This window comes from Lactuca serriola, chromosome 6 (assembly GCF_051521515.1).
Source record: "Lactuca serriola cultivar US96UC23 chromosome 6, Lser_US96UC23_V15, whole genome shotgun sequence".
Classification (NCBI taxonomy): Eukaryota; Viridiplantae; Streptophyta; class Magnoliopsida; order Asterales; family Asteraceae; genus Lactuca; species Lactuca serriola.
In genome coordinates, this window is record NC_136413.1 from 30529805 (window position 1) to 30601893 (window position 72089).

General features: G+C 32.6%; 4 protein-coding genes and 2 long non-coding RNA genes across 7 annotated transcripts; 3 read left to right on the top strand and 3 right to left on the bottom strand.

The window, feature by feature from the left end:
• The first annotated feature begins 11306 nt into the window (after positions 1 to 11306).
• On the top strand, positions 11307 to 19398 carry LOC145059631 (uncharacterized). The gene is made up of 14 exons (XM_079007447.1): positions 11307 to 11459; positions 11573 to 11843; positions 11938 to 12031; positions 12143 to 12277; positions 12348 to 12431; positions 12515 to 12650; positions 12808 to 13209; positions 13288 to 13470; positions 13550 to 13618; positions 13708 to 13917; positions 16594 to 16744; positions 17360 to 17509; positions 18217 to 18643; positions 18738 to 19398. Exons 1-14 carry the CDS (start codon positions 11307 to 11309, stop codon positions 19396 to 19398), a joined length of 3126 nt encoding a protein of 1041 aa, XP_078863573.1.
• Positions 19399 to 19470: 72 nt separating this feature from the next.
• On the top strand, positions 19471 to 24813 carry LOC145059632 (uncharacterized). The gene is made up of 4 exons (XM_079007448.1): positions 19471 to 19678; positions 19805 to 21022; positions 21147 to 21842; positions 24710 to 24813. The coding sequence occupies exons 1-4, from the start codon at positions 19471 to 19473 to the stop codon at positions 24811 to 24813; spliced, it is 2226 nt and encodes a 741-aa protein (XP_078863574.1).
• A 712-nt stretch (positions 24814 to 25525) lies between these two features.
• On the top strand, positions 25526 to 32477 carry LOC145057717 (uncharacterized). Of its 2 annotated transcripts, none has more exons than XR_013686165.1 (3): positions 25526 to 26175; positions 26699 to 26808; positions 27336 to 32477. It is a non-coding gene; the product is annotated as an uncharacterized LOC145057717 (long non-coding RNA). The 2 variants fall into 2 exon arrangements; XR_013686164.1 differs by having other exon boundaries at positions 25526 to 26170.
• Positions 32478 to 33467: 990 nt separating this feature from the next.
• On the bottom strand, positions 33468 to 38611 carry LOC145059633 (protein FAR1-RELATED SEQUENCE 5-like). The gene is made up of 3 exons (XM_079007449.1): positions 38419 to 38611; positions 37796 to 37885; positions 33468 to 35377 (listed from the first exon to the last, which is right to left on the bottom strand). Exons 1-3 carry the CDS (start codon positions 38609 to 38611, stop codon positions 33468 to 33470), a joined length of 2193 nt encoding a protein of 730 aa, XP_078863575.1.
• Positions 38612 to 39965: 1354 nt separating this feature from the next.
• On the bottom strand, positions 39966 to 41759 carry LOC145058118 (uncharacterized). The gene is made up of 3 exons (XR_013686234.1): positions 41537 to 41759; positions 41349 to 41426; positions 39966 to 41217 (listed from the first exon to the last, which is right to left on the bottom strand). It is a non-coding gene; the product is annotated as an uncharacterized LOC145058118 (long non-coding RNA).
• Positions 41760 to 52785: 11026 nt separating this feature from the next.
• On the bottom strand, positions 52786 to 55186 carry LOC145057452 (3-ketoacyl-CoA synthase 11-like). The gene is made up of 2 exons (XM_079005296.1): positions 54875 to 55186; positions 52786 to 54706 (listed from the first exon to the last, which is right to left on the bottom strand). The coding sequence occupies exon 2, from the start codon at positions 54548 to 54550 to the stop codon at positions 53009 to 53011; it is 1542 nt and encodes a 513-aa protein (XP_078861422.1). The 5' UTR covers positions 54551 to 54706; positions 54875 to 55186; the 3' UTR covers positions 52786 to 53008.
• Between the last annotated feature and the right edge of the window lie 16903 nt (positions 55187 to 72089).

Here is a 72089-nt window from a genome sequence, read left to right on the forward strand (position 1 = left end):
CTTGTATTTCTAATAGAGAAAACATAGATCCAATCTAGGGTTGCATACACACATAAGATTGTTTGTATAAAACCCATCAGCCTCTACCAAGGATTTTCTCAGATTGATTAGAAATTTGAGCATCTATTATTTTATTTAGCTTTAGATTAAAATGATCCCAATTATTTATTATATCTTGAAGTTTATTAGAGTGTGCTTCAGCTCGATCCTTTTTTGAATGAAGATCGGTGTTAGTAAGAGATAAGTTAGTGACCTTAGTGTTGGTTAAGGCAAGAACCTTTTCTAATTTCCAACAAGTTGTTCACAAGAGTGTCAATTTCAACCCTAAGACTGTGTATTTCTTGATTAACCTTAAAGAGAAGATGACAAAAATAACCAAACATCATGCATTTTTATTTGTTAGAATAAGTAACGAATTTGTTTACTTGATACAGAGACGAAGAATCTCAATAAGAATGATTTGAGTCCTTTGTAGCTTTAGACAAATCATATTTAAAGGAGCTAGAGACTCTTTCTTTATTAGTGATCAAATCTTCAGTGTAAGCCATCTAACACTTATCCTTACCTTTATCTTCATCAGATGATTCTTCTTCAGGCACCTATGTCTCTACTGTAACATCCGGATTCCTAGGCATTATAATTTGTTCTTTTATTTTTGGTGTTGTGGGGAGACTCGGCGAGTTGGCGTATAAACTCGCTGAGTATGGTCGCGAATTCGTATGCGAGTTCATAGCTGGACTCGACGAGTTCATGAGTGGACTCGGCGAGTCCATGCTGTTTAATGAAACCCTAATTTCTAGGGTTTGAGACCAATTTAAAGGGTCTTAGGGATGTCATTTGCGGCCACCAACCCCCAGAGAGAAACCCTAAGAGATCTAGAGCATTTGTGAGGAAGGAGAGGCCATTTCTTGATCCTTTGTTGGTGTTTTTGCAAGAAGGTGGTGACCAAGGCAAGAGGAGGCTGAAGGAGGTGCGATTTTGGGGATTCCTGAGCTCATAGAGACCATATTGAGGTATTTTTCTCGGACCTTCTTCGGTTTTGGTGTTGATTCTTGGTGTTAGGGTTTTCTAACCCTTTTTGAGGTTGAATAATTGGAGCATTTGGTCCCTTCTCGAGTCTATGTTCTGGATCTGGACCCAAAGAGGTCCAGAGATCTTAACCCTTGGAGCTTTATGAGTCATTTTGGGAGCCATGAGCTTGGGATGTCATTTTTGGGGCTAAATCACCAAGTTGGACCATCTAGATGTCATATGTGTGTCAAGGTCTGAACTTTACGTGATTATCATGCTTGGGAAGGCCAGATCTATGAATGTATGGAACATATCTGAACTCAGGAGTTGTATGGAGTTTGTGCATGGCATGAACTCGCCGAGTCCGAAGAACAGACTCGGCGAGTAGTATGAAGGTTTCCCGTAAATCACTCAGTGAGTGGACTTGCCGAGTTGGGGAATAACTCGGTGAGTCAGGGAGAGTCAGGGGGGACTGAGTTCAAGGTGGAACTCGCCGAGTTGTTCTTGAGACTCAGCGAGTTGAGTCGGGGTGGCCCCACGATTCATGCCAGGTGGAACTCGTCGAGTCAGGGGAAGTACTCGACGTGCCAAGAGAGGGTCTAAGAGAGTCAGTGGACACGTGTAGACTCGCGGAGTCGCCCTAGTGCACTCGACGAGTCGGGTCAAAGTTTGACCTTTGACCTTGTTGACTTTTAGGGTTGAGTACAGTTGTATTTATGAGAGTATTTACTTTATGTGATTAGGCGGAGGCTAGATCACATTTATACCGAGTCAGATACTTACCGAAACACCGAGGTGAGTCTTCTCACTATACTTTACCTAGAGTGGTATTATGTGTGGACTAGAGCGTCTTATGTGTTATGTATGAGATTATGTGCTATGTGTTATATGTATGTTGTATGATGATCTAGACCGGACCGAAGGGTCCAACGATATAGACCGGGCCGGAGGGCCCAACGAGCTATGATCAGACCAGAGGGTCCAACGAGCTACGGGACTGGAGGGTCCCGCTGAAACACATCGACCGGAGGGTTGTATTCTAGCCTTGAGTGACGTATGTGTTGTATGCGATATTTTGGGGAACTCACTAAGCATTTATGCTTACAGTTGTTGTGTTATGTGTTTCAGGTACTAGTGATGAGCGCGGGAAGGCGCCGACATGATTCGTACACACACACGCATTGGAGTTTATGTTTGAGATTCCGGGGAGATGTTTTGTGATGATAACATTTGATACAATATGTTTTCACATTATTTTATGAGTAAATGTATGTTTTAAAAATGAAAAATATTTTTGAAAATTTACGTTGTTACATCTACTTCAGCAACTAGAAGTTTAATGTCGATGGTTTTCCCTTTTAAAGAGGCCAAAAGGTTCTTGTACATTTCTTCATACTTCATCAATTTCAACCTTCTTACGCAATCTCTAGCAAAGTGGCTAGCACCTCCACAGTCTAAACACTTGAAACTTTTCTTTTCAGCATCATTTTTCTTTTCAGTTGCATAACCTTTGGACATGGATGAGTCGTCCTTAGCTTGATATATTTTAATCCTAGATAGTTTCTTATCATTCATGCTAATATAGCATTTAAAAATCATGGCTTCACCTTCAGATTCATCAGAGAAGTCACTGTCGCTTTCTTGATACTTCTTGGAATATAAAGCAACATATTTGTCCCTATGATTATCCCGCATGATCTCCTTCCACAAGATCTTTGTTTCTTCATGATTTCGAAGATTACCAAAAAAAGAAGCTAAACCCATGGTTGCAATTTTTTCACTATTATTTAAAACGTCAACATGATGTTCCCAGCTATCGTTTAGTGAATCAAGAAACTTTAAGTGTATGATCCCATTTTGACGATCAGCTTGTGCAAAATAATAAGATCTTGAGACTAACGATAGTAAACTTATGAAGAACATGATAAGATGAGTAATCCGATAATCTCACTAGAAAGAAAGAGAAACATATGACAATACTAGATCTCTTGGATGGGGAGAGACCTCATCCCTCTCTCTATCTCTCTCTCTCTCTCTAGAAGACTACATATTTTACGCACACTAAATAACTCGGGTTCCCTCTCCATTTATAGAGATAGCAAGAGAACCCTAAAAACATAAAGGGGATGTTCTAATCTAATTATCACTCATAGTTTGTAGAGCATTTCCATGCTCCAACAATCTCTCCCTAAATTCTCGCAAATATTGAGGGATACAAATACATTGATAAAAGGCTAAAATGCATAGCAACCAACTAGCATGTGCGGTAATAAAAATGATAAATAATGAGAACCAAATGTTGAAATGTCTCTAAAAAATTGAAGTGTCTATGATCTATGAATCTGGGCAATGAAATCTCTATAGTCTAGTCAAGGTCTTCTAAGAACCGACGCTTAAAAATGTGATCAATGAGCCAAGATGATCAACTTAAAAAGTGTACCAATAAATCCTTAACTGAACGGTCCCATAATCAAGTCATACTTCGGCATTAGAATTCTGAAACATCCATAGTTCTTGCATCACAATACACCCAAATTTTTTCAAAAGAATAACCTACTAAAAAATGAAATATCCTAAAGTAGAGTCCAAATAAAAAATAATCTGGATCCGGAAAACATCAAGTGAAGCCAAAAATTTGATCAAAAGATGACCAAAAATCAGTGTCATGTCGCATCACTAAATAAATCATCATCTTCAAAAGACTTAAAAATCCAATCTTAAACAATCATAAAATCTGATCCAGATGCTAACATAATATTTTCTCCCTATTTTGGATAACCAATGTTTGCATATCAAAATAAATAAATTTGGATGGAGAGTGTCAGATACGAAGAGCTTCGCATGCTCTCCGTAGATGTAATAAGGGTATCGATAAAACATGAGAATGAGAGTAAAATAAATACTCTCCGGTCATCTATAGCCGGTTGATACTTTCAGAAAAACTGTCCGAACAAGTACCGAAGTAACAATAAGAACTCTGCATGAAAATTTTCTAATGTGCTGAAAAATGCTGATGTACCCAAACTGCGGTGTCGGAACTCCTGAAGTGGTCTTTAATAAATAAAGTATTCTTGCTCAAGACACATGGTTCGTCAACCGGAAATGAGAAGCGAAAAGTCATAAAAAATCTCGTAGAGCGAAGGTTGCGAAGCAACTTTGTTTATTAGACGCAATTGCGGTGCAAAACTCGCAAAGAAAAATATGATGTCCGACTGCGGTATTGAGGATAACTGGTCCTAAAACATTGATCCAAGGACAAATGGTCGAAATACTTTGATTAAAGGGCATTCCTTATATGAAGAATTATTAAATTCTTCCTATATAATAAGCAAGAAGTAATCCATCGTGACGATTGAAGTTTGAGTAAATCTCTAGTAATAATCTCTTTTGTGAAGACGATAAATCGAGTCTTGTAAAAATCATTCTTCGCAAAAGTGCTTCTGATCATGGTTTGCAGTGGTAAAAATTGTTGTTAATGAAAATAACTGGTTTTAAAATAAAAGAATAAATTGGTATTAACTAAAAAATTGGTGTTAAAAGAATAAGATATGTTAGGGTTTTGTGAAAGAAAAAATGGCTAGCTTAAAAAATGGTATTAGAAAAAGGTTAAATTGGTGTTAAATAAAAATAATAAAAATAAAAAGGCTAAAAAGGGAGGTTGCAGTATGGAAAGGACAGGTTGAGCGAGGGTTAAGAGTGTGAGAGGTTGAGCGAGGGTTAAGAGCATGAGAGGATGTGCGAGGGGTTGGGATGCGAAGAGGAATTGGTCTGTGAAGAGGCGGCGATCACCAAAGATAGATGTCTCTGGTGGGATTAGGCAGGTTTGCGGTAAAGGCTGTGTGGCAAAGAAGGTTTGATTGCGAAGAGGGTAGCGAGGAATGAAGACTGAGAAGAATAAGGGGGTTGCGAGGATGGAGGTATGGTATGAGGTATGATTTAGCGAGGACTAATCACTGAGGAAGAAGCCGGTTGCGGTATAGAGTCTTTGGTATCTCAGAGTGAGAGGGACTGCATGACTGCTTATGTGAGGTATGCAACAGGACTTCGATATGATATATAACTCCTCAGTAAAGTCTTGACTGCGGTCTAGTCTTAGGTTGCGGTGTTAAGCACCTAGGATAAGAGAGCCGATGACAAAAAAAAAATGTCGATTTTCATGAAATTTTGAGACCAATGTTGCTATAACTTTGTGATTATCTATAGAAATGTTTTCTAATGCATATGGGGAATAGATTTGTTTTTGGGAAAGGTAAAAAGTGGCAGAAAGTAAGTGAGAGAAAGATGAAATGAGTGACACAAGACATGAGTTTAAAGGAAAAAGTTGTTTGGGAATAAAGGGATAAAGTTAAAAAAAAGTATGGTGGGTGGTTGCTCGTCACATGGATTTGTCAGGAAGCATGGGTAAAGCATTTATGGTGGTGTAAAGGACGTTTGTAATTTCTTAACATCTTCATAACGTCCAAGACCTTTAAGCAAATATCTACCAACTTTAAAGAAAGAAAGAGAGTATCATACCTTGGTGATTTGTCATATGGAAAACGATATGAACTCACAAACAAATGTTGATAACGTCTTCACAAAGAAGTCTTCTCGAATCTCCATAATACCCAAGATATTTTGTCTATTTCCATAACATCAAGATGCATGGAGTAAAATTATTTGAATGAGCTCTTAGACAAAAATACCTTCTTTTTCTTCTTCTCAACAACAGAAAAATAAAACTTTGATGAACATTTTTTTTTGGCAAAAATTTGAAATGAACAACAGTGACATTTATACATAGAAAACTTGAATCAACACTCAAAAATCAAAAAAATCATCGTAAAATTTTCTAGTTTCGGAGCCAAGAAATTGTTGTACTAAAATCAAAAATCTCAAGATAAAAGTAACCAATCGGGTTCATTCCCTTGAAATAATCGCTTAGATCTTCAATGTAACAACCTAAAATTTCAAGTATAAATTTTCATTTAAATATTAGCAATCTGTGTTTAATAATTAGAAATTCCCATCATAAGTTGTTTCCAAAATTCAATACACCAACATATTATTCAGAAAGATCAAAATGTCCATAATAACTAGTGGGGAAAAATGTTGGAGAGTGCACGCTGCGCCATCAAGCCTAGCCCTTGCCCTTAGAGCTAGAGTGTAACACCTAAAAATCAGAAAGACCAAGAAAGGAAAGAAAACCATAAGTCAAGGGGGGTCAACTTGTCGAGTCCAAGGAGGAACTCGAATAGTCCGAGTGAGATCCGGGTCGAGGAGTAAGTGACCGACTCGGCGAGTCGGAGTATGGACTCGGCGAGTCCGGTCTGAAGAGGGAAACCCTAAATTTGGGACTTTGTGCACTATTTATGCACCTCATTCTTTTCCTTAGGGTTCCTTTACACCTCCTCTCATCCAGAACAACGAACCCTAGCCGACGTATCCGTTTTTGAGCAAAGATCTAGCCTTGGAGTTGTGATTTGAAGCTTGGAAGAGAAGGAAGTTCATAGTGGTGCAAGAGGAAGCCTTGGATCTAGAGTTGGTGTGGCTTTTCAGAGCATTTGAAGGTAAGAAGTCATTACCTTCACTCCTTTACTTATAGTTTCCTTTTTGTCATGAGATTTGGGCTTTACGCCATATTCTAGAGCCAATTGGAGTTAGAAGTCTAGATCTGAAGTTGCTACTTCAGATCTAAGTGTATTCTGGCCTAGAGAGTCATAAAGTATCAGTCTTGAGGGTGTAATTGAAGCATGGTTTTCTTAAACCCGAGTATGGAATGTTTTGGGCCTAGATCTCCTTAGCTATACGTAAAGTTTGCAACTTTACGTGAGGAATAGGCCTTGGAAGAATGGATCTACAGTTTGGAGTCCCTGCATGACTCAAAAAGCTTATGAATGTATGAAAGACTGAATAGACTCAACGAGTCCTTCGAGTGGACTCGGCGAGTAGCATGAAGATTAGGAGGAACTTAACGAGTTGGATGAGCAACTCGGCGATTCTGTTGAAGTTTGCCTTGGACTCGACGAGTCTGTTCTTGGACTCGGCGAGTCAGGTGGCGAAACCCCGAACCCTTCAAGGTAAGACTCGAATCAGTGAGTTGGGTGGAGACTCAGTGAGTTGGACAGGACAGGACTCGGAAATCGGAGGACTCGGCGAGTCATGGGCTGACTCAGCGAGTCGATTTGCAAATGGAAGGACTCTGAGTAGGTAGACTCGGTGAGTAGGATTGACCTGGAAAGTTGACTTTGACCAGGACTTTGACTTTGACCAGAGTTGAATTAGTTGACTTTCGGGGGACAGTTAGACTAAGTGTTGCATTGATATTGGTAGCTCGGGGAGCTAGTGGAGCAGGAGTTCAGAGAGTTGTCGGGCAGCAGCTAGAGGGGTTATCAGCAAGTTCAGCAAGTGCAGGTGAGTTTCTGCTTGTGTGAACGGGTCTACGGCCACAATGCCGGCCCATGTAGTTATGAGTAGGAAGACCCGGGGGTTAGCCCTAGGCATAGTATGCTAGTATGATATTCAGGACGAGGTCCAGTGTAGCGGGCGGGTGCCCAAGGAATGGTTTGCATGATAGTTATACTTGTTGTCTGTGTGATACATGTATGTGCCTGGTAGGAAGGTGAGTGTAGGCGAGGTCCAGTATCTCACCAGCAGCAGAGTATGGACGGTGTTCCATATCTCATTAGCAGTAGAGTAAGGGCGAGGCCCAAGTTAGGGAAAGAGTGAGTCTGGGCCGGGCTCGTATCTCACTATCAATAGGAGCGTGGACGGGGTTCCATGACTCATCAGTTGTAGGTCATGGGCGAGGCCCAAGGTAGGCGAGGCCTTTAGAACAAGATTCGGTAGTATATGTTCAGTTTATGTGTTGTGATATGTTATGTGTTAGTATATGTTGGCGGGAGAGGCCCAGTGACAGGCGAGGCCTAAGCGAAACAGATCTGTGTCCGAGCCGGGCTCGAAGCCAGGCGGGGCCTGGAGCGGCGGGGCCGTTGTAGCGGGCGATGCCCGAGGTAAGGGTGAGGCCCAGAATAGCGGGTGTGGCCCAGTATGTGCAGTATGTGGTTATGCATGGTATGTGGTAGGTTGGGGAACTCACTAAGCTTCGTGCTTACGATTTTCAGTTTTGGTTTCAGGTACTTCCGGTAGTGGAGGAAAGAGCTCGGGGTGATCGCATGGCACACACCATAGATTAGACCGCCTGGGATGTTTTACTCTGATAATGAACATATGTTTTGGAAATTAATACTCTGATTATGTTATGGATTGATAAATATGTTTTAAGTAATGTTTTATAAAAGAAATTTTTAGTCTTGAATTTTGGGACGTTACATAGAGGTGCCTGTAACATCCAACAAAATTGTAAGTATACGCTTAGTGAGTTTCCCAAAACACACGAAACAAATAATCACATAATGCCATGCACACATACATATAAGTTTGTCATGGACTCCCTCCATGGTCTTCACTTGGAATGCCATGGGCTACCCCTATGGTCTTATATCCCCGAGCCATGGGCTCCTCCCATGGTGTTGCCAAGTGTCATGGGCTCCTCCCATGGTCTTCACATAATTCAAATATAGATCAAATAGCAACGATTACATATTTTATGACTAAACATTTCATATTAATTAATGGGCCAACCTTGGTGCCTTTGACCCATGAGTGTAGTGAGAAGACTCGCCTTGAATATTGAACGATAGCTGACTAGGTCCGGGCTCCGAATATCAGCTCTACTCAACCCCTAAACAGAAAGAATTCCTTAAATACAACTCAAAATTCCCTAAAACTCCTTACAAGTCAAACTTGGTCAAAGACTAAAGTCAAAAGTCAAAGTTAACAGTCCGATTTGACCCAACTCGTAGAGTTGTCATTCGACTCGTAGAGTTTCTCCATTAACTGCATAGATCGGGAAAACTCTCATCAACTCGTCGGGTTAGACAGAAATCCAGCAGTTGAATGCATTAAGCTGTTTCCATCGAATCTAGGAATTCCAATTCTCAGATCTCCTTCAAAATGATATCTAGAAGGGTAAAGTTTCCAACTTTACCCTTAGGAACCATCCAGAGTGAGTCAAACCCAAACCTTAGACTCATTAGAGTGATGTTTGACCCATTAAGCCCTTAAACTCTCAAAACAAAGTCCCAAAATACAGACCTGGCCTCTAAAGGCTAGAAAATCACGTAAAGTTTCTAACTTTACATCCATGCATGCTAAAAGAAACCCTAGGGTTAAATATGGGTTTAATAAATGACTTATTAGTGGAGTCCTAATAGAAAACCGAATCAGATAGGGCGTCAGTAAAGCAGATAGGTAGTAATCTAATTAACAGTGACCACTCCTGCCCTCTGGCAATGCCTGACCAGCAGTAGCAACAGTGACACATCTGTTGCCTTCACCCTCTTCCACATCTCTCTCTCTCTCTCTCTTCATATATATATATATATATATATATATATATATCATTTCGTCTTAATGGCTTTGAGAGACCAATTGATTCGATTAGGGGGAGAAGCTGTAAAATAACGTAATGTAAACAACAACAAAACAGAGGTGGAGTAAAGGATTTGAGGTGAAGCGACGCCGACGCAGGTGGACGTCAAACGACGGGCGTTAACGGAGATTATTGAAAGGTGAGGAAGTATTTGATTCGGTGGTTATGAAAAGGTTAGAGAAGCATCTAGACTAAGCGGTGGTGGAAGGATCGGGAAGTAAGAAGCGTAACTCCTTTGTAATGCTCCAACTCCAAAGCAGTAGACCGTGAAAACAGTAAAAAAAAATTATCGCATGCACTGTTCATAAGAACATTATGCTTTTATTATAATATATATATATATATATATATATATATATATATATATATATATATATATATATATATATATATATCCCTTTCTAATAAATAAATAACTTCAATACCATGCTGCCATGTGTACACTTTTTAAACTGCCACGTGTAAGCCTCTGAATAATGCCTTCCAAATTTTTCTTAAAATTAATAAATTTAATTAATTTGTTCCTACAAATCAGTAAATCACTTTTAATCAAGCCTCTAAATAACCGGCATTTAAATTCAAATTTAAAATATACAATAAACAAATCAATTAGACCGGCATATAATATCCCTAAATATACAATAAACAAAAACATTAAATCACTCTCCCTCTCTTAAACCTCTTTAATTACGTGATTCACTGCCACAAATTTGTTGCGTTTAAATTTTAAATTTTAAAGATACGCAATAAAAAAGATTACATATATAATATCCCTAAAAAACAGCAATTGATATTCCAATATCCCCCTCTTAAATCTCTTTAATTCCATGATTCATTGCCACAATTTCGTCAATTAAAAATATTCGGTTTACTTTTTCCTTTTTTACTTTAAAAATCATAGAGATATAAAGATATTATAGAGATATAGAGATATGGAGATATCATATCCCTGCAAATCAGCTGTTCAAATTACAATTACTTTATCATTATACCTATAAATACGTATAATGATCGATCCAGAAAATTATGTTCTTCACTTCTCTCTTCAAAGCTTTCAGAGTATTATTCTTCTGCATCTCTGCATTTACATTCATACATTACGATCCATCAGGTTAGTATACAAAACTCTTCACTTCCATCGTCCTTTAAACAATAATCATATGTCAATCTGACACTAATTTTTTTGAAAAAAAAACATTCATCACATATGTAATCTGCATAAATATTTTTTACTATATTGTTGTTTTTTAAGCTTTTATACAAATGGTTAACTTCAAGTAATATACATTAAACGACAACATACTTTGAAAGTATCCTGCCATTTTATGTATATTATATGTTGTTTATATCTTTTAAACACCTATTCAAATAATAAAAATTTAGACTACATTGCTATTTAATGTATATAGTTCACTTCCACAGCTATGTCGTTGTAACTATATTGCTATTTCTCACTCTAACTACATTGTTATTGCTCACTAAATTCTTCACTTCAACCCTCCTTTTTTTCTTAATTGATAATAATAGATGTAAAATTATGTCATTACATTTTATGAATTATGTCACTGTAAAACAAAATAATTTTGAAATATTCATGTCATCTAAATAAAAACAGAAATATATGATAATAATAATAAAAAAAAATTATATATTACATGTATATTTAGGACTTCGATAATTTTATGAATTATGTCACTGTAAAACATAATACTTACTCACCTTTAAGTTTCATTTCATTCGTTTTTTATTTTGATAAACAGGGAATATTTTTCTTTACTTTTTTTTGTCATGTATTTATAATATCTCCCTATTTTATAGATTCATGGCTGCTGGTGATTTTACTCTCATATGTGATCTTGATGTCTTGAAGGACATGTTCACTATGAAGCTTCGTATTATCAGATTATGGACACTGGAAGATTACTATAACAAAGACGAAATTTTCGCCATTCAACTTATTCTAATCGACGAACAGGTCCACTATATATGGTTTTAATTATTTACATGTTTATATTCATATTTTTCTTTTTAACTTTTTAATTTGATAACCACACTTGACTTTTCATGTTAACATAAATCATCATTTAGGGTAAGAAGATCCAAGGTTATGTCCCCAATGCTTACATTTACAAGTTTCGAAAAGTTCTAAAAGAAGGGGAAGCTTTTTTCATAAAAAATCCAAATTTGGCAAAGATGGATGAAGCAAAATTTCAACTAACTGATCAAATGCAAAAGCTCACCTTCACTTGTGAGACTACTGTCGCTCTGTGTCTCGATTTTTCTGGATCAATTAATGGGTTTGCTTTTATTGACTATCATCCCATTACCGTCGACACTGTTCCACTAAATATTTCATTGGGTTAGTATTTTTTGTTTACCTAAGAAATTATATATATTTTAAATAACTTATTTTAATTTCATCTGTTTTTTTTTGTATTAATGTTGATATATAGATGTTATCAATTTGGTGGTCGCAATTGGTGACATTGATGCTCGAAATGAAGATAGAAAGAGGCATAAGATGAGACTACAAATCCAAGACGTCAAGTTTGTTTTTATTACCTATAATAATATAATTATTGTGTATATTAACTGTTTTGATTGCAATATCAAAAAAAATAATTATTTGCTATTTCTAATTCCCATCTTTTTTGTTAGTGGTTCTCAATTGGATGTTAACCTATGGGGAGATTATTGTTACAAATTGAATGATTACATCCAAAAGAATCCAAACATTCTCTGCATCGTCATAATCCTTCAATTTGCAAAGATTAATCTTTGGCAAGGTATAATGTTTTTTTAATTATGATTCATATTGCAATGATTATTTTCTTTATTTAGTTTTTTTTTTGTTTTTTTATAGATCGGGATATGTTAATACATATTATGATATATCAAAGTTCATCATCAATACTGACATTGATGAGATAAAAGTTTTCAAAAAAAAGTATATTACTTTATGTTATTTTTATGTTAATAATAAATGGCAATGTATGTTATAAATGATGTAACTATGTGGTTAATTAACAGTTTGAATCAAGATGGTCCTCATGAAAACTCATCCAGTACTTTCTCCTATATGAAATCTAATCGAAGTTCTGAAAATGATGATTTTGTGCTTAATCATGAGCTGAAAACAATCGCTGATATTTTCGAACCAATTGAGGTAAGAAAATTCTGAAATTTCTATCAATCTTTCTAATTTCTGTTTTTCAGAAATAATTTATGTAATTAACACATTTCGTTATTTAATACATTTTGAATATCAGCGTTTAAATTTTAATATTCATTACTTATAATACTATTGTATTTTTTAAAATCAGATCAAAAAGTATGTTATTGTTGCGACCATAAAAGGAATTCTTCAGCACACACCTTGGCATTACCCAGCATGTACAAATTGCAATACAAAGGCGGTTCCAAAAAATCATTCCAATGAACCCAATCTCATGGGATCACTCAAAAATGAAACATATGAATGTCGAAATCCAAAATGCACAAAAACTGAAACATTAACAGTTCCGGGGTTAATACATTTTGAAAAATATAATAGTAATTTCCCCATCATGTTGACTAATTTTGATAATTTTACATTTCGTAAAAGGTTCATGATTCCGGTAAGAGTTCAAGATCATACTGGAAGTATGACTTTAACAATGTTTGAACACGATGCGAATAAGCTTCTAAAAATTTCTGCAAAGGATTTGGTTGCAAAAATAGCTAAGGTGAATGTCTTTTAGATTATTATTTAAAAATAAATTATTGGTAATATATAATTACATCTTTTTATTTTTTACTTGCAGCTTGGCTTTTGTACTAACGCATACCCGTCCGATATTAATGTGTTGAAAGATATGAAATTGGCTTTCATAGTTTCTGTTTCGAAATACAATGTGCAAAGGAACACCAATCAATATACTATTTCCAGGATTAGTGATGATGAGATATTGATTGAGGAGTTGGAAAAAAAGTTTGTCATTGCAGAGGTTATTATAATTGATTTATTTTCCAAAATATAATATACTAAAAAGAGGCTTATTAATTATTCATTTCTTTTTTGAACAGGGAGTTAATTCACAATCGTTTGAACATGGTACCACTGATTGTGAATCTCAAGATAACATATTTATAAAGGTGTATTATAAGTTATCTAAATATCTCATGTTAGTATTATCTTTAACTTTAATAACCTCTAATATTACTTTTTTTTTTTGTAATTTTAGGATGCCATATCTCAGACTGATGATAATGTGACACCAATGAATGTTTTCAAATCGACAGCCACAAGCCCCAAAAAAAATTTAAATGAAACAAAAGGTTTGAAGCGAGCTCTTGAGGATGATCTTGTTTTGGATGTCAATGACAACATGTCATCATCAAAGACTATGAAAGCCAAAGGAGGAGGGGAAGCTGGGCAACATAAACTTGTCAAAGTTAAGTTGGAAAAGAGATTCGTCACCTACCTTTTAAGAATAATAATCAGTTTTTAAATTTTTTGCTATGGTTTTTAAGACATTTTAATTTTTTTTGGTAAGAGATTTGATGGATTTGGTTGTTTCTTGGTTTAAATTGATTGTTTCTTAATAAATTTGATAATGACTTTATATTATGTGTTCGTTTCTTAATAATTTGTTTCCTAATTGTCATAAAGTACAATCAGTAAATCACTATCATGCTCATTAAAATATATTGCTATTTTCTGTAAATTTTGATAAATAAAGAAATTCATACCTTTTTTATATCTTCATTGTTGACTTTGAAGGATTTACAAGAATTGATGTTTCAGAAACTACAATAGACCACATGGAACTTTATAAATTAGTTGATCGGTCAAAAAAATTGAAATATGAAAAATTAACATAAAACAATAGTTACAAACATGTGACCAATACAAACTTATGAAGGAGAAGGGATGGGATGATAAAAAAGGAAAAACCTTAATCATTTAAATTTTCGAGAAAGCTTTGTCAGTTCCTGAAGATCAATTCACAGAGAATGACAACATAGTTAGGGAACTTAAAAAAAGCAAGCATAATTTGATTTACAGTATAACACGCAACAAAAAAAACAATTCTAACTTACTGAATAATAACGGATCAAACCTGCTGAGTTTTGTTAAATTCTTCTCTCTTAGAATCTTCAAGGGGACAACACTGAGAACAACCTCCTTTAGTGATGCTGCATGTGTACACAAATTGAAACATGTCAGACCAAACCTAAGATGCTTGATATTGCATGATTAAATAGAGAACTTGCACAAAGTTACTTTACATCATAATTATTCATCTATTAGAATAGAGATCATACAAACAGTTAAAAGAAAAAAAAAAGCCCAATAATCTGACAATGACTCATCAGTAGATAATAACCAATAATTAATAGGGAATAATTTTTTTTAGAACAAGATAAAAGAAACAGAGAAACAAAGCCCAACAACACAATAAAAAAGGTTTGCACAATATGCTTATGCTTGGGTTGCACCATTGCTGTTTTGTTCTCTGAAATGTGTAAAATGACTATAACGCCCTTAAGTAAAAAGACAACCATGAAATTACTAGATCAATTACTTGTCCCCTCTGTTTCTTCTTTTTTAGCATGTCCATAAGAATAGCTTCAGGTACAAATCTAGGTAAAATCTGTCAATAAGGATCCAACATGGGAACAATAAACAATGAGATAAATTCCTTTAGTGGCAAGTTTTAACATTACTTGAATAAGAAGCGAGGTGAAAAGGATGATACCATTTACTTTCATTCAAAGATCTGAAATCCATCATTTATCTACATTATGTCTTCCTTCTGGGACAAACTCAGCGCCTTCGCTACAAGAATAGGAGACAGCAGAATGTGAATGTCAATATCTGTAAGACAGAACCAAGCTATTTCAGCACAAGGGATACTTTGGCTAATGGGAATTATATATAGGATCAGGTTTAATGTCAGCTGTTATGGTCGGTTCACGCCCAACAGGGTGGCAAAACTATGTGTTTTCTAAAAACCTTAAATTTCAGAATAATAAAAAAATCCATTCTTTCATATTCGAATTTTAGTGATCCGGTGATTTTTCAAATCAATTAGAAGCAGTCGATCCACAATTTCAGGCAACAATTTAGCAAATTTAGCAAACCATATATACACAAATAAATTACTTATCTTTTTTACTTTATAATCAATGACGTCTGACTTGGACATCTTCCCTTTGCATTCAATTTTACGATAAATCGATCCTGTCAGGAGTGAAAAATTTTAAAAATCGAAAAGTATTCAAATAAAGTTTAAACCCTAGATCCAAAAAACCTAAAAACCATTTGCTGATATACGTTGATCACGCTCTCATCCCTCTCCGTTCTCAGTCCCGACTCTGTCTTCACCCTCTTCTTCAACTGTCGGCCTCTCACTTACTAACCGAGTGAAATACGTCTTACAATCCCCTTCAATTGTTGCCTCCATCCGTCAGCCTACGATAAAGGTCCGCCGGTAGACTCATACGGCGTCACTACACTGTAGGACTCTCCAAATCCCGTCTACCACTGCTGCACGACTCTTCGTTGGTATATTTCTTAGTTTGCTTTTGGAAATCCTTTCATCATTTACTTGACTGTATTCTGCGTCCTTGAAGATAAGTTCCCATGGTATTTTTTTGTGATACAGAACAATCAACTTTAATATTATACGAATTATTTGATATACAATTAGAATTGTTTATTTTCTATTTGTTGTAATAAACTTTTATAATAATTTATAATATAATTCTTGTCTTTTTTAATTATGGTTGGTTAAAAAGTAACTAATTTACCAATTTCTTAATTTGTACTTTGAAAATAAATTATATTATTTTTTGGGTTGCCAGATGATATTGATTAAATCTCACAGTTGGTAACATTAATTGAAGGTCATTGCAATCACCTTACATTTTCAAACCTATTTTTCATTTATACAAATACATGAGGGTAAAATATGATCATTACCTATTTTTCAATTACTTTTAAACTACTCATCATATTTTATATTTGTTTTATAATATTTGTTATAATTGTAACATTATACATAAGTTTTATTTAACGTACCATTTGTATTTTAAATTCTAATTAAATTTATTTTTATGTACAGATGATAGAATATACCATGGATTCCACTTCAGCTAAAGAACGACGAAAATTAAGGAAACTATATTTGGATGATAGAAGATTTAAAAAAATACCTACCATATCAGACGATCATACTTCATCTATCTCAACACCTTTTAACAGTACCCAAAACGGTAATTTATTTGTATGTTAATTTTTTTTTTTGTATAAATACTATGTTATTTGTTAAAAAAATATAAAAAATTTAAATCTATATAATTAATTAATATTAATGCTATTTTCCTTATTAACTATATTTCAAATTATATGTAGCTAATGTCTTCGGTCATCGTCAACATTTGAAAAGTAGCTATAATAAAATTTCTCAATATCATTGCTCAAACTTTCAATCTCCTTCAAATATCAATTATATGACTCCCCTATCCAATATATCAAATGATATGTATAATTTTTATTATTGTTATTATACATGGAGTATTCTTTCACATTACAATAAGTATATGATTAAAAACTAACATTTTTATTTCGGCTTTATCTAACAATCCTTATAAAGGTCCGACATCCTCATCCAAGCAGTTTTCTCCAGGAGTGCACAACTTAAAACGAAAGTCTGCACATATATCTCCTATACGTATGTTCGACCTAACAACAGAGTGATCATATTAACGATCCACATATTCTCTATGCATACATGCAGTTATATCAAAAACCAATCATAACAGATACAAACATAACTTACAAACTTAGCTTATAGATTATATTTTAATTAAACTTTCTTTCTATTATAGATTATGAGAGAAAAAATGATTCTTCTTCAGCTAAAGAGAAACAAAAACTAAGGAAGTTATATTTGGATATTAGAAAATATAAAAATAAATCAACCATATCAAACGGTCAAAGTTCGTCTGCAACGCCACCTATTAACACGAGCCTAAACGGTAATTATTTTGTGTGATTTACTTATTTTTATTATCCTAACTATATGTTTTATGAAATTACCCAATTGTGTTTAATTTTCATTATTATTAAACAAAGTTAAAATTATATGCATGTGATGTCTTCAATCGGCATTAACATTTAAACTCTTCAAAAAAGCTCACACATATTTCCTCTCAAAAGGAAAATATCACCTCTGACAAGACTCCTCAATATCATTCTACAACCTTGCCATCTCCTTCAAATCTAAATTTTAGGAGTCCACTTTCCAATATCTCAAATGGTATGCATATTTTTTTTATTATACATACAATATTATTTTATATTACAATAACTACATGATTACCATATTGTTTTTCTTTCAGCTATTTATAGCAGTCAACATAATGCTCCAACACACTTATCAAGTAACCGATGATTTTCATCATCTTCTAATTCCAAGAAATCAAACAATTTTTCGACGGTCACACACAATCAAAATTCTTCACAAGTACACAACTCAAAAAGAAATTCTGCACATATATCTCCTATACCCATATTTGGCTTAACGAGAGATGATAATATTAATGGTGGAGATATTATCCAACCCACACATGTTGGTATATCAAAAGGTAATAATCATAAACAACATTTTACATATTTTATGTTGGTAATTATAACTTTTTTATACTTACATTTTTTATAATGTTCCATTTAACAAGTTATTTAGATCATGGTGATCAGAATGTTGTTTGTGAACTATGTCACGCTAAATTATGGGAAGACGAATCTTCGAGAGGCAATAAAACAGGGGATAAAATCTTTTCTCTATGTTGTGGTTATGGGAAGGTAGAACTACCTCCTTTAAAAGAGCCACCGCAAAGTTACAAACAACTTTATCTTGAGATAAATTCTAAAAGCAAATACTTCATGAAAAACATTCGTCGTTACAATTCAATGTTTTCATTTACATCGATGGGTGGGAAAGTTGATTCATCCATTAATAAAGGAAACACACCATACATATTCAGGCTTAGCGGTCAAAATTATCATAGTATCGGAAGCCTTCTCCCTACGAATGGATGTCAACCAAGATTTTCCCAGTTGTACATATATGATACCGAAAATGAAACATCAAATAGACAGAAATGTTTCGGGTATACATTCTAATTTACTAATACTTTTTATTATCACTTTAAGAATATTATTTTTATATTACTCATTTGTATATTAAAATAATTTTATTTACAGGGGAACCAAGCATGCCTCTACATCAACTGATGATTCAACTGATCTTCAAATTATAGAATATTTGAAGCTTATGTTGGATTCAAATAACGAGTTGGTCAAGTGTTATAGGATGGTTAGAGATGTTTTTAATTCAAATCCTCGTGCTGACCTAAAGTTACGAATTATTGGAAAAAGAAAACATGATGGAAGGACATATAACCTACCAACTACATCTGAGGTTGCCGCTTTAATTGTAGGAGACATTGGTGATTTTATTGATAACAGAGACATTGTAATGCAAACTTCGTCTGGAGCTCTACGTCGTATCAGTGAATTACATCCTTCTTACCTTGCTCTACAATATCCTCTACTATTTCCATATGGTGACGATGGTTATAGAGTTGACATCCCCCATAGAGGTGTTACGTCTTCGAGCAATAGCAAGCGTCCGAACACTACAATGAGGGAATTTTTCGCTTACAGAATTCAATACAGGGATAATTATTTTTCATTGATTTTGAATTCAAGAAGGCTTTTTCAACAGTTTTTGGTAGATGGTTATACAATGATTGAAAGCGAGAGATTATATTACGTACGGAAGCAACAAAAAGTTCTCCGATGTGAATCTTATGAGAATTTGCGTAAGTTTCAAGATCAAGGGAATAAGAATATTTCGGAATAGGGCCAACGGGTTATATTACCTTCTTCTTTTACTGTCGGTGCACATTACATGATGCAAAACTACTTAGACGCCATGTCGCTTTGTAAGTGGTTTGGATATCCTGATTTTTTCATAACATTTACATGCAATCCAAAATGGCCAGAAGTTCGAAGATTTCTTAAAGACACTACTCTTAATCCAGAGGATAGACCTGATATCCTATGTAGGTTGTTTAAGATCAAACATGATGCATTGATTAAAGACCTACGCAAAAATGCAGTATTTGACATGGTTCAAGCAGGTATTTAAAATTTGTACTTCATACTAACCATATTTTATTGTAATGGCATGTTTTATTTAAAATATTGTTACATTTTCTACATTATTAAATTTATTAATACAAAGTTGTTTATTTCTATATATGCAGTTGTGTATACAATTGAGTTTCAAAAGCACGGTTTGCCTCACAGTCATATTTGTCTATTCATGCAACTTGATTACAAGCTTCCTACCGTGGAACACATTCATCAATTTATTTCAGCTGAGATTCCCAACATTAACCAAGATCCTGCTTTGTATTCACTTGTGAAGGAGTTCATGATACATGGTCCATGTGGTGCTCAAAATGTTAATTGCCCTTGCATGGTGGATAACAAATGCTCTAAAAACTTCCCAAAGAATTTCTCTGAACATACTTCAATTGATCAGAATGGTTTTCCTATATATAGGAGAAAAAATGATGGATCGTTTGTCGAAAAATCTGGTGTCCAGTTAGATAACAGAAATGTTGTTCCATACAACAAATACCTGTTGAAACGATACCAAGCACACATAAATGTTGAATGGTGCAATCAAGGATCTTCCATCAAGTATTTATTCAAATATATTAACAAACGTCCCGATAGAGCAACTGTTGGTTTTGTACAAAGCAACAATGACTGTGATAAAGATGATACAGTCGATGAGATAAAAGAATACTATGATTATAGATATCTTTCTGCATGTGAAGCATCCTGGCGAATTTATGGATATGATGTTCATTACAGGCATCCTTCAGTGATGAGACTTCCTTTTCATCTTCCAAATCAACAACAAGTTATCTACAGTGCAGATGACGACATCGACAATGTTCTCAACAAGCCTTCTGTTGCTTCTTCCATGTTCACATCTTGGATGGAGTGCAATAAAGTTTACAAACAAGCAAAAAAACTAACTTATGTTGAATTTCCAACAAAGTTTGTTTGGAAGCTTGATTTGAAAACTTGGAAGCCAAGGGAGGTTGGATATTCGATTGGTAGAATTCATTCAGTGTCACCTAATCTTGGTGAAGCATATTTCTTAAGAATTCTTTTAAACAAAGTGAAAGGACCAAAATCATTTGAAGAAATCCGCATGGTTAATGGTGAAATATGTCCTTCATTTAGAGATGCATGTTATGCTCTCGGCCTCTTAGATGATGATAAAGAATACATTGAAGCAATTAAGGAAGCAAGTCAATCTGGATCCGGTTATTACTTACGTTTCTTATTCGCTATCATGTTATTATCTCACAGTTTGTCTAGCCCGGATGTTGTGTGGGAAAATACATGGGAATACTTATCAGATGGAATTCTTTACACTCAACAACGAAGATTAAAATCTCCAGGTATTATAATATTCTTTACTTTTTTATTTTAAAATACATGTTTAAATCAATATACAGTACTAATTTATTTCAATAACAAATTTGTTTATATTTTTTTGTAATTATTATACCAATTTTGTTTCAGGTCTATCACTTAATGAAAATCAAATTAAGAACCTGACTTTGTTTGAGATTGAACAAATTTTACTGCGTAACAATTCAAGTCTCAAAAATTTTACAAGAATGCCTTTACTCGATGTTGATTCTGTATCCTCTTCAAACAATCGTCTTATCAGTGAGGAAGTAGATTATGACATACCGAATTTAAAGAACGAGTTTGAACGACTTTATATTGCATTAACATCTGAGCAACGAAACATTTTTGATGATATCATGACTACAATAAATAATAATGAAGGAGGTGTTTTCTTTGTATACGGTTATGGTGGAACAGGTAAAACCTATCTTTGGAAGACATTATCTGCTGCAGTTAGATGTAATGCTCAAATTGTTTTAAATGTTACGTCAAGTGGGATTGCTTCTTTATTATTAACCGGTGGTCGGACGGCACATTCACGGTTTATAATTCCTTTGGTTCTTATTGAGGTTTTTATTTGTTCGATATCACCAGATAGTGAACTCGCCAGTTTATTACGAAAAATCTCATTAATCATTTGGGATGAAGCACCCATGATTCACAAGCATGCATTTGAAGCTTTAGATCGAACTTTGAAAGATATATTCAAGTGTGATGATTCTAGAAACTCAAATTTGCCATTTAGAGGGAAAGTGATTGTTTTTGGAGGAGATTTTAGACAAAATTTGCCTGTTATCCCAGCTGGTAGTAGACAAGACATTGTCAATGCTTCCTTAAGTTCATCATATTTATGGCAACAATGCAAAGTCTATCAACTAACCAAGAATATGAGGCTAACTGTCGGAAGTCATACATATGCTATTCAAAAGAAAATGGATTTTGCAAAATGGCTTTTGGATATATATATATATATATATATATATATATATATATATATATATATATATATATATATATATATATATGGCTAGGTTATAATGTGAATGTACAACTATTGTGCAGACGTATGGACAATATTATTCTATGAGAGTTACTAAAAGAATAAGTTGTTTAGTAATGTGAATACCTTCAACCTCACACAATTATTGTCATTTGTATGCATTCTCACTAATTCTTATTAATTTTTGTTCTCACGCATCGTTTTTCACACATTTCATTCTTACATAATACAACTTAATAAACATCCTAACAACATTCTGATAGAATGAGAATAATAATAAAAAAAGTTTATAATAACCTTATAACCGATTTAATTTGTGAGAATGTGTGATAATAACAATAGTTATGTAAGATTGAACGTATTCACATTATCAAACAACATATTTTCTTTGTCATTCTCACAGAATAGCATTGGTCACATGTTCGTACAATAGATGTCAATCCATATTTGAACCTAGCTCTCTCGCTCTCTCGCTCTCTCTCTCTCTCTCTCTCTCTCTATATATATATATATATATATATATATATATATATATGGAATAGTTCGAATGAGAACCATAAAAGACTAAGAACCCTAAGAACCCCAATTGATTAATAATATTTACATGATACTCTTATTAAACATGTTAAAATCCTTTTTTTTTTTTTGTGTTTTTGGTATGAGAAAAGCAAACTTATAATTTTTACAGTCTAATATTTTCATTCGTATATGCTTTCATATTTTAACACAAAACTTATATTAAATACAGATTTACACATTCCATTTATAGTTTAATGCAAAAAATTCACAACTTAATACAAACTATATTACAATAATTCACTAATTCAAAGACGTCAAAAACTCCTACTCTACCACCACATGCCACCACCAACCACCTGTATCAACATAGTAGCCGTCATTTCTTCCAAATCAGATCTATAGATAAAGTCATGCATTAACAAATTAAATACTACATTCACATTCTAATAAAGCCTATTAATTCACTCGTTTTTAATTTAATGCAAAACAATTATAAAAACTAGTGGATTCTTACAAATTTATACAACAAAAAAAATATATTCATAAGAAAGTTAACACAAAAAAATATACATAAATCATTCATATTTTAACACAAATTATAAAAAATTCACAGCAAAATGCAGTTAATTCACAATTTAAACAAAAAATCCATAGTTTAATGCAGTAAGTTCACATTTTTAAACACAAAAATTACAGTTTAATATAAAAAAAATTCACAGTGTAATATAGAAAATTAACAGCTTAATGCATTCAATTCATAGTTTAAAACACAAAATCACAGTTTAATACAAAAAATTCATAGCTTATTACAGTCAATTCACAGTTTAAACAAAAAAAATCACAGCTTAATGCAGTCAATTCACAATTTAATACACAAAAATCACATCTTAAAATACAAAGTTCATAACTTGGTACAATAAATCTCAATTTAATATACAAAAAATATGCATTCACAACCATATTATCAACTTAACACTCTTAATACAATTAGTTCACAGTTTAATACACAAAATTTACAGCTTAATACAATGAACGAACAATTTGATACACAAATTTCACATCTTATATAGTCAATTCACAGTTTAAACAGAAAATTCACATCTTAATAGAAGTTAACACTAAGATTATAAAAAAAAAAACAAATGAGAGATTAAAACATCAAATTCACACCTTAACAGAAGAACAAAAACGATAAAAAATGCACCGTAGAGATCTATAATAGATGTAAGTAGAAAAATAAATATAAAACATGCATTCACAGTTTAAAACTTATAAAAAATCATATATTCACAACTTAAACTTTTAACAAATCATGTATTCACAACATAAAACTAACATTTTCTTATTCATAACATTTAAAACTAATATTGACATGACTAAAAAATTAATAAAAACATTTAAACATCACAATTCACAAATTAAAAAACCTAGATTCACATTATTTTAGAAAACATTAACATTATAACACATTTTAAATTCAATCCACAACATAAAAACTAAAAAACCTAAGTTATGAAACAAAAATCTATGCAAATATCATAACAAATAAGTACAAAAACTTGGATTCACGTATTAATAATATTGGATTCACAACTTAATAGTAGTTAAAACTAATATTAAGAAAATTAAACAATAAAAAATAGATTAAAACATTAAATTCACAATTTAACAAAAGGAAAAATAATCAACAAAAAAAATTGACATACCTGATGTAGATCTGGTGGTGTTTCACCAGAGATCAGAGAGAAAAGGATGGAGACAAGTTGGCGGTGTTTCACTAAATCTGAGACTTGAAGAAAACGAAACCAGATCCCAATGGAGGAAACAAAGATGATAGATCTAGTGTAAGTATGCTCTGATGCGACGTATATGGTAATGTTTCACTTGGGATGTAACATGAAACACATCAGATGTAACCGGAAACACATCAGATCTGCATCAGATCTAGTAGTTTTTCACCAAATATCAGAGAGGATGAGAAGAAGGTCGTACATCTGATGGTGTTTCACCGGAGATCAGAGGATGACGATAACACCAGTGACGATCATTGATGATAGTGGTGGATCTTCGTTGCTTGTCGGAACTTGTAGATCTAGAAAAAAAAATCATAGATCTATTGGCGTTAATCGTGGATCTAAAACTGAAAATGTAGATCTGGAATCGTTTGGAGCATACAAATCTGATGCAAGTGGTTGGCCGATGGTAAGAGGCAGCAACAACGGTGGTGCAGTGGTGGTTGGTGGTAGGTGGTGGTAAGGTTGGCGTGTTCTTCAAGTTTGGTGAGAGAGTTTGAGGACGTGAGTGTTTGACATCTGATACATAATAATGAGTTTTAAGTTTAATTTGTCAAAAAAAAAAGTGGTTCTTAATCTTTTTTTGTTGTTATTTGAACCTTTATATATATATATATATATATATATATATATATATATATATATATATATATATATATATATATATATATATATATATAGGTTCTATGGAAAACAAGAAACCCTATAAAAACCCTAAAAAACATAAAAATGCATAAAAAATACTTAGACATCACAAATATTTTTTTATTATTTTATATTATGATTTTTTCGTAGCTTTTTATGTATTTTCGCTGATTTTTTTTTTGAAAAAAACCAAAAAAAAAAAAAGAAATCGACTTTTTTATTTTTTTTTTCGGCGAATTTCTAAAAAAACCTACAATTTTTTGGTATATAAATTAAAAAAAAAAAAAAAAGATTTGTGATGTCTAACTATTTTTTTTATGCATTTTTATGATTTTTAGGGTTTTTTTAGAGTTTTTTTGTTTTCCATATAATCATTCCATATATATATATATATATATATATATATATATATATATATATATATATATATATATATATATATATATATATATATATATATATATATATATATATATATATATATATATATATATATATATATATATATAAAAAAGCTTAGGTATGGAACCTATTAAACCACCTCGTTTTAGGGGTGTTTTACAAATAATGAAACAACATTGGAGCTCAGAAGTTTTATATGGCGATGCGATTACTCAACTGCTACTTCTTCCCTAATAAGTTCTGGTTCAATTCTATTTCTCTCCCACGCCAACATCTCCTACAATCCCCTCGCCAGTATTCTACCCTTCAAAAAACCATTTATCTCATAAGCTTCGGTGGCTCGTTGTCCCCTGGAAATTAATATGTCGATTGATTCCTCCTTACGATATCTTAATCACGGATTAACTAAAGGTTAAGTTCTCGTTATCCATGTTTCAATTTTTTGCTCTCCTTGATATGAATCATTTTAGTCGGTTAGGTTTTCAAATATGAATTACAGGAAAAGTCGATTGCATATTCATGCCCCCAAATTCCTGTTTGGTATTGGATTTTCCACCAAATTTGACCAATACACACAATTTGGTTGCAATTCAGACAAGGCAGGACCAAGCCACAGGCAATCTCTCACGGTATCTTTGTCGGTCTAGTTGATTACTTGTATCTTCTATTGCGCTCTATCGTTCCCTGATGCCCCCCCCCCCCCCCCACCCACCCAATTGCCACCTTGCGGTCGTCTGCCTCTGTTCATGTCCTCAGACCTTTCTTCTAGCCCTGTACGGTATCCTTCTCCCTTGAGTCCTCTATTTCTATTAATGCTTTCGTTTTTTAAGGACCAGATGCTTTTACAATAGTTGTATTCAGATCTATCAAGTTTCTTGAGGTATTATGATTTGTACATGCTTATCAAATTTAGTGTTCACATGTCTTGTTCAATTGATAAAAGATGTTTACGTTTATGTCGGTTTGAAGTTCTAAAACCCAATCAAATGATGTAGACTCAAGTAATGAAATGAATCTGATAAATTTGAAGTGTTTGATAATTTTTTTAAAAAGTAATGACAAATTGTGAAAGTGCTCTGATTACAAAAGCAGGTTAATAATTGGTGTGTTATCTTCTGTTTTCTAGAATCCTACAATTCTCTTGTCAATGTAATACAACTTATGTTGTTTGAAAAGAAAATGACTATGTGTGTATGTATTATTGATAATGAATTTACAGTTTAATCGTGTGAGATATATGTACATATTCCACAAAATTATTTTGATGATGTGTACTGAACATTTATGAGTTCTTATTGTAGAGAGGTATTCACACCAATTAGCACCTATGACAGTATGACCTGAGAATTTATTTATAACCATCGAGACATGAAGAGGAAGCATTGTGAATTGCTTGTTCCACAACCACTATGTAAGTCCCCAAAATTGCTTGTGTATCAATCAGATCCAATTGATGGTGCGGAATCCCGATCAATTGGATGATGTCAGATCAAATAGAAGAGAAGGAGAAGAAGATGATGAATCTTTGATGTATTGAATGAATATGATTGATGCTCCTTACAATAGATTCACACACACACACACACACACTTCTTCTCTCTAACTTTCTCTCTCTTCTCTAGCCTATTCTCTTCTCTCCTTACACTCCAACATGCACTCCTCTATTTATATGGACCTCCAGCCATACACATGTGTACAGCCGCACACCTTGTGTACGGCCGTACACACAAACCGCAAACACATACAATATTACATAAAAATATATTTTCCTAGAAAAGCAAAGTATAAACCATATTTTTGACCCAACAATCTCCCCCTTGGTTTATAGCTTTCTTTTCTAATTGGCCCAACAAACTCCCCCTAAAAAGTAGCTGACTTATTCTTGTTAATCTTCATTGGGAGTTTGGCTTCAGCATTAATCTTCAAATTTCTTCACAGCATCAAGATGAACATATGAATCTTCAAGAATGACTTCATCTCGAGCGGTTGGGCTTTTCTTCAAGATTTGACTCTGACGCACATTGGGTGAGGAGGCTTGATGAAAAGATTCTTGAAAGATAGCACTTTCAGCTTGAGAATCTTCAGAGAGAACAACGGAGAGAAATAATCTTCTGGATCACTTCAGCAGGTTCATAGATAGCAGCAAATTGATTGAGGAGGCTTCAATGCAATCTGTCACATAATCTTCAAGTACAGCTTCACATTGCTTCTGAGGTTGAAAGATTGAATGATGGAAGAATAGTCTTCATTTCTTGCTCCTTCGAATGAAAATTCTTCGATGCTCACGGATGAAGCCTTGTCTCAGAAGATCTTCAATACAGTCTCCACGAGTCTCATTTATGCCTGAAATCACTTTTCAAGACAAAACAAAACTAAAAGAAAAATTAGCACACAAAAAAAATATTTTTGGATTTTTTTTAATATTTTCTGGAAAAATAAAAAAAGAAACAAAAATATTTTTTGGATTTTCTAATTTTTTTGAACAAGAAATAACACTATTTTTGGATTTTAAATTTTTGGATTTTTGTTTGATTTGTGAATTATTTTTAATTCTCCCCCTTCCTCTATGCACAAATTTAACAAAAATAAAATGATATCTAACTTTGAGAATGATTTGGGATCAAAGTTTTTATACAACCTTTATCCGCTTGTCGGTACCTTCCATCTTCACGTCTTTGTCTGGTCGATCGCCGATATTGTTGTCCACTTAAATACGAAAATTTGTGACAAAATTAGGACATACTGCAAGTGACAAGACAATGTGATCCTAAATTCCTAGATATTATATCTGATCCTAAGTTTCTAGATACTATATCTTAAGGACCATTCATCTGACGACGACCAGGGATATTGTTGTCCACCTAAATTGAGCAGCGAGATCTATAGACAATCTTTGAGTGTTCAATTTTAATTGTACTGGAACATGTTTCCCGCTTCCAGATATGCCCCGGTAATCAAGGACTTCTAGAGTACTCCTTACATCGGATGAGCAGACCATCATTAGGGGAGAAGATAGATTCAGAGTATTATCATTTATAGTGCATATGCTGTGTACCAGGTCGGATTGTTAGTCATGCAAAGGAGATAGCATATGGCTAACAGATGAGAGGAATTTCATATGTGTATATATATATATATATATATATATATATATATATATATATATATATGTATAATATGCAGAGAAATAGAGTTACATATGTTACAGTCCAGGTCGGATCTCTTCCAATCACGTAGAGGAGGTAACATATGACTAACAGACAGAAAGAAAGAAAATGATTTTCTACAGACCTAATTTATCGGAATTTACCAGTTGCCCAATCAATACCGGAATTAAGGACAGAATCCGCACATGGAGGAAAAGTTAAACCACTGTTCCAGATACGGGTTCAATTAATGTGACGAGTAGATTCCCATATATATCTCCCTGCTCAACCTATCCGAGCGTCGTATTGTTAGGCTGAACAGATCTAACTAGGTCAAGATTTGTCAAGTCTATAGATTCCTTAAGTTCATCTGCACCTATTCATGTCCATTTAGAATCTTTCGTGCCTACCGACGCATCAAATCAGAGCATAGACCCTTCAACTTTGGGTATGTTACACAGACTTAGATTGCCTGTTATCACTTGATAATATCACTTCCCAAAACATCTCCTTCAAGCACATTCCATAACCAACATAATATTTTTTTTAAAATTTTCTAATTTTTGTTTTGTTTTTATTTCTCCCCCTAAATTTGTGCATAGGAGAGAAACGAAAGTAAATGCATAAATTTAAACTATCCTAAAATAAAATTTTGTCTTTAAAGAAAATCAGCTTAAGAAAAACTCAGGAGTATAGAGAAGAAAACTCAAACCGTAAGTCACCGATTGAATTTGCATCCAGAAGGTCTGAGAACAGCACGCATAATCTCAGAACAGATCCAAAAATTCTTCATGTCATTAAGCTCAAACCCCGTGAGTGATCACTTCCTTTCTTCCCTTCCCGCAAAGGACACATACTCTCAAACAAATGTCTGAATGTTGTACAGTTGAGAGATGTCCCCTATCAAGTGCCAGGAACAGCCACTACCAACAAACCGAAGTCTGATGATATGCCTCCATAGCTGCTCCGACACAGAGCGGGATTAGTTGGACTTTGGAACCTAGTCCATTTTGAAACTGGGTCGACCTTTGTCATCTTTGCATGATACTCTCTCCCATGACATATCCTATTTATCACAAACAGAAAATGTAGAAATATTATAAGCATTAGATGATTTGGGAGATTACACCTTCGGTACCCATCTGTAGTTGGGTTTAACCCATTTCTTTTTCGAGCGGATGGGTGCCACGACACTTGATTTTGAACTTGAAGCCGATCGTCGAGATGACTTTGATTTTGGCTTCACAGGAGCATCTCTTGGATTTGGCTTCTTGGCCGACATTCCCTTCTTGACCTTGGGAGTTGATTTCTTGGCCTTGTGGGGTTGATTTTTGGCCTTCGTGGCATTGCAGTCGCTATTTTTTGAATGTGGCCTTGAGGGGTTTCTTTTGGAGTATCTCCTTCTTGGTGTTTTCTGCCAGCCATGTGCGTAGTAGGGAACGTATGCGCAATTTGGACAATTTCTGGCAATGTATCCAAGTGTTCCACAGTGAAAACATGTCTTTTTCTTCACTGTGGAGTTGTTTCTTCCTGCCCCTGGTGGCGTGTCCATGCCTTATCTCTTGTTGTTCCCACATGCACACTTGCAACAAGAACTCTGTTGCGTTGTAATTGGTGGCTTGTATTTCTCAACGGCAGGTTGATCAAAAGCAGTTGAGTTCGAAGCAACAGATTCAGAGTTCAAGGGGATGTTGGTTTGTTCAATGGTGTTCTCCTTGTTCTCATCCTCTGCTACTTTACATGCACATAAAGTAGAAGCATTAGTATCTTCAACTTGAATACCTCCTGACACAAATCCACCTGGTTTGCCATATCGAAGATGTGCCTCCCTGTCAATTTCGTCCTATGTCATAGGGATGGATGTGTAGTTATGATTGAAAGGTGGAGGAACACTATCATACCCTAGACCCTTGTTTTGATTTTCTTTGAATTTTAATTGGGTTTCATATAAGGACTCGATTGTCTTACTTGACGCAGTGTAATTTTTGAAACTAACATCTGTTTTTCCATACTTTATTTTCAAAGCGTCAAGTTCTTCGGTTACAACATCAAGTTTTTTCTTAATGTGATCATAATTTTCACACTTGTTGTTGTAATCTTCTTGTAATTTCCGGAAATCCTTGATTTTTGTTTCTAATTGAGCTTTTAACGGTTTCTGTCCTTTCCTAAGAGTATAGCCTTCGTATTTGAGGTCCTCATTTTCTCTTTTTAATAAATCAATTTGTTCGCGAAGAAATTTAATCGTAGCTTTACAAAATGGAGTACATGAAACTTCATTTACCGGAATTGATATGGAACTCATTTTTTTAAGAATTTTTTTTAATTGTCCTTTGACTTAAAAACCGAGAAAGTCAACCTTAAAATTCAAATTTAAAAAATCAAACTTAAAAGTCATACTTGAAAAGTCAAACCGAAAAGCTAAATTTGAAAATTTAAAACTTAAACAAAAAAAATTTAAAAAAAAAATCAAAGATTAAAGTCAAAGGTCAAATTTGAAAGTCAAAAGCAAAAATTTTAAGGTCAAAAGTTAAAAATAAAGTCTAAAATTAAAATCAAAATTTTTTTGGGTGAAAATAGAATTTTAAAATAAAAGATTTTGAATTTTGGGCTAAAAATGACAATTTTGTGAAAATAGGGGCGAAATGGAGTCCTTATGAATTAAATTTCGAAGGAAGTAAACATCTAGCAAGTTGGTCGAGATGATAAGGCGCCGGTTGTGTAAGGCGAAGAACCGGGTTCGAATCTTGGCACCTTCTATTTATGTTTCTATTTTATAATACAAGGCTGCTGTGCGAGGTTGCTGCTTGCGAGGTGAGCCAAATGCGAGCCGAACACGCTGTTGATACGAGAGCGAGGCAGCTGAGCCAAGAATCCGAGGCGAGACCGAGCCGCACACTCCGAGGCCTACACCGAGCCGCACACCGAGGCTGCTGAGCCGCACACCTTCAAGAGCTCAACCGTACACACCTTTAATAGATTTGCGAAAAAAACGACGTTTTTCACCCTTTTTTGCTCCAAAACTCGATCAAAAACTCGTTTTTATGAAAAATGCAAAGAAGTAACCGCCCTTATTTTTGCGAGATCTATCCAAAAACGCTATTATCTTTTCAAAATAAGATCAAATAAGCTCCAGATCTGAAGAAAAAAAAAATTGATTGATACAACCAAGCTCTGATACCAATTGTAAGTCCCCAAAATTGCTTGTGTATCAATCAGATCCAATTGATGGTGCGGAATCCCGATCAATTGGATGATGTTAGATCAAATAAAAAAGAAGGAGAAGAAGATGATGAATCTATGATGTATTGAATGAATATGTTTGATGCTCCTTACAATAGATTCTCTCACACACACACACTTCTTCTCTCTAACTTTCTCTCTCTTCTCTAGCCTCTTCTCTTCTCTCCTTACACTCCCACATGCACTCCTCTATTTATATGGACCTCCAGCCATACACATGTGTACAACCGCACACCCTGTGTACGACCGTACACAGGGTGTGCGGCCGTACACACGTGTACGGCCGTACACACAAATCGCAAACATATACAATATTACATAAAAATATATTTTCCTAGAAAAGCAAAGTATAAACCATATTTTTGACCCACACACTATGAAGTGACATTTGTGCCTTGACTGAGAAATATGTTGTCTTGATCAACCGGTAAACAAAACTGGAATTCAATGGGTGGACTCGTGGTTTTGGATCAATGGTTTCGTGAGAAACAGGTAGCCTTTGAATTCAATGGTTGGAATGTTAGTCTTGGTATGCAATGACAAAAGTAGTGGCCTTGGATGAATGGACAAGACACACTCGGGTTGACTTAAAGACCATCAAGCGTGAGTAGGTTAAAATCCAATGTTAACTAGAATAGCAACGTACTTTGATTTTGTATTAGAAATAGCAAAGTTGTTTGATTTTTTACGATAATTAGCAATGTACCATTACTTTTCATCAGAAATAGCAATCTATATACGTATTTTGATAGAATCCACTGTTTCTTTTTCCACTTAGATTTCTCTATGATTGATATAATCTTGTGTATCTTTTTCTAATTGCAATATAAAGCATGACTCCTTCAATCCAGTTATGTACACAATGTGCAATCTTGCAAAGAAGATAATAAAGTTTCAATTTTAAATAATTATACAAAATCAGCAACGTACTTCTCGTTGTTAACCGGAATAACATGTTCTGACTTTTTATGGAAAATATCAATTCATATACATATTTTTATAGAATCAGCAATGTACTTTTCATTTTAAGCCCATGGTAGCAATGTACTTTTATTTTTACCCTATATTAACAACCTACTTATATTTGTAACACATCTGTGTTAAAAACAAAAACCATCCAGATGTTTCATACACCAATTTTGTCCAAAATAAAATATAATTACCGCAATTATCCAAAATAGGTTTTCATACACCATTTATTTCCAAAACATAAAAATGTGCCTATTTAAAACATAAAAAAAAATCAACTATCCAAAACAGAAACCATCCAAATTTCTCCCAACGACAAGACATATCACCATGGTTTCTCTTGCAACAATTCATCCACCTGATACATGAAAAATAAAATAATTAATATAATTATTACACTAGTAAACTCATGACAATATAAAGTGATATTACAACTACCTTTCTTTTTGAACAACTAGTGGCGTAGTGACCCAATCCTTGACAGTAAGAGCAAGTTCTTTTCTTCAGCATTTCTAATGAAGACTTAATTCTTGTAGCATTTTTAGGCCGCCCTTTTGTATTAGTTGGACCAATAGGATCCCGTACAAACAATTGAGGCATCATATCTACTTGTGAATTCCTATAGAACAACCTTGAGATGCATTTTCAAATGCTTTAGGCTTTTCCTGAATCGTTAGATCATCTAAAAGCTTTATCAATACAGTATTGACTTTATCTATTTTAAAGGGGATTCCTTTGCTTGTTCAATAACTTTGGTAAAATTTGAACGGACACACCACAAAGTGAATGCGCTCACCCCATTTTCATTATTCATTTCCTCTAGTCCGATACTACTATTACCCACCTTATACCTAGCATTAAGGGTCCACCGTGGTAAAATATAGTGATTCGGAAGTGTTTCAACATGCCTCTTCTTCATAACATACAAGCAATTCTTGCATAAAATCCTACATATTTCATACTTAGCACATGAACATGTGACATTCATTTCACTCATAGAACGGAAGGTAACAGTTCGCCAATATGTTTTATCAACGTCAAGTTGCCAAACTCGGTATATAATTTCTTCTTTACTTTTGCTTAACGTCTCATGAGTTAAAGTGTTAGTGGCTTCCATCCATTCATTTTTAAAAACCTCAAAAACTTTTCTAGCGTAACACTCACCTGCTTTTGCTTCGATTGGATGCACAGAAGAAAGAACTGCCCTCGAGTTCATAGTCTTGAAGTCTTCATCTTCTTCGGCAGCCCTTCGAGTTTCTACTGCTTTTTCATATTGTAGTACAAATGCATTCAACATGGTGTTGGAATTGACAAATCCATCAAAAAAAGAATTAATACTCTCACTTCGTCCACTGGTTGTCATACCGGCCAAGAAACTATCTTTGAAGAAAGGTTTTGCCCAATGTATCTGTTGGTTATACATTTCACGTATCCAACAATTATGTTCTAGGTTATACCTACTACGCATAACTTCAAAAAAAAATTCATATTCTTCAATGGTGTCACTGTTTACCCAATGTCTATAAGATTCCTGAAAATCACTATAACGGGCAACAAATGGGCGAATGTGTTCCGGTTCCTGCCTTTTAATATGCCATTCACAAAAGCGGTGTCGAGTGTTTGGAAACACTTTTTTTATCGCATTACCCATCGCTTTGTCTTGATCCGTAGTAATTGCCTTTGGATGCTTGCTAAACATACACTTTAGGAAATTCTCGAATAAACATACAAATGTTTCTTCTTTTCCGATTTCTAGCAATGCTCCACCAAAAAGTATAGATCGCCGATGATGATTAACCCCTACAAAGGGAGCAAATGGCATTTTGTATTTGTTTGTCATATAAGTGACATCAAACACAACAACATCTCCAAACTTAGTATAGGTTTCTTTTGATCTTCCATCAGCCCAAAATATATTCCTAGGAGAACCACCATCACACAAGTCCACAACAAAATATTGGTCATTATCCACTAATTCTTTATCTTGGAAATGCTTTATAAGTCCATAAAACTCCTTTCTCCTATACTGTTTTCGTTGCTCGGATAAGACATCAGCACATTGCTTTGAAGTAACATCGGCTTCATCTGAAGTTTTCATTGTGTCGTTAATAGCCTTTTTAATTTGAGAAGGCTTCAAACCTGCTTGACCAAATTGCACCATAAGAGATCGGCATTCCATAGTACGGTGGAACTTCCCATGCGATCTATGCTTCATTACCTTCGTTGGTGTCAAGCTCAAGGCATGATTGTGTGTGTCATTAAACTTGTCAACAATCCATTTTTCATCCTTCTGTTTTGAAATTTGAATCATTGCTTTGCATCCCGTTCTTACTTCTCTACGACGTTTTATCACTTTTCCACTTGAATTCTTAACTTTCAAGCATTTGAAACCTTCTTTGTTGCATACATATGTCTTCCGATAATGCTCATTTGTTGTCTTATTCTTAAATTTCCAATGAATACGTATACCAAATCCATGTAAAAATGTGTAATCATTATAAAATGTATACGCATCATTGGGTGTATCGAAAACCTTTCCAATAATACTTTGATCATTACCTGCACCTTCGTCACATCCAAGATTGACACCATCATTATTTATTTTCTCCAATTCAGATGTCGATCCTGAATAGCCATTATTTGTATCAATATCTTCATTTGTCTGTTTTTCAAAGGACTGATCTGCTTAGGACTGTTCACTATTTGAATAAAACTGAATTTTCCAATTGTACAATTTTGATCGGACTATTTGGTTTGGATATTCGGATTTTTGGATTGGTTTCTAGCAAAAAACTAAATTATTATTTTGGATTTCGGATTGGTTTTGGTTTATAAAATAAAAACCGAATAGTCCGAAAAACCGAATTGAAATTTATTATTTTGTTCTTTTTAATATATATCTTTAATAATATATATAAATTTACTAAATTGTTCTTCAGTATATTAAAGTTTTTCATCTATTATAATAATTTAATATGTACTTCTTATAAAAAAAATTGTCTATAAAGTAGTAAAGTATAATATATTTTTCTTGATAGTTATTTATAAGTTTTAATTCACAACTGATTAAACAATATTTTTTTAGTTTATATTATAGAGTAAGTTAACACTAAAGTTATATATTTGTTGAAATGTCTTCATTCTTGAAAACCGAATTGTAAAAAACCGATCCAATCGAATTATAATTTGGTTGGATCGGATCGGATTTGAATTTAGTTTAGACTATTTGGATCTATATTTTGAAAACCGAAATTAATTTGGATTCACTTGATCGGATCGGATTAAACCGATCCATCCAAACGAACACCCCTAGATCTGCTACTTGCATTTCTGAATCCATAATGTGGAATGTGACCTGCACCAAGAAAACCACACATTAATGTCATTCTACAATTAAAAAAGAAAGAAACAATTTTGGGTAAAATGGATTTGAGATACATGTTATGTATATTTAACCGTAGAAGTATAAAGACAATATAAGAGATTTTATATGTTTATGTAGATTGAAAGTATATTACACAGTAATATGTTAATTTAATGGTTTATGAAAATAAAAGATAAAAAGAGCACATGTGTCGTCAACTACACAACTGATATCAATTTATTCATAAGGATTCTGTAAAGCAACAATTGATATCAATTTAATCATAAGGATTCTATAAAGCAGACAATCAAAGAAACAATGAATACTGTGATTTCTTGCATTGAAAAGTAATAACCAAAAACCCAATATATGTTTATTAAAAATTATGATTACATGTGATCGACCCCACTTTCTGCCACTAAATCGATTAAATATATTACTATAGTCTTGGCCAACTTGATTTGGATTCTTAATAAGGTCATCCGTTATACCCACCACTAACCACTATAGTGGTGGATGCCACGTAATCACCACTAACCACCACTAAAAGGTTGGTATACTCACCACTATATCTCTTATTTTTTTATTTTATATATATATATATATATATATATATATATATATACATTTTATTGAAGAGAGAGATATAGAGACAAGAAGAGAGAAGAAATGAGAAGAAGAAATCTGATTGGGCGTGCTCTTCTGTTCTCCCCACCACAAAGAACAACGACCACTAAGAACCACAAAGGTCCGGGGTGGTGTGCACTAACCACGGTCGTGTCCACCTAGACCACGACCCATTTTGTGGTATGCATACCAGACGGTCTAAGTGAATCAACGGAATCAATTAGCAATTCTAAAAACAAGTAAAACATGTGTTTATCCATAATCCTTCGTGTAAAAGGCGATTGGTTGTGAGATATTTAAACTGCATATAATGAAATTAGGTGTGTAAACTGATTGTGAATTGAATGAATACGAACGTACGTAATGCGCACCTGTAGGTCGCGGGGAAAAATGATGTTTTCTTCAATTAACGTACTTAGGTTTAAGAGGTGAAAAGAAGATGATGTTTTTTTAATTAACCTACGTGATCATGTAAGATATTAGATGATGTTCGGCCAAAAAAACGACGTGGTTTAATAGGTTCCACACCTAAGCTTATATGGGGCTGATATATATTCACACAATATTTGTTTATTTATAAATGATACTAACCCTATATATATATATATATATATATATATATATATATATATATATATATATATATATATATATATATATATACTAGCAGTGTACCCGCGCAAAGCGGCGGGACACGTAAGTTCTTTTGATGATATGTTTCCTTTATAAAAATGTTATGTTTTAAAAGAAATTACATGTTTCACACAAAAAGTGTATACACCAGATGTCATGTTAGCCATTGATTCATCCACTTCTACGCCCATTGATGCAAATGAAAAGTTGGTGTTGTACGCACATATATTTTTTTAAACAATTTGCCTAATTTTCTTTTCGATGTGAAAAGATTGTGTAATTCGTCAAGAATAGATGAGTCTGCCAAATTTGTCTTTCGACTCATGCAACAAAAGCCAACATATTCAACTTGTAGTCATTTTGCCCCACAATATCCACATATGTCATTGAACTTCACCATATATGTTTTTTACGGATACCGGCAAAAACAAAAGCATATGGATCCTCCAGGACGCTACCATATTGTGAAACCGATGTAGTGGCATTGCCATGGATACAACCTTGTCGATCTGTAGATATTTGATTCAAATAAAATATCTAAATATAAGACTATTTGAATTACATAATTGAAGTATTAAGAAATAAATAAATATTAACTTGTTGATGTCAAAATTTAACTTATCAATTCATCTGTACTGGTAGATGGATATTGTCTTTAACACCTTAAATTTTTTGATAAAATAATACATTTATTAATAGAAATTATTTACAAAATAGTATTATTTATATTCTTTAGTTAAATGTAATATAAATAAAACTAAAATAATTAAACAAAATTATTAGCCAATATATATGATATTGTTCGGTAAAACTCAAATACTAACCTATTGATTTTTAAATTTGAGTTATCAATTCATCACATGAAGGTGGTATTACATCAGGCTAAATTTGAATACCTACATATAAACAAAAATATCTCATTAAGAATGTAAATTATGACATGTCTCAAATATTCCGTAAAAGATTATGGTTAAATGTAATGTTGTACAATTTAGATTTTCATTTGATAACTTCAGACATAATTGGGATGTTATTTCTATACCTGATTTTGTTATGTTTCGTTTTGTCTGGCATTGATAAGGGTTTCTATTATAAATCAACTTTCTTTGACAAAAATCCAATGCACATGTAGGAGATGCATCGGTAATATCCATAAGACTCCTATTTACTGTAGGCAGATTTGACAAATATGTTGCGTTTTGACTATTTCCTTCACCATTAGCTATTCGTCTCATTTTGTTTTTCTCCTTTCGTCATTTGTAACATGCCTTGTTATATGCTTTTCTTTTTTCTGCAACATTTTTTTATATGAGAAATGTATAACGATGGAATACTAATCACGATTGCAAATATCAAACATACATTTTGTATTTTCTGCATCAATTTGGATAATATTATTATGTTTATTTTCTTTACCATCAAACCTCATTGCAAAGTGTACAACCCACAAAAAATATACATATACTTTCTTTTATCCATAACAAATTCAAAAATAACGATTATTCAAATATAAAATTTATTACTATATTAATTGTTCCTTGATTGACTTGAAGAATTAATTGACCATTGATTGAGTTTACCAAACATATACAACATATGAAATTTATCGATAACGATGGTAGTTTTTACTTGATATCACTTGGTTGGTAAATTATATATGTGCATATGGGTTGATTATTATTTGAGTAATATATAGATAGTATTGCTTCGTAGTTTGTTTATTTATCATAATTATGAGAAGCATGTAGTCAAATATATAAGTTGTATTATTCCTTTGTGTTAAAAATAAAAATATATTATTCGATAAAAAGTATGTACACACTTTCATGTTAAAAATCAAAATATGTCATATTTTCGAGTTAAAGAAAAAGTTGAGTAAATTACACATCTAGTTCTACTATTGGATTTTTTATATGGCTACCCGCTACCCGTTTGTTTACATTTGTTGCAAATGGTCTTTGGTTGTAGACAATTTATTTTGGTTTTTTGCCGAACTTATATTCCTATTAATTACTTTAAATATTATATAACAAATGAAATCTATATTTATTACATTAACCTCAAATAATAATAATAAAAATCAAATTATTCATGTGAAATCAAAATTACAAACAAATACATTAAGTTCCGTATGTTGCAATATAACAATGTATTGTAATTAAACCCATATATGCTCAAACAAAACACATAAACCCATCAAATATTTTCAACGAAACAACTTTGACTAAAAAGTAATTGTATCATCTTATAACTGAACGAAATAATATTAGTCTAAGATATAAAAGCTAAAACTTTTAACAAATAATCTGTTAAAATCCCAATGGTTTAAAACTTCAAATACAAAGAAAATTAAAAGTCTATTAAAAACCTCATTTGTCCAACCATATTAAGCTACATGAAATCAAAAAGAATCTTAGCAAAGAATGCTATCTGGAACTATAGCATTAGATCTTGAAGTCAAGAATGCTACCTGGAACTCAAGGATCTGATATCCATTTAACGAAATGAAAAAACAGAGAGATGATTCAAATCTGTCTACAAGGCTACCTTATCAAACCACTCAAAGTTAGATTCCAGATCTGATGTGAATGGAAAAAAAAAGAGTAACATAAAAACTTAAACTTTATTTAAATCAACATGAAAATAAAGTCGAGTTTCTACTAATCTTGCACAAGAGAATGATTTCCAACCATAACTTTTTAGTGGCATGGTTTTAAAGTCATTATGGATAAAATCAATCTTGTTGACAACTGTTTGTATTTTTGGCTTGTTATTTTTCCAAAAACAACAAAAATAGTCATCCTCTGTGCATTTCATTGACTTTGAATAACATTTCGCAATGCATTATTACTTGTATAAAATGTTAAACTCCAGTTTATTCTAACCCCTCAGTTAATATCATCCTCTATGGATGCTTTCTAAATCACATATTTCAACCTCCTGCTGAATGTCCTTCCTCACCCTCACCACCCTTATGCCCAATCCCCATTCTTAGTTTTCGACTTATAAACTGAGCAACTATATGGAAGTATAAGCAATAAAGAATCCTCTTGGAGTTTCTCAAAGCTAAAGTTAACACAAACACATCATAAAAAGTGATAGTTACAGGAGATGGTTAAGATTTTAACAAAAATAGTCTTTGTAGAATTTAAACAAACGAAAAGTAAATGCATTTTAAGATGGTTAGCTTAAAATTTTCATTGCCAAAATGATATAAAATTATTACCTTTCTGACTTTGAGAAGTAGCATACTCCCACCTCAAATTTAAACAACAATACTTACTCATCTATTTCATCTCTCTTAACGTGGCAACAAACTTGACAAGTTTTGAATAAAATACACATAGATCTTCCGAAACATGCCATACATCCAATTAAATGAAAAAAAGACTTAAGAAAAGACTGTAACATACTTTCATCAATGGAGCCTGGTAAAGGTAACATCTTCTCTGACATTGTGCATCCAGCCTCAAGCAGTTTCCTCAACTCTCTTTCCCTCTGCAACTATTCCTTTAATGTTTCCACCTTCAAAATATAATTTTTCCATTCGATTTATAGATAGGATTTAGAAGGGCATGTAAAATGACAAAAATGTCATTTAGACTACAAACAGGTTGTCTGCCCAAAAGAAGGTTCTATTCTCTAAGAAGAAAAACACTAACATAATGACATCAGCACAAAGTTAGCCCTATTTACATAGGAAATCTAAGATATAACCTACATACTTTCATCATTGTCTTATGTATTACAGGGTTATCAAGATACTCTCTAGCTTTGAAAGCTGCTTAAGGCGAATGATTAAAAAAGAAAATTACTGGTATGCATTGTTGTCACCATCTATCTGATAAAAAAAAAAGAAAATGATATCAAATTACTGACAAAAACGATCGAGTTCCTGTAATTACTAAAATGGAAGATTGAGGTTTAGGGCTTAAAATATAGATAAGTTCAGGGCATGAAATCGTTGCTTACCTTGAATGCAAAGTAGCAGTTTATGAATAATGTGTTTAGGTCTTGAAATCATAACAACTTCTACCCAAAAGCTATACCCTGCTAAACATAACCCAAAATCAACAAAATCCGAACCAAAAATAAAGAGTGAGTTTTATGGCTTGAAATCGAGATCGAGAGGGAGGTTTAGGAGTGAAATCGTTGTTTACCTTGAATATAGAGTTATGTTTTGAAATCGACTAAGGAGTGATGTGTAAGACTCGATTCCTTTTTACCTAGGTATGGACCGATGTGGGGAGAGGATCTCATACATGACCGATTCAATTATTGAAAGGCCGATTCAGAGTGCTAATTATGAGGGTTTCCGAGTCAAAGGGAGAAAAAGATTGACTATGCATTCCAAGAGAAGAGAAGATGGTCGGGTCAAAGCCCTATGATAGAAAATACATGCTTTGATTAATTGTACTTTACTCTTTATGTTTTGTATGACTTTAAGAAATTATTATTTTATTAATCATTACTTGTACAATTAGCTTAATGGTTTAGACGTCTTAAAAAAATAATATTATTATATTCAATCTATTTATGGAAATAGTGAGATTTCTTTTATAAGATAGTATATATATATATATATATATATATATATATATATATATATATATATATATATATATATAGGGTTAGGATCATTTATAAATAAACAAATATTGTGTGAACGTGTGACTGAATAACAACCAATCATTTTAAAAGAATATTATGGTAATTTAACTCAATAATTAATTAATCATCTTTTTAATTAATCCAATAAATTAGGTAAATAATTAATTACTATCCTAATTTATCTCATTCTCTCTTATCTCTTTATACAAGACACATAAACTTTAACAAGCATGATACCTTTTTCTAAAGAAATGATTTTCTCTAGTAAACTTTTACAGCCATCGGTGCATAAAAAGGACCAGATTCACATTACTTTGGTGATCGATTGAAGGAAAGGAGTAATCGGCTAATCGAATAGCAATAATAACCGACCTTGTTTTTTTCCTTGATCGATTAAATGGGTAAGGTAATCGCATATCAGGAAGAATATACCTATGTTTGATTCTTAAAGAAAGAATTCTTATTATTAAAGAAAGAATTTTGATTCTTAAAGAATTACAAAGGCTGAAAGTGGCAGTTTGTGATGTTGAAGTCTTGATGGTGTGTTTTTATGTAGGTAGATGTCATGAGATGATGGTGATGCAGTTGGTAATCAATATTGATCAAATAAAGATGAAACACAAAAAGTTTTAGGCATTGTATAATTCAAATATTCTTTAAGAATGATTGAATTCTTCAAGAATTAGAGTCGTTCATGCTTGTGGTTTGTGACGATGATTAAAGCGGAAACACAAATTTTTTTTGGGCATTATATTCTTTAATAATTTTTGTATAAAAAATGGTGTTGTAGAATTAGAAAACTATATATTCTTCAAGAATTACTTCATTTGTATAAAATATTTGTGGTGTTATAGGTAAAACACTTCAATTCTTCAAGAATTCTTCAGTTGTATACAAAATGAAACATCTTAAATCATTTATTAATTATAAATTCTAGAAGAATATTTGATTGGTTGTTAAGTTAAACAGGTTATTTATCCTAAATTCTAAAAGAATATTTGATTTGTTGGTATGTTCGACTTATTCTGGGTCCTTACTTCTTAAAATCAAGTTAAAGTGAAAGTTAGAACACTATATTCTTCAAAAATTTCTTATTAATATTTCTTTAAAAAATATCACATTATCTTTCCAAAAAAACGTTAGATTCCCATTGTCATATTATATTATCATTTGTATTAACTTTTTATTTGATTTGATTTTACTTTTTAACTAATTTCACTTAGTTGCCTACAATATAGCTAATATATAATTGTCTTTCTTAATAAAATGTCAAATTTACTACTATAAATAATGAAGTGCAATTATCTAGTAAGTGACATCACATGTTAATACAATGTATCCAAAATCACATCCATTCCATTTCTTTAATCCAATTGATAGAATTTGGCCATACATTCATACACTATTTATGATTCACATTTGATCCTAACTATATATATATATATATATATATATATATATATATATATATATATATATATATATATATATATACTAGTTTATAACCAGTGGAAACCACGGTTACAAAATTAATTAAATATTCATAGTAAAAATTTCAAAATTATTAATAAATTATTTTATATAAAATTTTAAATACATTATTAATTAAGAGATTTTTTATTAGTTATGTAAAATTATAATTATTGATTCAAATAAATATGTGGAATTAATTTATCATATATATTAGACTCTTTTTATTTGTGAACTAATGAAAACAATAATATAAAATTTAAAATTTAAAATAAAGAATAAATAGATTGACAAATAACATCACATTAATTAGTAGGTTTAATGAATTTAAAATAGAGAATTAATAGAATGACAAGTGGCATTATATTAATTAGGAGTTCTAATATTATGACACTTGGCAAAAGGACTACTCTTTTATTAGTATAGAGATTATTAATCAATTATTTTATATAAAATTTTAAATACATTATTAATTAAGAGATTTTTTTATTAGTTATGTAAAATTATAATTATTGATTCAAATAAATATGTGGAATTAATTTATCATATATATTATACTCTTTTTATTTGTGAACTAATGAAAACAATAATATAAAATTTAAAATTTAAATTTAAAATAAAGAATAAATAGATTGACAAATAACATTGCATTAATTAGAAGGTTTAATAAATTTAAAATAGAGAATTAATAGAATGACAAGTGGAATCATATTAATTAGGAGTTCTAATATTATGACACTTGGTAAAAGGAGTACTCTTTTATTAGTATATATATATATATATATATATATATATATATATATATATATATATATATATATATATATATATATAGGGAGTGGTTCAAATGAGAACCAAAAAAGGTTAAGAACCGTAAGAACCTCTAACTTTAGATGTTTATAAAGGGTTTAAGGTAACCTTAAACCCTTTATAAACATCCTAAACCCTAAACCCTTTATAAACATCTAAAATTAGAGGTTCTTACGGTTCTTAACCTTTTTTTGGTTCTCATTTGAACCTTTACCTATATATATATATATATATATATATATATATATATATATATATATATATATATATATATGATTTCCTTATTCACAATCTTTTTTATTTTCTTAATTGAACTTACCTCTCTCTCTCTCTCTCTCTATATATATATATATATATATATATATATATATATATATATATATATATCATTATCATTATCATTATCATACATACTTATAAAGCTAGCATTTTTTCTTGAATCTCATGCATTTGAAACCCCCATTCTTTTTTCCTTTCAACACATTCATTTGAAACTCCCATGACTTTTCAATTTCTTTATAATAATAATTATAATTTGGTAATTAGGTTAAATAAATATCAAATCTAAAGTGTAATCATATATAAACTACATTTCAATATTAAAATAATATCTTTACTTATACTTATAAAATTATGTTTTTTTAACTTTTAACATATTATACTTAATTTATTAGTTTTAATATATTGTTGGATGTAAACCATTATCATTTTAAATGTATAAGTTTTGAACAATTTGTATAAAATACTTAAATTATTAATTAAAATATAACATTATAGGCTCAACTTAAATATAAATTTTATTTAACTTAAACAACCCAAAAACTATTTTTTAAATAGTTAAAAGTGATAAATTGTAGTGTCTTTCTAATAATGATTGTAAGTTGGTTAATAAGGCTAAATAAATATCAAACCTAAAGTGTAATCATAAATAGACTAAATTTCAATTTTAAAATAATATCTTTACTTCTATTTATAAAGTTATGTCTTTAAATTTTAACATATTATACTTAATTTATTAGATTTAAAATGTTGTTGCATGTAAACTATTATTAGTTTAAAGCTACAACTTTTGAACAATTTGGACAAAATACTTAATTTGTTAATTTAAATATAACATTACAGTGTCAACTTAAATATAAATTTCAGTTCCACTAAAAAAACCAAATAATATTTTATAAATAGTTAAAAGTGATAAATTATAGTGATAAATGCAAAAACTAAATTGTAATATCAGTTTAAAGAAAATATTTCCGAAATATATTTTTATAATCGTTAAAAATTTTCAAATAAGTAGCTTAAAATAACTTATAATAACAATAGTTAAAAATAACTCTATATAAATGATTATACTGTTACCTTTAAAATAAAAAAAATAATGTTTGATGTTTTAAATAATTATAATGATAAAAATTAAAACATTAAGCAAATAAATTTTAAAAAATTAGTTAACAATAACAACAACTATAAATAATATTAAACAATATATAATATTTAATTTTATTGATGTGTAACTCGCGAGTAGAAGTCATTCAAGTGATTAAGATTATGACGTTATAATAGATGTATATATTATCATATAATTCAAAATAATCAATATATTATATCAAATTAATATACAAATTATTATATCAAATTTAAAAACAATGTTAGTGTTATATTTAAAAAATATAAATTTGTAAAGGCTTCAACTATATAGGTGTTTATGTGCATTACAATGTTAACTCAAATATAAATTTCAGTTTCATTTAAAAAACTAAAGAATATTTTGTAAATAGTTAAAAGTGATAAATTCTAGTGATAAAAGCAACAACTAAATTGTAATCTCAATTTAACTAAAATATTTCTTAAATATGTTCTAATAATCGTTAAAAGTTTTCAAATAAGTAGCTTAAAATAACTTACAATAACAATAGTTAAAAACAACTCTATATAAATGATTATATTGTTGCCTTTAAAATAAAAAACAATGTTTGATGTTTTAAATAATTATAATGATAGAAATTAAAACATTAAGCAAATAAATTTTAAAAAAATTAATTAACAATAAAAACAACTATAAATAACATCAAATCATATATTATATTTAATTTTATTCATGTATAACTCGCGGGTAGAAGTCATTTAAACATAAATGTATATATTATCATATAATTCAAATATAATCAATATATTATATCAATTTAGTATATACAAATTATTATATCAAATTTAACAACAACGTTATTGTTATATTTAAAAAAAACATATATTTGTAAAGACATCAACTATATAGGTGTTTCTGCGCAACGCGCGGGCATTCGCCTAGTATACTTATAAATGAAGCATTTTTCCTTTCACCACATTAATTTGAAACTCTCATTCATTTTTTCTTTCACCACATTCATTTGAAACTCCCATGACTTTTCAATTTCTTTCTAATAATGATTATAAGTTGGTTAATAAGGTTAAATAAATAACAAACCTAAAGTTTAAATATATAAAGTAAATTTCAATATTAAAAGAATATATTTTTTCTATTTATAAAGTTATGTTTTTAACTTTTAACATACTATACTTAATTTATTAGGTCTAATATGTTGTTGTATGTAAACCAGTATCATTTTAAAACTACAACTTTTGAACAATTTGTATAAAATACTTAAATTGTTAATTTAAATATAACCTTACACAATCAAGTTAAATAAAAATTTTAGTTCAACTTAAACAACCCAAAGAATATTTAGTAAATAGTTAAAAGTGATAAATTGTAGTGTTTTTCTAATAATAATTATAAGTTGGTTAATAAGATTAAATAAGTATCAAACCTAAAATGTAATCATAAATAAACTAAATTTCAATATTAAAAAAATATTTTTACTTCTACTTATAAAGTTTTGTCTTTAACTTTTAACATATTATACTTAATTTATTAGATTTAATATGTTATTGTATGTAAACCATTATCAGTTTAAAGCTACAACTTTTGAACAGTTTGGACAAAATACTTAAATTGTTAATTTAAATATAACATTACTGGGTCAACTTCAATATAAATTTCAACAGTGCTAAATACAAAAACTAAATTGTAATACCAATTTAACTAAAATATTTCCTAAAAATATTTTTATAATCGTTAAAAGTTTTTAAATAAGTAGCTTAAAATAACTTAAAATAATAATAGTTAAAAATAACTCTATATAAATTATTATATTGTTACCTTTAAAACCAAAAAAAAATTGTTTTATGTTTTAAATAATTACAATGATAGAAATTAAAACATTAAGCAAATAAATTTTAAAAAATTAATTAGCAATAACAACTTTAAATAACATTAAACCATGTATTATATTTAATTTTATTCATGAGTAACCCGTGGGTAGAGGTTATTTAAAAGATTAAGATTATGTAGTTTTAATAGATGTATATATTATAATATAATTCAAAATAATCAATATATTATATTAACTTAGTACACGAATTATTATATCAAATTTAGCAATAACATTATTGTTATATTTAAAAAATCAAATATTTGTAAAGATTTAAGCTATATAGATGCTTCTGTGCAACGCGCGAGTATTCGCCTAGTATATATATAATTGTATGCTTGTATGGATGGTTTTTGGGCGAAGATGGCGGGATGGGGCGGGGTTGTTTTGATGGATCCATATTAAATGAATAAAAGGATTAAAAAATAGGACGATATAATCAAACTATAATGACTTAACAAGTTCTATCGATGTTAGGTAGAGATATCAAAACTAATTTAAAAGAAAAATATCAATAAAAACAACTATAAAAAAATTCATTGAAAGGCTAAAACCAATTAAATAACAAATTGTAGAGATATTTTTACAATTTGTTTAAAAAATTTTCATAGTTTTAACGTTGTATATAAATAGTTTTTAACTGATTTTAAAATAATAAAATAATAATAACACCTTTTAATACGAATAATGTTAAAAGAAACACTATATGTTAAAAACTATATAAATATATCTTATAATATATCAACTAGTTGTGAGACCCGTATAATACACGGTTTGATTAAAACAAAATGTTAAACACAAATGATTAAACGGTAAGCTTATTTGAATTTGAAATTTGAAATAAATAAAATTATGATTTTTTTTTAAAACATGCAAAAAAAATAAATTAAAGTTATGTGTTTAGTAGTGAAACTCATGTATTAAACGTGTTAATTATAACAAAATGTTAAATACAAAGGTTTCAACTGTAAATTTATTTAAAATTGAAATTTAAAACTAATATAGTCATTATGACATGTTTAATTTATAGAAAGTAAATTAATGATATATTGAAAAATAAAAATGAAGTAAATGACAAGTAGAAAATAAATATCTCAAAATTACGATAAAACGACATATAACATAATGTATGAGAGAATTACATGGAAAAAATTATTTTCATTTAATAGGGACAAGAAGATGAAACCATGTATTATTTTGAACAAAAATCATAACGATAAACAAATGATGCATTTTTTTAACTGAAAATTTCATTTATGTCCTTCTAAACTTTAAATATTACTTCTATATCCTTGTTAAAATCAAAATTACTTCTATATCCTTATCAAATTATAAAATACACCTCCATATCCAAACTCATAATTTTATTAGGCTTAAATTAATTTAATATAAAAAAAAGTTATCAAGAAATCAGAATTTCATGTGATTGTACTAAAATACCCTTCCTTATTTAAGATTAGCATTAAACCAAATTAATTTACATTAAACCTAATTAAATATTACAAAGGTTCCTGCACGCCGTTTACTTGTTGCCGCCATTTATTCCTCGTCGTATGTATGCTTAAATTGTCGACTAAACTCGTTATATTCTTCTCGATCGCAAACAGGTGTATCAATTCTTTATATCAGTTCTGGTTTATGTATTGATTAATTGTTGTTCTGCATTCAATTATTTGGTTCGCAAACAAAGAGTTTCTTCTCAGCGTTTTTGATGGATGATGATGATGATACACCGAGATGGGAGATAAGTGTTCACTACCCTATGATTGAGTAAGTTTTTACCAGCAAGATGGATTATACATTATGTTTACCTTCAATTTCATTAAATGTCTTTTTTTTTTCATTGTGGTTATCAGACAATCAAATTTCAGAGTTCCTCGACACCAACTCAATGGGAAACTACAAATCTAGAGATCTTACGACTTACATATATTACTTATTCCTATATAACAAAACCCCATATCAATTCATGAATTTCATGTTGAAAAAAACACATAATATATCAACACACACCACTTGCATAGAGCTACAAAACCGCATTTACAAATGAGAGTGAATGTAGAGATGTTTAATGTACGGCAAAGATGATATACGGAAATACAAGATACCTAGCCTAATCTTTAATTTAGGATTTAACTTGGGAAGGGTATTTTGGGAAACTTAATAAATTTTTAAAGTTTAAATAAGTTTTTTAATATTAGATTGATATAATTCAAATTAACATTTAAGTTTGGATATAAATATAAATTTTATAATTTGATAAGGATATAAAAGTAATTTTGATTTTTACAAGAATATAAAAGTAATATTTAAAGTTTAGAAGGATATAAATAAAAAATTTCTTTTTAGAAAAAAGATATGAGAACTTTTTTGGAATGTATGACTGTAAGACCACAAAAAAAATGATGGATTGTAAAGGGCAAAGAAAATTACGTGCATTGGATGAAACCATGATTGCAATTTGCAAGAATTCTATCTTCCTTGAAACATCATTCTTGATCTGGCTAAATAAATTTGGATGTTACATAATAGAATTCATAGAAGCTTAATAAACCTAAAAAGCATAATATATATCAATATGACAACAGCAAAAACAACAACAACAATAACAAAAAAACCAACATCGACAATGCATATTTAATCGTAATAAGAAAAATAAATCGGTAGGAGTATTTAAAGGTCATCGTCACGCATAAGTTCTGAATTAACTACCCAAATTCATGCTATTTTTCCTATCATGTAACCACCAAATACAAAACAAAAAGGTAAATAATTTTTGGTGTTGTTTGGGTCGGGTTGTTGACCTGGATTTTCTTTGTTTATTTCAATTTTCTAAAAACTTTAGCAATAAACAAGGTGTTCAAGTTGGACTACAAAAAAAAAGTTTTATATATATATATATATATATATATCATAAACACCAATCGATTAAGCTAAACTTGGATCTAGATTTAATCAAATTAAATGTTGAAATGCTCGTAAGAAACAAAACTGGGCACCTTTTATTCCGATACACCACCTCATTTCGGGATTTTCCAAATCATCCAAAAAGTGGAATAAATAAGAGATAATTGCAAATTTTTGATTTTTTTAATCACCTGTATTCACTTTCAACATATCAATTAGATTATATAACATTATAAAAAATGAAATCAATCACAATGCTTTCTGGAGTTTGGTGCATATACTTTAAAAAAGAAATCTATATACATATACTTGTACTTCTAATTTGCATTAACTAATAATTTTGTTTTTTGGATTTTAATTTAACTGTTATATTTTATCAAACTTGGTAGCCAAAGGCGCTCTCTTTGGTATGTTTCAAGGAAAAGAAAATTGGTCTAAAAATAAACGAAATCAAAATATGTTTAAAATAAAAATTAATCATTGTCATTATTTGTAGTTAAGTAACGATCAACTATCAAAAGGTCAATGGTCTAACGATAAGGAGTGACTCTCTCATATGAAAGGTTATATGTTCAAGTTTCGATGGAGATATAGATGGTTATTTAGGAATAGGTTAGTTAATTTGTCGTTTAAAAAAAAAAAAAAACTAATGATCAACTTTTATTTTAAGATACTATATACTTATAAGTATATAAAATAACAATATATTTTAATTTCATTTGTTTTAAGATGATTTTTATGTAAATTCCACAAAAAAATCACTAAGTTTATATAAAAATTCGATTTTGACGTTACGTTATATATATATATATATATATATATATATATATATATATATATATATATATATATATATATATATATATATTCTTTGTCTCATTAAGACACTTTGTTTACCAATTTGTTTTAATGTTGATCATTTGCTCAATCACCTGGTTGTCAGCTGGTATGACAATCTTTGATGATCTAGAAACATAGATAACATAATGTATGTGACATTTCTTGGTAACATTATATTTTGGGTCTTAAAATTGAAAAGAAAAAAAAAACTAAAATGTAGTGGCTTTTGTGATAGTTATCCAAAATAGTGTGATAATGTTCTTTCTTGAATCTAGGCGTGCAAATCAGGATTCCTTCAAAAGCCATATGATCTTAACCTCAGATACATTTTTTAGCCTTTTAAAGCCAACTGGCCTACTACTCTTTGAGCTCATTAATTAAGGTTCGGCTTAAAGCTCATTTAGTAAATGAGCCTTGTATTTAGGCTCGAGCTCGGATCAGACTTGTTTAATTCGATCTCGAGTCGAGCTTTTAACGAGTCGATCCTGACTAGCATGACTCATTTACACTATATATATATATATATATATATATATATATATATATATATATATATATATATATATATATATATATATATATATATATTACCGGTGGATGCAAACTAAACTATGCATAATATAGAAAAAGAATTTAGCAAAAAAAATAATAATAATAAAAATTAACCTCACATTGGAAACTCTATTTCTGGTTGAGGTTTTAAACTCAATTTCTCACTAAATTACAACTTTTCATGATGTTAAAATCTTTTGCAAATAAATTATAACTTAACCATATAAGTTAATTAATTTGGTTTAAATTATTAAAAGGATATAACTGATACAATATTGAAAATCAAGTAATCTCATTAGTATTTTAATTTGAGTGTTGATTAAAAAAAAAGGTTATAATAACCTTATATATAATTTGCATTATTTGAAATGGAATTATTAAAAGGATATAACTGATACAATATTGAAAATCAAGTAATCTCATTAGTATTTTAATTTGAGTGTTGATTAAAAAAAAAAAAAAAAAGGTTATAATAACCTTATATATAATTTGCATTATTTGAAATGGAGCATAGTCTTTTGAATGTGAACAACTGAACACTATAGAGGTGTATATTTATCGTCGTAATCGATTATAGTCCAATACTATTGGGCTTCAAAATTTAAAAACAAATAAACATATTGAACCTTATGGCCCAATATTAAATTGTGACATTTTAAACTTTTTATAAGGTCCGTTTAAAATACTATAACCTTTTATAGATTTGGAACAAAAAAACTACTTACATTTCATTGTTACGAAGCTACTTGTATTTTATTATGGAATAATTTATCAGACAGTTGATTAACAAACATATATTTTTAAAAAAAAATATATGTTTGCTAGATATTTGTAATTAAGAATTGAAATCATTTCTCTACACTTTAATAAATTCATACCTCCTGTTATAATCATCTAACCTACTACGAATAATTAAGACACCCTATGCCTAATTTTAGCTACAGAGAGTAAAGGGTCTACTGAGATAAATATAATTAAACAAGTTCCAAACAAAATCACATTCAAAACTATGAATCACAACAAAAGTCATCAAAAAAATATAGCATCCATGAAAAAAAAATGTTATCCAGTACAACAAATAAATAAAAATCATCACCCCCCTAACTCAAACATCAAGAAAACCCCATGAATAATAACTTTTAAAAAAAAAAAAAAAAAAAAAAAAAAAAAAAAAAAAGGAAGATTGAATCCATCTTATAAAGCAGAAAACTTAGGAACATGAACAGGAAACTGATGAATCTCATCAATCCAAGGATTCAAATTCTTTTCTTTTGAAGGATTGATTGTCTTCAAAGCTTTCCAAACAGCACTATTACACTTAAACCCTGATCCAAACGCAATCTGCCATGCTCTATCACCTTTTTTAATCCTTCCTTTTGCTTCTGAATAAGCTAATTCATACCATGGTGAACTACTTGAAGTATTCCCAAATCTATTTAATGTCATTCTTGAAGGCTCCATATGCCAATCAGAAAGCTGCAAATTCTTCTCTATTTCATCAAGAACAGCTCTTCCACCCGCATGAATACAAAAATGTTCAAACGCAAGTTTAAAATCAGGAATATATGGTTTAATCTTCATCCTCAAAACTTTTTTTCCAACCAAAGTTGCAAAAAAAAGTAATTGTTCAGACATTGGTAACACTAAAGGACCTAATGTTGTGATGTTGGTTTTTAATGCGTCTCCTGCAACTCCCATTAAATCTTTTGATAATGAAACTCCGATTTTCCCAATTGGGTCTTCCAATTGTGTTACGCATGAGAAACATTTGTCGTCTGAGCCTTTGTGTGTTCTTACTGTGTGTACGAGTTGATATTTTGAGGTTTTTTTGTCGGATGATTTGTTGGATAAGAGAATCGCAGCTCCTCCCATGCGGAATAAGCAATTGGAAACAAGCATTGATCTTTCGTTTCCGAAGTACCAATTTAAGGTGATGTTTTCCATGCTCATGACTAGCGCGTATGAATTAGGGTTTACTTGGAGAAGATCTTTGGCTAAATCAATAGCGATTAAACCAGCTGAACATCCCATTCCGCCGAGATTGAAGCTTAAAATGTTGCCTCGAAGTTTGTAATGGTTGACGATCATTGAAGTTAAAGAAGGGGTAGGATTGAAGAGACTACAGTTAACTACTAAAATCCCGATGTCTTTTGGTTTGATACCTGTTTTCGCTAGGAGTTCGTCAATGGCGCCGAACATTACAAGTTCTGCTTCTTTTCTCGCTTCTTCCATGCATGGATTTGGGGGGATTCGAAGAACAGCTTCAGGTAGGTAAGTTGATTCGCCAAGACCGGATCTTTCGAGGATTTTTTTTTGAAACTCGAGACTTTGATCTGTGAACGTACCTGTTGATGTCGAACATTGAAGGAATTTTTGTCTTGTGCATTTTCGATCTTCTTCGGGTTTGTAGCATGAGAAGTTTACAAGGTAAACTGGGCGAGGGCGAGTTAGGAAGTAGAGAGTTGATAGAAAGACTAAAAGGGTGGAGCATACGACGACTGATATGAGATTGAATCGGAGATGATCCCAAAGAACGTGAACATCTTCGAGAGAAAATGTCGACAATTGAGCAGCGAGAATGACAACAAGAGGAGATAAGAACAGATACATTCCATGGGTTATCAGATAGTGATACCCTAATTTTACATACTTGAGCTTCACGGATTTTTTGAAATCGGGAAGGTTTGAAGATGATGATTGTGAAATCAAGGGTTTGACTTCCGTAACGTCACTCATTTTTAGCAGAAATTCGATTCCGATCACCGCTATTAGTAGAACAGAAGAAAAAAACAAAAACAAAAGCAAGATCTGATTTATCAGAAACAAATCAGGAACTCAAAAACCCATAATGACCTGAGATCTGGAACATCGAATCACAAACGAGGGTAGTTCCTGCAAACCGGGGATGAAATTCAACAAACAAAAAAAAATCAAGCTTTAAAATGCTAAATCATCAAACATTACGACAACTTAAGTGAAACCCGTAACTGTTTAACCTAAATTAACGATAAATTACAACAGATGCGATGATGAAATTGGTAATTAAGAAAGAAATCTAACCTGGAACAAGATGAATGTTGGCGGAGTGATCGATGAGAAAATGAATTGAGTAGGGAATGTGTGGAAAACGGAAGTGCCGCCTAGGTATTTAAAATGTGAAACAGAGAGTCATATGATGTTAATTGTGGCTGTCAGAATTGAATTCGACATTTGTAGAAGTTGCGGATTGAAGTGAAATTTGACTATAATTTATGGAATGAAAACCCTAATCACACTGATCCGATTGACAACGCACGATCACGAGAAATTTAGATGAAGCTTCTTATTACAGTTGTGCGAGTAGCATCTCAGATATTCCAATTAGCTAAAAAGCGACAATAATTTTAGTGGATATATGCTGACCCCGGATTTCAAATTATTCATATATTGTTATTTTACTTTTCATTTTTTTTTTTTGTAAATCAAATTAATTTTTAAGACTATTAGACATGGACAAATATCATGTTAATATATGTAAACATCATTATCTTAGTCACAATTTGATATTATAACATCTAAGATGTAAATGGACAACGTTAAATAACATGAGATAACACCTACTATTTTATTTTTATTTTTTTGGATGTTTTTAATTTCTATTATTCTAATTTTTTTTTTATTTACTTCATATATTTCTAATTTGTTTTATTTTTTTATTTTTGTCGTATATCTATAAAAAACATACAGATTAATAAAACATAATTTCATTAAATAGTAAATTAAAAATATCATACAAACTTTAAAAAAAAACATTACAAAAAAAACACATTGACCAAATAACACATGATAGTCCTAAAAACACACGATAATTTAACAAAAAACACCGATAAACTATTCGTCGTCCAAGTATTTGCTCTCAATTTTTTCCTTCATCCTCTGTATAACTTCAGCTCGTCTCTGTGACATATTTTCTTCGTTTGTTGCAAGAATTGTCAAATCCTTCGATATGTGATCTTGCTCGGCTTCTTGACGAAGAAACTCCAAAAGCTGACTTTGCAATTCATATCTTTTATTTGCGATTTCCATGTGGGCGTCACATTTTTGTTTCATTTCCGCATGCTCTCGAAGCCGGCTTTCATTCTCCTCCGCATGTCGTTGAGCGCGCTTCGTTTTGTCGCGCCCCATGGGTTGTCGTGGCGGAGAGATTTCCTTGATGTCATCAAAGTCGTCCGGGAGCTCATCGGTGTCCGCGTTGAGGTCGATGTTCATGCGTCTGTCGGAAACATCAACCAAACCCGAACCACGAGACATCTTTGATTGTTGTTCCGATGATGTTGGTGTTTTTATCCATTTTGGATCTTTCCTCACGATCTCCCAAATTTTTTTCGTGCTCAAATATGTAACCCATTTTGTACATGATATTCCTCCCTCGCAGCTCTAAACACAATGAACTCATTCGCACCACTTTGTTGTTGCGGAAAAAGTTTGTTGTAGATGAAATTGAATTTGGTGCACTTTCGGCTAATTTGAGTCCATTTGTCAGTAAGCATATCGTGATTGCGATATCTATCATTCTTTTTCAAAATTATGCAGAATTTGACAATCACGACTTCCCAAAAAGCAACTCTCCTCATATCGTTACCCAAAGTTGGTTGTTTTGAAGTCTTGCACCAAGCCACCGCCAACGCATGCTCTTCTTTCGGTGTCCACCATATTAGAGGTGCTTCCGTTTGCTCCTCCCCGACCACGACCTCTTTCCCTTTCTTTTTTTATCTCCCTTTTTCCCTGATGCTTTCTGACTACCCCCAGCTTGCGTCTCGATAACCGTTTCTTGCGTGGGTGGGGGTTGTGTGGTTGTTTGTTGAATAAAAGACGAGATACAGAATTGTAGTGGGGGTGAGGCAGGATTAAAAAAGTTGGTGGAATATGGAATTTGTGGTGAATTTTGCTAGTTGAGGAGGTTTATGTAGCCCTCGTATGCCGCAAAACCTATTGGAGTGGATGTGTTTGTGTTTGGAGGAGGAATATTCGGTTTTTCATCCATAGTTGGTTGATTTTTGTGTTTGTGTTTTGAGTGATTAAGAGAAATAGAGATAGATATAAAGAAATAGATGTATAGGTAAAAAGAATGAGGTGTATATATATATATATATATATATATATATATATATATATATATATTACATGTAATATAAAAAAATTATTAGTAATTTTTTTATTGAAGTTAAACGGTTAAATTTTGAATATTGTACCGTTTTTAAATGGTAAAAAGTTTGCAACGTTCAAATTTATGCACGTTTCACCCCGTTACCACAATAACAAATGATAACATAACGCGTAATAACGGAAGGGTGGGGTGGTGTTCGCCTGTTATGGCGCCGTTATAGCGATGTCACATCGGATAACGCCATAAGGGTGTTGCTCATGCACATCTATCTAAAAAAACTGTAAATTGGTAATTGTTGTTTATATAAAAAATAACGAAGTGCAAATCTTATGAAATGTGCCATTTTGTTTTAAAATGTCATTGATGTTTTTTTATATAGTTTAAGGGTTTAAAGTTAAAAAGATAATTTTGACAAATGAATGGGTGAATCTAACAATGTTTTGTCTAGTGAGCCAAACCTTTTTCGTACCTTATGGGAAGAGAGATCCATGAAATTTAGGAGTCAAGGGGTACTATTTATAGCTCGGGAATCTCCAAGATAAACCTTGATTTGATTAATAAAACAATCGGATTTTATCTATTCAAGGCAGTCATCCTTATCAGTTATAGAAGACTTCCAAAAACCCTAAAAACCATCTCAAACATGTCCATATCATGAATGGTTCTGGAATCGACTTTCCTTGCTCAATTATAAACAATTACAATTCAGCTATTGCACCTTTAGTTAAATCCAATTAATTTTGATTAGTAATAAAGTAATTCCAAACATTTCTAATTAATTCAAAAATTAATTATTAACTGTTAACTATTTTTTAATTAAAATATTAACCCTAGAAAATATTTAAAAAATCATTTTATCTCTCTCCTAATTGTTGGAATAGTGTCTAAGGCTGCAACTATATTAGACAAGTATTTGATCCGGTTGTGCATGGTCCTTTTGGGTTGCCTTCACCATAGCAACTTGATAGGATGATTTATTAAGAGAGAGTAAATATTATTAGTATATTATGAGAATAATATATTGTTATTTGATTAATATAAGTCATAGAATTAATTGGAAATTAATTTGGTGACTTAAAGAGATTAATTAAATAAGAGGGTATAAACTGTCAATTGTTTGATAGTTAAACTTTAGACTGTAAATCCATATAGATATGGATTGGACGGATTCTAGAAGCTAAAGGATAGCTCAAATCGTCCAAGAGTTATCTAAGGAATGGATTTGGATAGCTTTAAGAGAAGATTATCCAATTAGGGTTTAGGTTGTAACCCTTAAGGAGTCTACAAGTATAAATAGACCCTATGGCATAAGGAAATCGGTACTTCATCAAGAGTATAGAAACCCTGGCCGATTTCCTCCCGTCTCCTCTCTCCCAAATCATCCTCCTTGCTATTTGGTGTTTGTAAGCCATTAGAGGAGTGACAATTGTGACTCTAGAAGCTCCAAGACAACAAGATCAACAAGGAATTCAAATGTATGATTCTAGATCTGTTTCAATATTGTTATTACATCTAAATAGTCATTAGAAGTCTTGGATTCAAAGCATGTTTAATTAGAAATCCTAGATCCAAGCATTAGGGTTTTGCATGCGCACATAGGAAAGTTCTTATGGCTAAAACCCATCAGTGGTATCAGAGCATAGCTTGGTTTTCATTAAATTGTTGCTTAATTGTCTGAAACTAAACTGCAAAATTCGTTTTGTGTGTTTCTAAGTCATGGATTCGGCGAGTTCCATAGTGGACTCGGCGAGTTGGCCTGACTCGGCGAGTCCCTTGGTGCACTCGGCGAGTCCAAGCGTCAGGAATGGCCAGATTCAGGATTTCTTCATGATTATCTTATGGAAACTTATCTTAATCATATTAGATCAACCCTAATCCGATTTTTTGATATATATGACTATTATCTTGATCTAATTGAAGATATTTATCAACTAATAAAATATTTAATTTCCTTATATGATAATTAATTAATTATTTTGATTATTTTGGTAATTATCTTGAAAGAAATCTTGAATAAATCAAATATAGATAATTAGGAAATTAATTGTTAATTGAAATTATTTGTTATTTGATCCTCCATGTTTTAAATGTTTAAAACTTGTCCTCAAGTTTTGAAATTTATATTTTGTGATTAAAAGTTTTAATCTAGACAATTTAAATTTCAAACCCTAGATTTTAAAAGGTTTAAAATACAACCCTATACTAATATAATATTACAAGATTAATATATATATATATATATATATATATATATATATATATATATATATGTATAACTAAAATGCTAGTCTTACCGTTAGTAGGCCTCATTCACGAAGCCGATCTATAAGGTGGGTATAAGGTTGCGGCCTATAAAATGGCGCTTAATGGGTGTATACTCACACCCACCGCTTGCTTGATCGGTGGAGGGTCGTTAGCCGAACGGGTAGGATAGGGCAACCTCATCCTCTCATTAAAAGTATAATAGGAAATACAAAGTAACTACACATATTTTTTTAAAATTTCCCAATCTTAGTTACTTTAGGAAAAGTGAATTGATGTAATCCCATGAAATTACACTTTGCACCCTTGCTAAGAAGTTAGTGGAGCGTGTGTGGTTTACCGACACACTAATTGGTTCTAAGCAAAGGTGGCAAAGGGTGATTCATTGTTTATCATAGTTCGATGGAGCGTGTGTGGTTTACCGGCCCATCGAATAGGTGATTGTTACAATGAAGGCACCATGTGAATTTGCATGGTAATTCACACCCGCTTTGTGATCCTCAGTACCCCAGTCACAAACGAGAGGGGCATATCGAGATTTAAACATGCCATTGAATAGTTTCAATGAATCTCATTCGTATCTAGGAATTCTTAATACATTTAGGAGTAATAGTTAGGTTTTATGGTGGAGAATTAGTGAATCGTCATTCACTTACCTTCAATTTATTTGCATGTTAGATTACGACATCCCTTTTCTAATATGTAAATGTTGTTGTTGGATCCTAGCCCTAATTTTTCTTATTGGGTGATAATTAGGGATTCATATTCTAATCTATCTTTGTCCTTTTTCTATTTGTAGATGTCGAATGCAAACAACGCTGCTGCTAGTTCTTTCATGTTGATGAGCCTTTGCCAAAAGGTCACCTTCGATGGAACGAACTTTAGCGAATGGATAAGATACATTCGCACCATTGCTCGCTATGAGGATAAAGAGTATGTCCTCGATGAGAAGCTCGAGAAGATCAACCCTGAAATCGCTACTCCGGCTGAAATTACCGCTTTTGAAACTCATGAGCGAGATGCAACGAAGGTACATTGCATCATGATAGCCACCATGAACTCCGAATTCCAAAAGTCCTACGAGGACATGTACCCGTACGAGATGCATCAAGACTTATTGGAGAGATACCACCAGAACGCGAGACAAGAGCGTTATGAGATTTTCACTAACATGATTTCCGCTAAGATGGGTCATGGAGAGTCTTTTACCGTGCACCTGCAAAAGATGCAAAGGTATGTCGACCGCCTTCGCAAGTTAAATGTTGACTTTGGGGAAGACTTGGCGATCGACATGGTGCTTCACTCTTTGCCTCCGATGTACAATCAATTTAGGATGACCTACCACATGAACAAAGAAGAGGTCACCCTAAGCAAACTCCAAGGTCTCTTGAGAGTCGCTGAGAGCAACTTCAAAGACAAGTCTGTTGCACCAACTCCCAATCCACCTGCTGCTCCTGTCTTGGCTATTGGTCAAGGAAAGGGAAAGAAGATGAAGGCTTCGTCTAAGAACTATCTCAAGGTTAAAGCCCGAGATGGTGCCTCTTATAGTGGGACCAAAGTTCATCCCGCTAAGCCCTGCTCTAACCCTAAGGAGGAAGAGTGTCACCACTGCCACAAGATAGGACATTGGAAGAGAAGCTGCCCAGAGTACCTGCAAGCCATCAAGGAAGGAAAGATCAAGCCATCTTTCGCAGGTATATACACTATTAAATCTAACGATTCTCATCATGCTATTTCTTGGGTTCTTGATACCGGTTGTGGTTATCACATTTGTTCTAATGTGCAGGGACTAAGAAGAAGTAGGGATGTGGAGCAAGGAAGGATCAATCTAATCACGGGGAACAGAAGATCGTCGCCTGTGACCAAGATTGGAGTGTATTCTTTAGTGCTTAGGAATAATTTATGTTTAGATTTGAACAATTGTTGCTATTCGCCAGAAATGGCTAGAAACATCATTTCATTTCATGGTTTGTTTAGACAAGGTTTTAGATTTTCTTTTAATAATGGGAATGGTTCTATTTTGGCTTATCTAAATGGTGTCTTTTACTTTGAAGCTATACCATGTAATGGAATTTATGAAACTGTTATGATTGTTGATAACTTAGTAAATGATGTTTTGAATATAGATTCTTCCACTAGTATGGATAAAGCATCCTTGTGGCATTGTCGTCTTGGACATGTCAACAAGAAACGCATAGCCCAACTCCAAAAGGATGGAGTGTTGGAGTCATTCGACCTTAGGGAAGATGACACATGCGAGTCTTGTTTACTTGGAAAGATGACTAAGTCACCCTTCACGAGTACGTGTGAAAGGGGTGAGGGTCTATTGGACTTAATACATACCGATGTATGTGGACCGTTTAGATCAACCACGAAGGATGGGAACCGCTTCTACGTGACTTTTGTCGATGATTATAGTAGATATGGGTATATCTATTTAATCAAGAAAAAGTCAGAAACCTTTGAAAAGTTCAAAGAGTTCAAGAATGAAGTGGAGAATCAATTGGGATAGGAAAATCAAGATGCTTCGATCCGATCGAGGAGGAGAGTACCTAAGTCTTGAATTCCACGATTATCTCAAGGAGTGTGGAATAGTTTCGCAATTGACGCCTCCTAGGACACTGCAGTTGAATGGTGTGGCATAAAGGCGTAATCGAACCTTATTGGATATGGTTCGCTCTATGATGAGTCGTGCTTCACTACCTATCTCTTTTTGGGGGTATGCCTTAGAGACTGCCGCCCATATCCTTAACCGAGTCCCTACTAAGAAGGTTGCCAAAACACCTCACGAGATGTGGACAGGGAAAGCTCCCTCGTTGGCACATATCAAGGTTTGGGGTTGTGAGGCTTTCATAAGACGAGATACTCATGACAAGCTCGAACCTCGAAGTGAGCAATGTATTTTCATAGGCTACCCGCAGACATCCTTTGGATATCTCTTCTATAGACCGAAGGACAATGTTGTCTTCGTTGTGAGGAGAGGAGTTTTCCTAGAGCGAGAACTCATAGGCCAAGGAGACAGTGGGAGGCAAATCGAGCTTGAAGAGATTCAAGAGTCGATAGATGAAGGAACCTCTACCGCTGGCACTCAACCCGAGGAGGAAACTCTGGTTGAACCGATTGACGAATCCTTACCTCTTAGACGTTCCGATAGAGCTAGAGTTCTACCCCAGTTTTATGGTTTTCATATTACTACCGAAGGGGACACGTATATTAGTGATGGTACACTAATAAATCTTGATGAACCTAATAGCTATAAGGAAGCCATGGCAGGCCCGGAGTCTGCGAAATGGAAAGAGGCAATGGATAGTGAGATCCAATCCATGTATGATAACCAAGTTTGGAATTTGGTTGATTATGTGCCCGGACGTAAGACCGTTGGGTGCAAATGGATCTTCAAGAAGAAGACCGACGTGGATGGGAACGTACACACATATAAAGCGCGATTGGTTGCGAAGGGCTTTACTCAAACTCCCGTAGTTGACTATGATGAGACCTTCTCACCAGTTGCGAAGATAAAATCTATTAGAGTGATGCTAGCGATAGCCGCATTTCATGATTATGAGATTTGGCAAATGGATGTCAAGACCGCTTTCCTTAACGGAAAGTTGGCTGAGGATGTTTACATGGCTCAGCCAGAGGGGTTTGTGGATCCAAAGCATCCGAATAGAGTGTGTAAGCTTGAGAAGTCCATTTATGGACTTAAGAAAGCGTCTCGCAGATGGAATCTTTGCTTCGATGAGAAAGTCAAAGAGTTTGGATTTGTACGAAGCGAAGATGAATCATGTGTATATGTCAAAGCCAGTGGGAGTATAGTAAGCTTCCTCATTCTATATGTCGATGACATATTACTCATAGGAAACGACATCCCGACTCTGCAGGAGGTTAAGTCCTGGCTCGGGAAGTGTTTCGCTATGAAGGACCTTGGAGAGGCTTCTTACATTTTGGGAATAAGGATAGTAAGAGAAAGAAGTAAGAGACTAATTGGACTTAGTCAGAACACTTACTTGGAGAAGGTACTAAAACGTTTTAGTATGGAAAACTCGAAGAAGGGAGAATTACCGATACAAAGTAATGCCAGGTTGAGTAAGACTCAAAGTCCGAGTACCGAAGCTGAGATAGCAGAAATGAGCCGAGTACCATATGCTTCCGCAGTTGGCTCAATCATGTACGCTATGACTTGTACTCGCCCTAATGTAGCCTTCGCTTTGAGCATGGTTAGTAGATATTAAGGGAACCCTGGAAGAGCCCATTGGATTGCGGTGAAGAATATCCTTAAGTACCTTCGGAGGACGAAGGAATGGTTCTTAGTCCTCGGAGGGAGTGATGACTTGAAGGTGCGAGGGTATAGTGACGCCAGTTTTCAGACCGACAGGGACAACTACCGTTCGCAATCAGGCTGGGTCTTTACCCTAAATGGAGGAGCAGTCACATGGAAAAGTTCCAAGCAGGAAACCGTAGCTGATTCAACGTGCGAATCAGAGTACATTGCAGCGAGCGAAGCGTCGAAGGAGGCAATATGGCTGAAGAACTTCATCGGTGATCTTGGAGTTGTACCCGCCATAAAGGAGCCCATGGAGATTTTCTGTGATAACGAAGGAGCGGTTGCCTTGACCAAGGAACCGAGGGATCATGGTAGATCAAGACATATCGACAGAAAATATCACTTTATTAGACATCGTGTAGAAGAAGGACAAATCGTAGTGAAGAGGATATCATCAGAAGATAACCCAGCAAATCCGCTTACGAAGGGACTGAGTAGGGTTAAGCACTTGCAACATGTTAGGAGTATTGGGCTGAAGGATGATATTAGCATAGATTAGATAGTATTAGAAACGTGTAATAGATAAATGTAATTAACATTTGATGATTAAATAAAGGAGTTTTATTTATGAGTAATGTTACTGTCTTATGTTAATTGTTTAGCTATTGTTTCACTTTGCATGTTTTGACTTCCAGAATAATTGAGTTTATTAGGAATAATCGAATTGTTCAAATTGTCCACAATCGTTCATATGTTGGAAGTAGATATGAATGAAGATTGTCATGAATTGGTGTGTAGATTGTCTAAATGGTGTTAGACATAGCAAAGGGTTGCTGCAACGTTCATGAGTGCTTATGAACTAGTTTTGAGCATTGGAACAAACCCGTGCTTGCTGGAATCACCTTATGGAATATGATATAAAAGGGTGATCGCAAGACAATAATATTATATAGTCTTAAAACCTAGATATATGGTTTGTTATTTGTTAATTGATTGTACATTGATAATGCGAAAACGCATCAGTAACTCGGTGTTATAAAACACATTGTTGTGTATAGTTGGTTAATGAATATGTAAATGCATATAAGTCGAAGTTTATCTATAACTTTTATCTAAGAAGGTAAAAGTGATATCTCGGCCGCTCGATGATTTGATTTGACTTATGTGTCGGGCCCGGTCAGAACTGAATTGATGTGTTCGATTAAGTTCTATGTCGAATAAATCAGAGATCGAGAAACCTAAATGCTTGACTAACCATTCCATAGGATTGTCAGCATGATATCTAACAGAGGACTGTACGATCCCTTATCTAAAGGACAAGATTGATTAGCTCAGAGTTTGACAGCGTCTTTGAGAGCTACGATTACAAACCGAATTGTACTAGTGCATATAGTTACTAGACTTATCCAAGTGGGAGACTGTTGGAATAGTGTCTAAGGCTGCAACTATATTAGGCAAGTATTTGATTCGGTTGTGCATGGTCCTTTTGGGTTACCTTCACCATAGCAACTTGATAGGATGATTTATTAAGAGAGAGTAAATATTATTAGTATATTATGAGAATAATATATTGTTATTTGATTAATATAAGTCATAGAATTAATTGGAAATTAATTTGGTGACTTAAAGAGATTAATTAAATAAGAGGGTATAAACTGTCAATTGTTTGATAGTTAAACTTTAGACTGTAAATCCATATAGATATGGATTGGACGGATTCTAGAAGCTAAAGGATAGCTCAAATCGTCCAAGAGTTATCTAAGGAATGGATTTGGATAGCTTTAAGATAAGATTATCCAATTAGGGTTTAGGTCGTAACCCTTAAGGAGTCTACAAGTATAAATAGACCCTATGGCATAAGGAAATCGGTACTTCATCAAGAGTATAGAAACCCTGGCCGATTTCCTCCCCTCTCCTCTTTCCTAAATCATCCTCCTTGCTATTTGGTGTTTGTAAGCCATTAGAGGAGTGACAATTGTGACTCTAGAAGCTCCAAGACAACAAGATCAACAAGGAATTCAAAGGTATGATTCTAGATCTGTTTCAATATTGTTATTACATCTAAATAGTCATTAGAAGTCTTGGATTCAAAGCATGTTTAATTAGAAAGCCTAGATCCAAGCATTAGGGTTTTGCATGCGCACATAGGAAAGTTCTTATGGCTAAAACCCATCACTAATATCAATTCTAGCTATTTGTATATTTTAAGGGCAAACAAAATGGACTTTACTTTTATTCATTAAGATTATAACAATTTAGTTAAGAACTTAGACACCTTAACCTAACAGTCTCTCACTTGGATAAGTCGTCAACTACAATTGCACGTATAGACTTTGAATAACCAGTAAAGAATGTTTTCTACAGCCACTGTCGAACTCTTATAATCAAATGTCAGCATAAGATAAAACGATCAACTATTCCTTCATTCTACAAGATATCGTATGGAAATGAGACATAAATATAAATCAATATCATAGTCCAAGATTCTATTTCCCAATTTCTGACTGGATTCAGACTACTAGTTCAACACGTCAATTTAGTCCGGGCAAGGCCTTGTATATGAATGTCAACATCAAATCATCAAGGGGACCAAAGATATCTCTTTTCCTATTAATGCAAAAGGAACGAATAAAATTTGATTACATAATTATAACTTTTACTCATTACATTTTATAACATCAAGTTGCGGATGCATTAATGTAAGACAATTCATAACAAATTTGCAAACTATAACTTTTGTATCTCTGTTTGAAGAATATATGATATTATCGTCTTAGAATTACCCGTGATTGGATCCATGAAGTTATCCCTAAGCGTCGGTTTAACCAATACTTAGAATCCCTATTTCCAAGTACTCATGAATACTACAAAAATCCATATGCAATGTCAAACCACCATGGACAATCTATAAATATTTCCATGACAATTTTAAGTCATTACTTACTTCACAAAAGTATGACTGATTATGGCATTTCCAATAAATTAATATTCAGGAAGTAACATGCAAAATGAAACAAAATAATAAATTAACTGTCTATGGTATCATACTCCTGAATATAAATAATTCCATGTTATTTAATCACCATACAATTACCGATTTATAGATTGTATAAATGTTATGGGGTAATCAACTTAATAACTAAACTTTTTATCATTTTTCATGCCTATGCTCTCATCATGAATATCGTAGTTTCTTTTGGTCATCACTATTGTGAACGAACCATCAGGAAGATACTCATTTCACAACTAGATCTCTATCCTCAACTTTATTTTGGATGTAGTGGAATTTCTTCCTCCTATGCATTGACCTTCTATGATCTCACGAATCCTTAGTCAACACGACTACACTTTCACAGAATATTTCTAGTAGAAATTTGTTACTCAAAACAATTCCAAGGTCAACTATGAAGTTTTTTAGTATATGTACGCCCCTTGGACACTTCAGTTGCACTAATGTAGTCTTACTCACATTTTGAATCTACCACCATCTCCTACATGAAACCTTTTATGCTACAATTCAAAATGAATATCTATTTTGACTATGACTCAAAGTCAACCCTAAAAATTAGTGTTACATAGCTTTTCTTAATCATGTTCTCTACTGTCTACAAGCAACTAGTCTTTGGTATCTTTCAATACTTCAGAATGTTCTTGACAGTTTTCGAGTAATTCAGTCAAGCAAATTATTGATACAATCTCACGATGCTTAAACCATCTAAGACATCAAAATGAGCACCAGTCATAGCATACAATATCGATCATATATCCGAAGCATATATGATTCGTCTTATTCTATCATTTTCATGACCAAAACTAAAGACTTTGAGATTCACTCAAGTCCTTCTCATGATTCATATGATCAATTCCTTTCTTGGAAATTTCCATTTTGAAACCTTTCAACACATTGTTCTTAGACCGAGTCCTTTTAAACATTTTGATTTATACTCTTAGATCCAATGACCAAGTATCAAATATTACTTCCCCTATATCCATCATAGTAAAACAATTCCTGAGCTTTTGCACTTTGCAAATTAGGGAAAATGTTTCGTATTAGCATTATTGTCATCAACATGCAATATCAGGAAGAAAACGACACTCCCACTAGCTTTAAAATGTACCCAGAACCCATTTAGACTTCTAGAAAACAATACTCTTTGACTTTCTCATGGAAGCACAGATTCCTGCTACACGATGCTTGTCTAAATCTACAAATAAACTTCTGAATCTTATACACCTTTTTTTGGATATTTCATATATTTAAATCCTTTTAGTATGTGTCAAACATCATTCAAATGTTTCCTGTTAAGGAAAGTCGTCTAAAGATCCATTTTACCATATTTTTAAATCAAAGAAAGAAACAATGGTAACAAACAACCAAATAGATATTTTCTCAGCTACTAGTGATAATGTATCCCCATAATCAATTTATTGAATCTGGGTGAAACCTTTTCCACCATACTAGCTTTGAATGTATGTACATTCCTATCCATCTTAGTCCTCATAATGAAGATCTAATTGCAACCCACTGTAACGAGACTAGGCTTCATATCAACCAATTTCAAACTTTGTTTTCCTTCATGGATTAAATTTCACGATCCTTAGTCCCTTCTCATTAGTAGCCTCAGGTCCTGCCATTGCTTCCTAATAACTATTAGCTTATCCAAATTGATCAGTAGTTTTATCACTAACCAACATGTTACTTTTCACAGTTAGATGAGATTTATAAAACTCGACATTTTCACTAACTCTACTAAATCTGCAAAGAGGTAAGGCAATGTCATTTGACTTAACTGGTATTTAAACCTCAAGTTGAGAGTTGGTGCCAACTTTAAGTTCATTGTCAGTCATATCTCAAATTTCTTCAAGGTTAATATGACTCCCACTGACTTCTTGATATATATGTTCTCTCTCAAGGAACATTCCTGTTTTTAGCTACAAGCACCACATTCTCATGGGTCTTTAAACAAATATCAAAAGTCTTCAATGAATACCCAACAATGTAACACTTCTTAAATCTCAATTCAAGTTGGTTATTGATTTCTCATCCAGCGAAAGACCTCAAAACACCAGACCTAAATGTGAGGGAACTTTCCAAGTCCACATTTCATGAGGTGTCTTCAACCTGCTTAGTTGGTTACAAGGTTCAAATATGCTCTACTATTTCAAGTGTATATTCCCAAAAAATTAATTGGTAGCAAAGCATGACTCATCATAGATCGAACCATGTAGCATTTGATTCTCCCTTTCAGGAATACCATTACATTATAGTGTCCTTGAAGAATCCAATTATGGAAACCATTTCACAATTTCTAAGATGATCATAGAACTCAATACTAAGGCATTCTCCTTTCCTTTTGGATCGGAAACCCTTTTATCTTCCTTTTGAATTGATTCCCTAATTTGTTTCGATACTCTTTGAAACTCTTCAAAGTGTCATACTTATATTTAATAATATAAACATGATCACATCTACTAAAACTGTCAATAAATATGACATAGTAGTGTTTGACATCCCTTGTGGCGGATCTAAAGGGTGGTCCACACACGTTAGTGTGTATAAGATCCAAAAATCCTTTGTCTCCATTACATGTCCATGTGAATGGTTATTTAGTCATCTTGCCAACAAGTAAGACTCGCATACCTCATCCAACCTAAAATCCGAATGATTCCAAATCTGGTCGAAATGGAGCTTGGTGTCATTTTGATGGTTGTTTTCCTCCCTTGCATGTGTATTATCTCCTTTGATGAATTTGTAGAGCTAGGGCTTAGTTTTTGGACTCGTTGAGCCATGCAAAAGCTCAAAGTTAATGACTTTATGGATTAAGGTAGTTGTTAATTTGATGTTAGTGAAAAGTTATGTAGGTTTAAATAGATATTATGAAATCATTATTATAAAGAAATATGAAAAGAAATGGAAGTTTCAAATGATTGTGGTGATAATGATTCTTATACCATTGACAAAGGACTCCTCGTGGCAAAGATGTGCTAGATAGTCATGAGAAGTCATCCCATGCCCATTCAACAAACCCTAATCCTCATCTGATGATTCTAATGTATATAGAAAACCTACCCGATATCTGACTTATCCAAACTCACTCACAATCCCAAAGCGATACGTATTCCCAACATCCATCTAATAGCAGTAGAAGATGACATATCCGTAACATCTGAAGGAATCCTAATCACCTTCTACTGACATGACCAACCCCGTCGGGTCTAACACCGTCGTTATGTCTCGCCCTTGTGTTGAGCCGACATTTGATAATGTGGTGGACAGTAAGGTCAGGATCGCTGCCAGCGTTCGTCGGGTTGCGGAAAAAAGGAAAGTTGTGCAGGCGATGTGCATTGTCAAACCGCTCATTTATGTGGCAAAGCCAATTATGCCACAAGCCCATTCTTATCTAAACTATTAGAAGAATCAATATTAAAGTTAACCTTACTATAATTAGAAACACAAACTACAATTTCATGAATGCCAATTGCAAGAAGATATTTTAGAAATAAAACCATCATCTTTATAAACTAGAATTGTCGCCTTTCCATTATCAAATGAAAATTATAATTCATGCTTATACAAAGCAAAAAATGAAATTAGGTTTCTAAAAATTTCCTAAGAGTTATATCAAATAAATTGATCTTTCTTAACTCCACTACTAAGAACAAGCTCGAAGTCCATAATTATCAAGACATGCGACACTCGTCCATTCCAATGATTAGGCTTAGCTCTCGATGCTTAAGCTTCCTTCTTTCCTTTAGATCCTACAATGTCATCCAAATGTGATGACCACATCATGAATCAAGGATCTGTGAATTGGATGTATTTAGAGTTTAATTATTTAAATACTTGATGTAGGTGCTGTTTGTTTTTTCTAAAAAACCACTTCTTACCACTTATTGTTGCGCCGCGCAGCACACGCGCAACATTTGGCCCTTCGTAGTTGTTTGTTTGTTTTTCAGAAGACTTCTGACTTAAAAGTTGTTGTGCATGTGCTGCGTGGCACAACACTTGACCCTCTACTTCAAACCTCTTCACATCTTACTTTAACTTATTGTAGCAGTCTGAAGATGTTAAAAAAACAAGCAAACTTTTTATTAGATGTTGCAGTCGTTTGGTCCCCCTCTTCTACTACAGAGGGTTGTAGAGGCTGTCCGCAAACTTCAAAAATTTCCGCTTCGAAAAAATAAACGGCACCGTAGAGTCAAATATTCGACTTTATCTACTACATAAAGTTTCTTATGTTCGTTGTCTCTGTATTAATTGCAAATCACCTCCTTTGAACCTTGGTTGCTAGAATAGAGAACATACAAGATCCATTCCCTCATAATGGGAAGGTCTGGCCGAAACGGTTCCTTTCCATTTAGGATTTGAACATTTCCTATTCTTTCCGTCAACATTCAGAAAGGCAATAACTAGAACTGGATAAGAAATCTAATCAATCCAGATTCCTCAGTTTGGAGAAGGCTTAAGAATTACATCAATTTTTTCTCCATACTATTCATATGATAAATCAAGTTGAAATTATCATAAGAACTAGTGAGATAGTCAAGCACAAGATCTATAGTAAGACTCTTGTCAAGGAAAACATTAAGATTCTTGAATTTATCTATGTAGCTCTTATTGATCACATACAAAGCTCTCTCATTTAGCTTGCACTATTTATAGTAGTACCCTCTACATACTCAAAATGTATAGTGTGACTAAGCTATCAAAGTACAACTCGAAAATGTACACTGAAATACATAGATATATCGAAGGACCTTCCCTTTGATATAGAGAACCTATATCTCATACAAAGAGTAGCTGGGTCTTCTTAACCAGAAATTCCACATCATCAGATTCAATATTTGTTAAGTCAACACACACACGTAATCACATGATCATAAGCATAAATAATAATAGCATGAAGGAAGCAAATACGATACATACTTATAAGTGCATCTGATAGAACTCTGGTCTCATCGGCCTACAACTGAAATGCTCGGCTCCTCACCACTAGAGCCTCCACTCCTCACTCACGTCCATATGTGATCCTCAGAGTAGCTAGAGTAGGTGTCCCTAATGCTCCACTCGTCAACCTTGGACAGTCGTCCTTCTTGTTCCCCACCTGATTGTAGTGAAAACAAATCGGACTCGAACCCCGGGGACAATCCCTGAAAAAATGACTAGCTTGGTCGCAACTAAAGTAGCTCTTCCCTTTCTCATGACTACTCCCCTCATGAGTTCTCCCATATTTGGCATAATAGCCCCATCCCTAATGGCCTCGTGATCTATAATCTTGAATCTTAGGCCTCTTCGCCTGGCACACTGCGGTCTGAATCTGCTCCGGCATGTGCTTCGTTTGAAGCTGCAGCTCAATCTCCCGCTCCCGAGCTCTAGCAATCATGTCATCCAAAGTCTTACAGCTAGATAGACTCACAAACTCTCGAATATCATCCTGTAGCATATCATGGTACCTTATCTTGTTTATCTCCTTATCCGCAGCGTACTGCTGAACCAATAAAGCCATCTCCTTGAACTTGGTGGTGATCTCTGCCACAATCTATGTCATCTAGTGAAGGTCCTGAATCTCCCTTACCAACTACTACACCTCAATGGTCGGTGT

Coding starts and splice junctions, on each gene's coding strand:
- LOC145059631 (XM_079007447.1), top strand. CDS start 11,307: ATGGCTGCTGGTGATTTTACTCTCATATGTGATCTTGATGTCTTGAAG. Junction 13,918..16,593: donor GGCAACATAAACTTGTCAAA/GTTAAGTTGGAA, acceptor TTTTATGTACAG/ATGATAGAATATACCATGGA. Junction 16,745..17,359: donor TTTTAACAGTACCCAAAACG/GTAATTTATTTG, acceptor TTTCTATTATAG/ATTATGAGAGAAAAAATGAT.
- LOC145059632 (XM_079007448.1), top strand. CDS start 19,471: ATGTCGCTTTGTAAGTGGTTTGGATATCCTGATTTTTTCATAACATTT. Junction 21,023..21,146: donor ACGAAGATTAAAATCTCCAG/GTATTATAATAT, acceptor ATTTTGTTTCAG/GTCTATCACTTAATGAAAAT. Junction 21,843..24,709: donor TTTGCCTGTTATCCCAGCTG/GTAGTAGACAAG, acceptor CTGAAAATGTAG/ATCTGGAATCGTTTGGAGCA.
- LOC145059633 (XM_079007449.1), bottom strand. CDS start 38,611: ATGAGACGAATAGCTAATGGTGAAGGAAATAGTCAAAACGCAACATAT. Junction 37,886..38,418: donor ACGAAACATAACAAAATCAG/GTATAGAAATAA, acceptor AAATATCTACAG/ATCGACAAGGTTGTATCCAT. Junction 35,378..37,795: donor ATATGCTTTTGTTTTTGCCG/GTATCCGTAAAA, acceptor ATGGCTATTCAG/GATCGACATCTGAATTGGAG.
- LOC145057452 (XM_079005296.1), bottom strand. CDS start 54,550: ATGAGTGACGTTACGGAAGTCAAACCCTTGATTTCACAATCATCATCT.